General features: G+C 36.4%; 2 protein-coding genes, 1 non-coding gene and 1 pseudogene across 4 annotated transcripts; 3 read left to right on the forward strand and 1 right to left on the reverse strand.

The window, feature by feature from the left end:
• Positions 1 to 5,309: 5,309 nt before the first annotated feature.
• On the forward strand, positions 5,310 to 6,941 carry LOC145104970 (salutaridine reductase-like). The gene is made up of 5 exons (XM_079042121.1): positions 5,310 to 5,436; positions 5,529 to 5,772; positions 5,961 to 6,026; positions 6,200 to 6,388; positions 6,467 to 6,941. The coding sequence occupies exons 1-5, from the start codon at positions 5,423 to 5,425 to the stop codon at positions 6,842 to 6,844; spliced, it is 891 nt and encodes a 296-aa protein (XP_078898247.1). The 5' UTR covers positions 5,310 to 5,422; the 3' UTR covers positions 6,845 to 6,941.
• Positions 6,942 to 26,060: 19,119 nt separating this feature from the next.
• On the forward strand, positions 26,061 to 26,167 carry LOC145110403 (small nucleolar RNA R71). Its single transcript, XR_013709783.1, has one exon. It is a non-coding gene; the product is annotated as a small nucleolar RNA R71 (small nucleolar RNA).
• A 5,876-nt stretch (positions 26,168 to 32,043) lies between these two features.
• On the reverse strand, positions 32,044 to 38,924 carry LOC145104973 (uncharacterized). Of its 2 annotated transcripts, none has more exons than XM_079042123.1 (14): positions 38,016 to 38,924; positions 37,831 to 37,917; positions 37,439 to 37,548; positions 37,273 to 37,323; positions 36,959 to 37,130; positions 36,551 to 36,871; positions 36,274 to 36,477; positions 35,725 to 36,201; positions 35,423 to 35,632; positions 34,905 to 35,093; positions 34,617 to 34,780; positions 34,365 to 34,517; positions 34,200 to 34,278; positions 32,044 to 32,608 (listed from the first exon to the last, which is right to left on the reverse strand). In XM_079042123.1, exons 1-14 carry the CDS (start codon positions 38,463 to 38,465, stop codon positions 32,150 to 32,152), a joined length of 3,126 nt encoding a protein of 1,041 aa, XP_078898249.1. In that variant the 5' UTR covers positions 38,466 to 38,924; the 3' UTR covers positions 32,044 to 32,149. The 2 variants fall into 2 exon arrangements, with proteins under 2 accessions (XP_078898249.1, XP_078898250.1); XM_079042124.1 differs by having other exon boundaries at positions 37,831 to 37,930; positions 38,016 to 38,120.
• A 30,474-nt stretch (positions 38,925 to 69,398) lies between these two features.
• The window catches only part of LOC145104558 (uncharacterized), a 4,890-nt pseudogene continuing 2,199 nt past the window's right edge, over positions 69,399 to 72,089 (forward strand).

Genomic DNA, 72,089 nt, shown 5'->3' on the forward strand with positions numbered 1-72,089 from the left:
ATCAAAAAAAGGAAGGGTCGAGATGCAAGGTGGCGTTTTTGTAAATAAGTAGACAAAAAAAGAAGGAGGGGTATCTTAATTAATTCATTCAGGGGTATTATAGGAATAAAAGTATAATTAAATGATTTATTAAATCTAATATCTGATAAAATAAATTTTCATTTCTCTCTCTATCCTACCCGTTTTCCTCTCTCGCTCAAACCTACGATCCATCCTCCGACGCCTCACCTCCGTCGAATAGCCTCCAACCTCCTCCATCATCCGTCGTCGATCGCCTCCCTCCTCCCTTCACCGGCCACCTCTACCTCTGTCGACCGCCACACTCCTTGATCTCACGTTCTTCATAGAAAAAACACCACTGAAGATGCTTTGAATTTGAATCGGTTTGTCCGCCATTATTGCACATCCGTTCTCCCTTGTTTCTCTATCATCATCGAACTACTCCATTACGATCGAGATCTCTCTTCTTCCCCTGTCGTTGCGCCAACTACTGATTAGATAACAGAAGGAGAAAAGGATAAGTGTTCTTCATTTATTCTCATATTTGTAACTACCGTTGCTTGTTTTCTATTTTCTTTCTCTAATCTTGAATATTGTATTAGTTTCCTTCACCTTGAGGGATTTTCAACCGTTCAGAGTTGGAAAATATCTTTTGTTTGTTTTTAGCACACAACGTGTTTGTTGAAATGCTTCAAAGAATGTTTTCACCATTTACCTTTGTTAATTGTGCTTCTGTATTGGTAATTTCATCCCATTGACTATGGTTCTTGTGACCTGCCACCTGAGGATATTTCCAAACCAAATGATTGGCAAGATTTTGTTGACCAGCTATCACTAAAGATGATGCTACAATGCCAAATTAGGGAAATATTTGTTAACTATTAGAGGTTAACTTGGAAATCCACATTTACTTTCTCTGTTAAGTCATGCTTTATGTCATAAGTACAGAAAAAGTGGTTTGTAAGATAATTTTGATCTGTTCTTATCTTAATTGTAGTTACAGGCCTATTTTTGGATTTGGTGGGGCTCTTTTAGAGTTTTTCACATTGGTAGCAACACTCATCTTATATTGAAAAAAATCAATAGATTTCTTACTTGTATTCATCTTGATTTCTAGGTGTGTATCAAAATGGACACAGAACAGGAGTCTGAATGGAATGCAGCACATAGTATCTTTATCAGTGAAGATCTTTTGACTGTGCTAAGCTTTAGCTGCAATTTCTTGCAGTTGTAGACAGAAACTGTTGGCTTTATCAAGGCCAGACATTGCAATGGGCAATCTATAGGTAACTCAACTGATTATTACTTTTTTAGTAACAAAATCTTATAATTTAATGAAAAAAAAACTAACTTCAGGTACAATGCATGTTGGCTTCCATTGCTTGCTAAACATTCAGAGTCTTAAATCACTGAAGGACCTTTAGTTGTTCCTCTTGATTGTGAATGGATTTGGCATTGTCACGGACTTAATCTGGTATATGATTATGAAACAAATACTCATTTTTCCAATGATAATTTCTGTAAAAAACTTTATGTTCTTGATATATTTTTTTACAGGTTAGATACAAATCAGATTATGAAAAAATTCTATGGAAGTATTCTTGACAACTCTAATGTTGTCTCTTCTATTAATCAAAGAACATCAAGAAAGGAAGCAGAAGAAACATGGAACAAATTATACCCTAATGAACCCTATGAGTATGACATGTCACGTGCTTCCTCAAGTGAATTTTCAGAAAATTTATATAATGGAGGAACTCAAAGCTTTTCCAAATATGATTTTGTTTTAGCTGTTGAAAGACAAAGCCCATTCTTTTACCAAGTAAACCTTAAAACCAGCTAAAGATTATTATAAAAAGTTAAAAATAACTTTTTTTTTGCAAAATTGTTTGAAACCCTACTCTTGGTGACAGGTGTCAAGGCCTCATTTCAAGAAAGATCTATTCCTTCAAGATACACTTATAATCTCATGATTTGGGGGGGGGGGGGTTTCCATTCTTCAAGAGTAGAAACTACAAACAGATTCATTGAATGTATGTGTGATGTGTCACAAATATCATTCAAATTTTTCCATTCAGGTTCCTATCAAGCTATAGTCGTGAGAGCTTTCTACAATTGCAGATTTGTTGGATTTCAGGTAATTCTCACATAATATCAAAAATTTTATATAGAAAAATGATGATGAATAAAGAGATTTACATGTGAATCACTTGTGATTCACAACTGAATGTGAATTATTTGTGATTTACATGTGAATCACATGTAAATCATGTGAATTAATTATTTTTTTTCTAACCATATAGTTTATTTTAATTGCTTTTATATTAAGCTTCATAAATCACTTGTGATTTACATGTGAATCACATGTAAATCATATTAATTATTTATTTTTTCTAACCATATAGTTTATTTTAATTTGTTTCATTTTAGCAATATATCACAAGTGAATCACATATCAATTACATGTGATTCACATTTAATCACAAGTGAATCATATGTGATTCACAAGTAAATCACAAGTGATTCACATATGAATTACATGTGATTCACATGTAAATCACATGTAATTCACATGTAAATCATAAGTGAATCACATATGAGTTACATGTGATACATATGTAATTTACATATAAATCACATGTAATTCACAAGTGATTCACATATGAATTACATGTGATTCACATGTAATTCACAGTAAATCACAAGTGAATCACATATGAATTACATGTGATTCACATGTAATTCGCATGCTAACCACATGTAACTCACAAGTAAATTTCATATGAATTACATGTGATTTGCATATAAATCATTAGTGAACCACATATAAATTACGTCTATATGCACACATGTATTTTTGTGAGTTTTCTTGCATTAATCATTTTTTTTTCTTGTAGATTTGGAAGAATTTGTGGAAAACATTGAAGAGATGAAAAGTGATAAATTAAAGAAAATATGGAACACGAAGACATACAAACGCTTTGAAATTTTGTTGTATTTTTTGTTTTTTTTATATTTTATTTTGTATCGAATAAAATACTCGTATTATTGTGTTTATATATTATTAAATATAAATGGATTTTTTATATGTTTACTTACGAATATTATAGTATAAGAAAGATATATATGTACTTGAAATATATATATATATATATATATATATATATATATATATATATATATATATATAAAACGTTGATTTTTTTGTTAAAAAAATTAGAGTTTTTTTTTTTTTTTAAATATTCCAGTTTTTTTTTTTTAATTTATTGATTTTTAAAAATTTACTTTTTAAAAAAAATTGCAGCTTTTTTGAAAAAATTACAGTTTTTTTTTAGATACAATTTTTTTTTAAGAAAATTACAGTTTTTTTGAAAAAATTGCAATTTTGTTTTTGAAAAAAATACAGTTTTTTTTTAAATGCAGTTTTTTTTTAAATTGCAGTTTTTTAAAAAATATTTTTTTTTCAATTAAAAAATAAAAAAATCTCCATTTTAAAAAAAAATCGAAAATTATTATTTTTTTTTAAATCCGAAATTTGATTTATTATGTTAATTTTTAGAACTTTTTATTAATATTTCCAATAAGAAAAAGAAATTAAACATTAAATTATATCAGTAAGATGATGATCATGCCCTTAATGAATTAATTTTGATCTAACGCTTCACCTTTAGTTCTCAGGTTCTCGGGAAACTATGAGTTCTCAACGGATCTCAACCCTATATATATATATATATATATATATATATATATATATATATATATAAGAATGTTCCCTTACTAATAGTGAACTTGCATGTTTTTTTTGCCAACTTTGTCCCTCATTTTTTAGCCGTTTTGACACTTTTGGTCAGTGGAATAAATAAATTTACATTTTTTAGGAACCTTTTAATATTCAAAGTTTGGCCACAACACTTTAAGGAATTGACAACTTTGGTCTCTTTTCGAAAAACTTGCTAATTCCAACCCCTTTAATTCTTTAGCCATTTTGATACTTTTGGTCGTTACAGTCAAAACTTTTATATTTTTTCATAAAAAACACAAAAAACGGTCCGAGGCAAAGCCCGAATTAAATATTATGGCCCATTTTAACTCTTTATACAGGGCTTTCAAAATTAACAGGTTGACCCTATATTTTGTAAAATACATCAAAGTAAAAACATTATACAACAACAATGACATACATCTAGAATATCTCATTGAGATGAGATAGGGAAATATAAATGTTGGCAGTCATGTTGTAAAGCAATGTTTGACCTCATGTGTACGAACAAATAGACCCCATAAAAAAGATATACAAAGAGATCAATGACCAAATGTGTTTGATAAATATGTATGAACAAAAATGTTTTTTTTTACCATCAAAGTGTTTCAACAGTAGTATTAGGTGGAACCTTTATTTTTTGAGATCGATGGTTCAAGTCCCGTAGTAAACATATGTGGAATTATGTGTTAGCTTAGAGCATATTAGATTTGCCCATTCAAAAAAATAAAATAAAATAAAAATGTTTTTACCAAATATAGAAAAGTTTCCATAATTACTTAATGTCTACTCTTTTGCTTGGTTAGTTGTTGCCGTTAATTTAAATATATATTATTGTACTAGTTTATTACCCGTGGGAACCACGGTTACAAAATTAATTAAACTTTCATAATAAAATTCAAAATTATTAATCAATTACTTTAAATAAATTATTAACTAAGACATTCTTTTAGTTATATAAAATTATAATCGTTGATTTAAATAAATACGTGTAATTATATTACCTTATAGTTTGTATTAATTTAATTTTAATTTTTATTCTAATGTTATTAATTTAATGTAATTAGAGTGAGAAATTTAAAATTTAAAATTTAAAATGGAGAATCAATAGGTTGACAAGTGGCATGATATTAATTAGAAGTCCTAATAGGATGACACATGACAAAAGGAGAATAAAACTATTCTTTTATTAGAATAGGGATATTAGAACAGAGATAGGTAACTGGTTTCTTATTTTATATTGTTCTTTAATTTGATTACAAATGTATTTATAAGCTCTTAAAGTTTGATTATGATAATACAGGTTTCAAAAAAAAAAAGTTGACTAGTTATGTTTTTTATATAGAGTCTGACCTTGATATATATAACACATGAAGTTTGTATGTCAGTATGTGTAATGAATTTATATATCCGATGAGTTAAATACAATCAATTATCAATACTACAGAGATTGAAACAGACGTGATTACGTGAAGAAAATTAAACCGAATGGGCCGGGTATCATCTGTTTTATGTGTTCTGGCTAAAAAAACGATATGTATAAGTATAACTCAAATAATACTAAAAATATATTTTTTAATGAAAAATCGGTTATTGATATTTGATGCATTATAAAAGAGGTTGGTTTCGTTTTCTTATCCCTAACCCAATTCATATGAGCCAATGGAAAAGAAACGGTATATCTCATCTCTTCATCAAATGTTATCTTGTTACCAATTCATAAGATCTAAATGCAAAATTAATTCAGTTTTTATGTTTAAAATTTCAGATGTGCAGTTGTTACGGGAGGAAACAAAGGAATTGGATTCGAAATATGTCGTCAGCTTGCTGTAAATGGAATTGAAGTTATATTAACAGCTAGGAACGAGAGTCGAGGGATAGAAGCTGTCAAGAAACTCCATGATTCTGGCCTTCCAAATATTGTCTTCCATCAACTTGATATCAATGATCCACGAAGCATCGAACGTTTAGCTAAATTCATTGAAACCGATTTCAAAAAACTTGATATCTTGGTAAGGAAAATATCATAGCCATGTAGTTTAACTTGCTTTCTTCTTGTCTCACCATGTTTAAAATAGAATAAAATGACATTTACAATTCAAAGTCAATTTCAAGGTAAAATAGTACAGTTAATTTCAGTGTGATTCTGCTTAAATTATTGATTTTTTGCGATTCAAGAAAATCTAAACGTCATGTGCAGATCAATAATGCAGCATTAATTGGAATTATTATGCATGAAAAAGAATTCAAAGCCGGTGCTGGATTTGTAAGTAATTTTCTATGCATGCAAGTCCTTCTTCATATATGGCAGTCATTCGACTCATTAGAGAAGTGATTATGATACATGTATCAACTACCTAAACGTAAAATTTTGAATCTAAAAAGCTTTCAGTTTTAATCTACAAATTATGAACAATATTATATGTATTCTTTGATTAGGTGCAAGTGCTCGATGAGAATGCGCATCTTCTTGCGGAAGTCATTGAGGAACCATACGAACTAGGTGAAGAGTGTTTGCAAACAAATTACTTTGCAACTAAAAGTGTAACGGAAGCACTTATACCACTTCTCCAGCTCTCCAATTCACCAAGAATCGTCAATGTTACCTCCACTTACGGAGAGCTAAGTGTAAGTAATCAGTAACTACGTTAAAAACCATATATTAGAAAACAGAAAAAGTTCAACTTTAATCTTCCTGTTTTTCAGTATCTTCACAATGAGAAGTTGAAAGAAGAGCTACGAGATATGCAAAATGTAAGTGAAGAGAGGATTGAAGAGATTATCGAGTGGTTTTTGAGGGACTTTAAGGCCTCTAAGTTGCAGGAGAATGGGTGGCCTTTAACAGTTTCTGCTTATAAAGTCTCGAAAGTAGTGGTTAATGCTTACACACGGGTTTTGGCGAAAAAATTTCCTAATTTTATTATTAATTGTGTGCATCCTGGTTATGTTGAAACAGATATGACAATTCATACAGGATTCCTCAAAGTAGAAGAGGGTGCTAGAGCTCCTGTAATGGTTGCTTTGTTGCCGGACGATGGCCCTTCCGGTGTTTATTTCCAACAAATGGAAATAGCCCCGTTCTAATCTATAAATAATTGGGCAATGTACTACTACTACTAATAATAATATGAATATAAATGTGCTTTTGTTACTCTGTCATAATAAGATGTTTTTTTTAAAACGGTAAACGAATTAAGTGGAAGCCTACTCGCAATATTTCAACGAGCATCCCGGGAACAAATTTTTATACAAACAGAAGTACATAAACTATTAACACTTGTTCCACTTTTTTTTTAACGGCAAATCTAGTCTATTCCTACCTAAATTACACCTTAATTTCACATATGTCCACAACGGGACTTGAACCCTCAACCTTAAAGGAGAAAATGAACCATCGGATACCGCTGAACTAGAAACCATTTGCTAACACTTGTTCCACCGCTGTGAAAAAATGTAATGCAATCAATTTCACCGTAAGTTTGATGTTTCTTAATATGAATTTCCATCAAAAGGCTAACTTAGATTAAATGCTCAAATAAATACGGAATTTTATTGTTAATATTATATTTTTAATAAATAAAAAGACCTCTACCCATCTCCATCGTCCACCCACAGTTTCATCTTTGTTTCACATTTTTGATAACCAAAAGTTTATTATTTTTTATATTTCACTAATTGTGAAACCTATGTAATACATGTGTTAATTTAAAAAAATTTAAATATAAAGATCAAAATATTTGAGAACTTTGAATTTATAAGAAATTAAGAAAAATAATGAATTATTATAATAGAAACGTTTTTTATCTTTTAAATTTAAACAAATAATTTAAAATTATTAAAAGAAGTTAATGAGCTTTAATTTTGAAATTTTGAAATTAAAAAATAAGTTCATTAATGAAATTGATATCCATTTATTAATACATTTATTGCAATTATTACATGTGAAATTTAATAAAATAGAAAAATTCATAAAATGATATGTGGAAAAAGAATTAATTCAAAATAATCACAAAATGACATTTGGCAAATTGAATGAGAGTGTGACAAATAGCAAAAAAACATTCATTTATTAGAGAGGATTTGTCATGTGTCATCTAAGCATTACCTCATTTTTTACCACTCTTTCGTTACTCTTCAAAACCCAGAAAATACTCGTATTTCATTTTACCTTACTTTTTATTATTTTTAAAATATATTTTATACTAATATTATATTGAATTAAAAACCGTAAATTTTAATATATTTTTAAATTTTTTTTAGTGTGTATATATATATATATATATATATATATATATATATATATATATATATATATATATATATATATATATATATATCCACACATGAATCGTACTCAGGGTTTGAATGTGTGATGTTCATATCCACTCTTCTGTATGACAAATGCATTATCAAATGTTGCGAAGAAAAATAAAAAGGAAAAGGTTTTATGTGGCTCACATGATTGGGATAATTATGTTATATTCATGGGAAAATTTATCATTGACTTAAAATAAGGCTTACATTTACATTAAGATTCCATGTGTCATATTTTATATATAGAATATTGTTCATAAAAATATGTAATATGTAATATTCTACTGCAATATTACATATGTGTAATATCATGTTTAATATTTTAGTTGTATATTACACATATGTAATATCATGTGTAATATTATAGAACACTATTACAAATGAAATATTTTGATGAATAATATTGTATACACATAATGTTAGAATATTACACATTAATGGTGTTTTAGTTATTTTTTATGTTTTAAAAGAAAATTGGAAATAAAGTGTAACGGAAAATGTAAACAAATTTATTTTTTTCATTTTATTTCATTTTTAAAAAATTTATTTCAATTTTTTTAACAGTTTGGCATCCGAAATGTGTCCCTATGATCATCCTATGAGTATTTAGGATTATAACGTCTGGATCCCAAGGTACTTTATATTTTGCAAATTTGGCATTTTCTGGATCGTCACGACGTGGTGGAGAGGCACCACGATGTGGCAAATTAAGATTAGACGCGTGTTCCATTTAAGCCACCATGGCGTGGTAGTATTAGGCCATGGCGTGGCAGCTGGAAATTCAGAAACCCTATTTTTTTGGGTTTTGCTCCCTATTTAAAGGAATGAGGAGGCTAGGGTTTGCTCACCCTCATCCTCCATCAGCCTCCATCAGACCTGTGAAAACCTAAATCTCTATATCCCTCACTTTGTTCTTTTGTTGGTGTTCTTGAAGCCTTAGTGTAGCTTCCCGAAAATTCAACAAATTTAAACTTTTCAAAATAACGCTTTTACTAATAGAAGTGTTACAAAACCATTGTTTTCAAAACATCATATAAAATCAGAGTCTCCCAAGATCCAATCAGTTGTAAAACCAAGGATGTGTATGGTCACGCCTTCGCCTTGCCACGGTCCTCTGAAGTACCTGAAACCATAAACTAAAAACTATAAGCACGAAACTTAGTGAGTTTCCCCAAAGTACCACCACATAAACATAATAACAAACAACATGCATACAGAGCCTTCAGCCTGACTGGAACGCCGCACCGGCCTACAGACTATATGGAACGCTCACAGAGCCTTCAGCATGACTGGAACACCTCACTGGCCTACAGATTATCTGGAACGCTCACAGAACCTTCAACATGACTGGAACGCCTCACTGGGCCTTCAGCCTATCTGGAACGTTCTCCGGGCCTTTGACCTGACTGGTACGCCTCTCAGGCTTGTAGTCTATCCGGGACGCCCTGGGTCTCTTGGCCTTTAGTCTACTCTGGTCCGCCTCAACCCAACCACACACAACATGTCGACATATACATAACCGATAAACATATAAGCCCAGTAAACCATAACAACATACCGATATAAACATTATCGGGTTTGTTGACTGTGAGCAGAAAGCAGTACGGTCTCAACCCACCCACACTACGGCGACATATACAATAGATAAACACATATCCAGAAAACGGATAACAGGTAGATCTATCGATCACTAAGCATAGCATCATCCTATATACCAGGATACCGATATAACAGATCACCACAACACAATAACATACTATCACATAGCGGGATATCTAATTTAATGGGTCGGCCTTGGTGCCTTCGACCTGCAAGTACAGTGAGGAAAACTCACCTCTCAATCTGATCCATAGCTGATGAGGTCCCGACTCCGAATCTCAGCTCCAACCAACACCTATCCATCCAAGTGACCAATCAAAATCAAAATCCCAAAATACCCTTAGGTCAAACTTGGTCAAATTCAAAGTCAAACTAGTCAAATCAACAGAGTCAGCCGAGTCACCTCAAAATGAGTACACGGGGCGTCCTCCGAAGGTACACTGGACGTACTAGTAGAAGCTTCAAAACTCAATAAGTGCTTAATGGCTTAAGCACTCCCGTCCATATTTCAGATCCATGGCTAATTCACACTCAAGAGTCATAAAGTTTCCTAATTTATAACTTTGCACGCCCATTAGGTGCTTATATCAACTTCTTAATCCATTAAGACATTCTTTTGAAACCCATTTTTTATGACTCACGACCCTTCCAAGGATCTGAAAGGACAGCTTAATGGGTCAAGAACATGCTTTGTTCATGAATCATCATTTTGGGACCAAAAAGTGTCTTTAAAGAGAAAAACCAAGATCTACAAAATGGAGTGGTAAAGATGCAAGTTTTATACCTTCAAGATGTTGCAAACCAAGAAGAAGTCCCAGATCCAAAGTGTCCCCAACTCCAAGATCTTCTCACCACCTTCTTCTCTACCACTCCAAAAACTCACTTTAAGGCTCAAAACGGCTCTCTTTTGCTCTAAGGTTGCTTGAAGGTCGAACTCACAGAAGGAAGTTGGATAAGAAGAGGGTTTGAGTCCATTAAGTTGCTTAAATATGAACCAAAGCCCTAAAATTAGGGTTTGCATGCCAACCATGTACGCCCTGCGTACGAGGTGTACCCCCAGCATACTAAGGTACGCCTAAGTACGCTTAGCGTACACACACGTACGCATGGCATATTCAGAATTCCCAATTTTACCAAATTGCTACCATGACCCCTTTTTCCCACATTCTTACACTTAGGGACCAATAATGCAATAAATCTCAATATAAGGGTCAACAATGGAAGTGCCTCAAAACCAAATCTTACACTTAGAAGGAAGAAAAAATAAGAAATAAGATTAGAAAGCTAGTCCTCATCCTCTATGTTAGCAATCTTTTGGACCCTTGTGGTGTGTAGCAGTGGTGCTCTGTCAGTGACAGTTGTAGCAGTTGGGCATTTTCGGTGAGGTGAGTCTTCTCACTACACTGATGGGTTGAAGGCACCAATATCTGCCCATAGTAGAATGTATGTGTATGATGTATGTGTTTATGTGACTGATGTTGTTATGATTTTATGTTAAATGCATGAATCCAATCTGGGATTGGAGTTCTTATGGACTCAGGGTTGATACGGACCCGACACAGCTATATGTTGTTACATGGAGTCATTATGGACACGGGGTTGATACGGACCCGACACAGCCACGTGTTGTTATATTCATATGTATGTTTTATGTGGTATTTTAGGGAAATTCACTAAGCTTTGTACTTACAGTTATGTTTGTGGTTTCAATTACTTCCGGTACGAAAGGGAAGGGTGATGTGTGTGAAACGAACTAAGTTTTATCCTACTTTTTAATTATGAATTAGACACACAAAAGCAGTGGACCTATCAATTGTGGTATAGTTAAATAAGTAGGGTATCGAACTCAGGGAACGGAAATTAAACTAATTACTAATATTATCTAGGAACAAGTAATAGAAAGTAGGGTTTTCTCTAGTTTTACAAGACTAGAAACTTAAATATGTTGTTAAGACTTAAACTAAATAACTAAAGCTAAAGCAACAAAAATCACTAATTCAATAATTAAGGAGACTTCTATTTAGATTCAAATCATTTGTTCCTATGGTTGATTTTATGGTAAATGCTTTGGATTAAGTTTAATTGGCTACCGATTAAGATGATTAGGTTCACGTTCGCTACTGCTAATCTTTAGAAAACAGATTAATTCAAACAATGGCCAGTTGTCTAGATTAATGAATTTCCTAGTTTATTGATTCGGGTTAAGTAAGACTTGTAGTGGTTAATTAAATTGGTCGTTCAACTAACTTCTTGATGATGGTTCGTCATACAAGCTCACACACTAACTTACCTATTTTCTAGCTAATCCTAGTTTCACGTTCGTTATTCCTAGGCATATAACTATGTTTTCACATAAATCACATGAGATTAGCAACTAAGAGATGTTCATGCAACTTAATTACTGATTTATTAGCAGAAAACAGTTATTGTTAACACATAAGGTTCTTTAACAAGCTTAACAAAACAATATTACCAAATTAAATTAATCCTAACCATAAAATCAATCCATATTCACAAAATCATCTACCCTAAACAGAAGATAAAGGTCTTAGTTCATAATTGCAGTAAAAACAAACTCAAAAACGAATTCAATTAGTTCAAACATGACTCAATCGAAAGATTAACTAAGAATAAACTAGAATGTGCCTTAATCTTCCTCAAAATCGAATGTACGGTTGATTCTTCAGCTCCTCACGGTCCAGCAACACCTTCAATCGCAGCTTAGTCTCCTAGGGTTCCTCTCCAAGTCTTTTGTCTCGGTCTTAAAGTCCCTTTTTATAGTTTTCTGGAAACATAGTTGACTCATCGAGTCAAGGTACCGACTCGTTGAGTCCTTCATTAAAAGTTTGTGTACGGCAAGGACTTCTATAGCTTCGCGAACCTTCGATCCGACTCGTCGAGTCAGGCGTTGACTCGCCGAGTTCTTCTTGTTTTTGACATTTTTCTTCTTTATTTCAACTCCCGAACTTCCGATTGCATCTCCTGCTTCCTTTTGCTCCCGAGCACATCTTTTGGACTGAAAATATAATTTAAACACAATTAAGTACCTTTTGTCCATAAATTGCAATAATTTAACCAATTAATAATAAAATTCTATACTAAATATATAGCTAAATATGCATATATCAAAATACCCCACACTTGACTTTTGCTTGTCCCCAAGTAAAACTGAATTTTAACACACTAATATCATATAAGACAATCCCAATTGAACGCAACCATTATGACAAGACCGCAACGCATGCATTTGTGTCTAAAGTTTTTCCTAAGGACCCCCCTCAATTCTAAATACTTACAATCCTCATAAACACTCGTCCACTTCTTTTGAACAATGCTCATTTTATGCATCTCTCCGAATCCATCCGCAGAAAACCACCTAGTCTCAAGGTATTTTTGGTTGAGCAACCCAAGCATACATAATCTAGACAGTTACAACTTTTTGATACCACTATAGAGCTTTTTGGAATTCTTCACTTCTTTAATAATTTGTCTTGATTTCTTTGAATGCACCACCTTTATGATTCTTGGTATCTTCAACTTTTTGAATTTCTTCAGAACTTTGATATTTTGATCTTCACTTTGATTGCTCCAAAATTCTTACAACTTTTCTTGTAATTCTCTCTCTCTTTTTTTCGCATGTAACTCACTTTTTTTCACTCATTACCTACATGCTTAAGCACGGGCGCTCAACTTCAACCTTTATTGATTAAAGATAAAAAAAATTCCTGGATATATTTCTGGTACACGATGCTAAACATATTGCATCCCTCAAACTAAGCGAGGATTGAAGAGATTATCGAGTGGTTTTTGAGGGACTTTAAGGCCTCTAAGTTTCAGGAGAATGGGTGGCCTTTAACAATTTCTGCTTATAAAGTCTCGAAAGTAGTGGTTAATGCTTACACACGGGTTTTGGCAAAAAAATTTCCTAATTTTATTATTAATTGTGTGCATCCTGGTTATGTTGAAACAGATATGACAATTCATACAGGATTCCTCAAAGTAGAAGAGGGTGCTAGAGCTCCTGTAATGGTTGCTTTGTTGCCGGACGATGGCCCTTCCGGTGTTTATTTCCAACAAATGGAAATAGCCCCGTTCTAATCTATAAATAATTGGGCAATGTACTACTACTACTAATAATAATATGAATATAAATGTGCTTTTGTTACTCTGTCATAATAAGATGTTTTTTTTAAAACGGTAAACGAATTAAGTGGAAGCCTACTCGCAATATTTCAACGAGCATCCCGGGAACAAATTTTTATACAAACAGAAGTACATAAACTATTAACACTTGTTCCACTTTTTTTTTAACGGCAAATCTAGTCTATTCCTACCTAAATTACACCTTAATTTCACATATGTCCACAACGGGACTTGAACCCTCAACCTTAAAGGAGAAAATGAACCATCGGATACCGCTGAACTAGAAACCATTTGCTAACACTTGTTCCACCGCTGTGAAAAAATGTAATGCAATCAATTTCACCGTAAGTTTGATGTTTCTTAATATGAATTTCCATCAAGAGGCTAACTTAGATTAAATGCTCAAATAAATACGGAATTTTATTGTTAATATTATATTTTTAATAAATAAAAAAACCTCTACCCATCTCCATCGTCCACCCACAGTTTCATCTTTGTTTCACATTTTTGATAACCAAAGGTTTATTATTTTTTATATTTCACTAATTGTGAGACCTATGTAATACATGTGTTAATTTAAAAAAAATTAAATATAAAGATCAAAATATCTGAGAATTTTGAATTTATAAGAAATTAAGAAAAATAATGAATTATTATAATAGAAACATTTTTTATCTTTTAAATTTAAACAAATAATTTAAAATTAATAAAAGAAGTTAATGAGCTTTAATTTTGAGAATTTTGAAATTAAAAGACAAGTTCATTAATGAAATTGATATCCATTTATTACTACATTTATTGCAATTATTATATGTGAAATTTAATAAAATAGAAAAATTCATAAAATGATATGTGGAAAAAGAATTAATTCAAAATAATCACAAAATGACATTTGGCAAATTGAATGAGAGTATGACAAATAGCAAAAAAACATTCATTTATTAGAGAGGATTTGTCATGTGTCATCTAAGCATTACCTCATTTTTTACCACTCTCTCGTTACTCTTCAAAACCCAGAAAATACGCGTATTTCATTTTACCTTACTTTTTATTATTTTTAAAATATATTTTATACTAATATTATATTGAATTAAAAACCGTAAATTTTAATATATTTTTAAATTTTTTTTAGTGTGTTTATATATATATATATATATATATATATATATATATATATATATATATATATATATATATATATATATATATATATATATATATCGTACTCAGGGTTTGAATGTGTGATGTTCATATCCACTCTTCTGTATGACAAATGCATTATCAAATGTTGCGAAGAAAAATAAAAAGGAAAAGGTTTTATGTGGCTCACATGATTGGGATAATTATGTTATGTTCATGGGAAAATTTATCATTGACTTAAAATAAGGCTTAAATTTACATTAAGATTCCATGTGTCATATTTTATATATAGAATACTGTTCATAAAAATATGTAATATGTAATATTCTACTACAATATTACATATGTGTAATATCATGTTTAATATTTTAGTTGCATATTACACATATGTAATATCATGTGTAATATTATAGAACACTATTACAAATGAAATATTTTGATGAATAATATTGAATACACATAATGTTAGAATATTACACATTAATGGTGTTTTAGTTATTTTTTATGTTTTAAAAGAAAATTGGAAATAAAGTGTAACGGAAAATGTAAACAAATTTATTTTTTTCATTTTATTTCATTTTTAAAAAATTTATTTCAATTTTTTTAACAGTTTGGCATTCGAAATGTGTTGTTAGAAATGTGTCCCTATGATCATCCTATGAGTATTTAGGATTATAACGTCCGGATCCCAAGGTACTTTATATTTTGCAAATTTGGCATTTTCTGGATCGTCACGACGTGGTGGGGAGACACCACGATGTGGCAAATCAAGATTAGACGCGTGTTCCATTTAAGCCACCATGGTGTGGTAGTATTAGGCCTTGGCGTGGCAGCTGGAAATTCAGAAACCCTATTTTTTGGGTTTTCCTCTCTATTTAAAGGAATGAGGAGGCTAGGGTTTGCTCACCCTCATCCTCCATCAGCCTCCATCAGACCTGTGAAAACCTAAATCTCTCTCCCTCACTTTGTTCTTTTGTTGGTGTTCTTGAAGCCTTAGTGTAGCTTCCCGAAAATTCAACAAATTTAAACTTTTCAAAATAACTCTTTTACTAATAGAAGTGTTACAAAACCATTGTTTTCAAAACATCATATAAAATCAGAGTCTCCCAAGATCCAATCAGTTGTAAAACCAAGGATGTGTACGGTCACGCCTTCGCCTTGCCACGGTCCTCTGAAGTACCTGAAACCATAAACTAAAAACTATAAACACGAAGCTTAGTGAGTTTCCCCAAAGTACCACCACATAAACATAATAACAAACAACATGCATACAGAGCCTTCAGCCTGACTGGAACGCCGCACCGGCCTACAGACTATGTGGAACGCTCACAGAGCCTTCAGCATGACTGGAACGCCTCACTGGCCTACAGATTATCTGGAACGCTCACAGAACCTTCAACATGACTGGAACGCCTCACTGGGCCTTCAGCCTATCTGGAACGTTCTCCGGGCCTTTGACCTGACTGGTACGCCTCTCAGGCTTATAGTCTATCCGGGACGCCCTGGGTCTTTTGGCCTTTAGTCTACTCTGGTCCGCCTCAACCCAACCACACACAACATGTCGACATATACATAACCGATAAACATATAAGCCCAGTAAACCATAACAACATACCGATATAAACATTATCGGGTTTGTTGACTGCGAGCAGAAAGCAGTACGGTCTCAACCCACCCACACTACGGCGACATATACAATAGATAAACACATATCCATAAAACGGATAACAGGTAGATCTATCGATCACTAAGCATAGCATCATCCTATATACCAGGATACCGATATAACAGATCACCACAACACAATAACATACTATCACATAATGGGATATCTAATCTAATGGGTCGACCTTGGTGCCTTCGACCTGCAAGTACAGTGAGGAAAACTCACCTCTCAATCTGATCCATAGTTGATGAGGTCCCGACTCCGAATCTCAGCTCCAACCAACACCTATCCATCCAAGTGACCAATCAAAATCAAAATCCCAAAATACCCTTAGGTCAAACTTGGTCAAAGTCAAAGTCAAACTAGTCAAATCAACAGAGTCAGCCGAGTCACCTCAAAATGAGTACACGGGGCGTCCTCCGAAGGTACACTGGACGTACTCGTAGAAGCTTCAAAACTCAATAAGTGCTTAATGGCTTAAGCACTCCCGTCCATATTTCAGATCCATGGCTAATTCACACTCAAGAGTCATAAAGTTTCCTAATTTATAACTTTGCACGCCCATTAGGTGCTTATATCAACTTCTTAATCCATTAAGACATTCTTTTGAAACCCATTTTTTATGACTCACGACCCTTCCAAGGGTCTGAAAGGACAGCTTAATGGGTCAAGAACATGCTTTGTTCATGAATCATCATTTTGGGACCAAAAAGTGTCTTTAAAGAGAAAAACCAAGATCTACAAAATGGAGTGGTAAAGATGCAAGTTTTATACCTTCAAGATGTTGCAAACCAAGAAGAAGTCCCAGATCCAAAGTGTCCCCAACTCCAAGATCTTCTCACCACCTTCTTCTCTACCACTCCAAAAACTCACTTTAAGGCTCAAAACGGCTCTCTTTTGCTCTAAGGTTGCTTGAAGGTCGAACTCACAGAAGGAAGTTGGATAAGAAGAGGGTTTGAGTCCATTAAGTTGCTTAAATATGAACCAAAGCCCTAAAATTAGGGTTCGCATGCCAACCACGTACGCCCTGCGTACGAGGTGTACCCCCAGCATACTAAGGTACGCCTAAGTACGCTTAGCGTACACACACGTACACATGGCATATTCAGAATTCCCAATTTTACCAAATTGCTACCATGACCCCTTTTTCCCACATTCTTACACTTAGGGACCAATAATGCAATAAATCTCAATATAAGGGTCAACAATGGAAGTGCCTCAAAACCAAATCTTACACTTAGAAGGAAGAAAAAATAAGAAATAAGATTAGCAAGCTAGTCCTCATCCTCTATGTTAGCAATCTTTTGGACCCTTGTGGTGTGTAGCAGTGGTGCTCTGTCAGTGACAGTTGTAGCAGTTGGGCATTTTCGGTAAGGTGAGTCTTCTCACTACACTGATGGGTTGAAGGCACCAATATCGGCCCATAGTAGAATGTATGTGTATGATGTATGTGTTTATGTGACTGATGTTGTTATGATTTTATGTTATATGCATGAAGCCAATCTGGGATTGGAGTTCTTATGGACTCAGGGTTGATACGGACCCGACACAGCTATATGTTGTTACATGGAGTCATTATGGACACGGGGTTGATACGGACCCGACACAGCCACGTGTTGTTATATTCATATGTATGTTTTATGTGGTATTTTAGGGAAGTTCACTAAGCTTTGTACTTACAGTTATGTTTATGGTTTCAATTACTTCCGGTACGAAAGGGAAGGGTGATGTGTGTGAAACGAACTAAGTTTTATCCTACTTTTAAATTATGAATTAGACACACAAAGGCAGTGGACCTATCAATTGTGGTATAGTTAAATAAGTAGGGTATCGAACTCAGGGAACGGAAATTAAACTAATTACTAATATTATCTAGGAACAAGTAATAGAAAGTAGGGTTTTCTCTAGTTTTACAAGACTAGAAACTTAAATATGTTGTTAAGACTTAAACTAAATAACTAAAGCTAAAGCAACAAAAATCACTAATTCAATAATTAAGGAGACTTCTGTTTAGATTCAAATCATTTGTTCCTATGGTTGATTTTATGGTAAATGCTTTGGATTAAGTTTAATTGGCTACCGATTTAGATGATTAGGTTCACGTTCGCTATTGCTAATCTTTAGAAAACAAATTAATTCAAACAATGGCCAGTTGTCTAGATTAATGAATTTCCTAGTTTATTGATTCGGGTTAAGTAAGACTTGTAGTGGTTAATTAAATTGGTCGTTCAACTAACTTCTTGATGATGGTTCGTCATACAAGCTCACACACTAACTTACCTATTTTCTAGCTAATCCTAGTTTCACGTTCGTTATTCCTAGGCATATAACTATGTTTTCACATAAATCACATGAGATTAGCAACTAAGAGATGTTCATGCAACTTAATTACTGATTTATTAGCAGAAAACAGTTATTGTTAACACATAAGGTTCTTTAACAAGCTTAACAAAACAATATTACCAAATTAAATTAATCCTAACCATAAAATCAATCCATATTCACAAAATCATCTACCCTAAACAGAAGATAAAGGTCTTAGTTCATAATTGCAGTAAAAACAAACTCAAAAACGAATTCAATTAGTTCAAACATGACTCAATCGAAAGATTAACTAAGAATAAACTAGAATGTGCCTTAATCTTCCTCAAAATCGAATGTACGGTTGATTCTTCAGCTCCTCACGGTCCAGCAGCACCTTCAATCGCAGCTTAGTCTCCTAGGGTTCCTCTCCAAGTCTTTTGTCTCGGTCTTAAAGTCCCTTTTATAGTTTTCTGGAAACATAGTTGACTCATCGAGTCAAGGTACCGACTCGCCGAGTCCTTCATTAAAAGTTTGTGTACGGCAAGGACTTCTATAGCTTCGCGAACCTTCGATCCGACTCGTCGAGTCAGGCGTTGACTCGCCGAGTTCTTCTTGTTTTTGACATTTTTCTTCTTTATTTCAACTCCCGAACTTCCGATTGCATCTCCTGCTTCCTTTTGCTCCCGAGCACATCTTTTGGACTGAAAATATAATTTAAACACAATTAAGTACCTTTTGTCCATAAATTGCAATAATTTAGCCAATTAATAATAAAATTCTATACTAAATATATAGCTAAATATGCACATATCAAAATACCCCACACTTGACTTTTGCTTGCCCCAAGCAAAACTGAATTTTAACACACTAATATCATATAAGACAATCCCAATTGAACCCAACCATTATGACAAGACCGCAACGCATGCATTTGTGTCTAAAGTTTTTCCTAAGGACCCCCCTCAATTCTAAATACTTACAATCCTCATAAACACTCGCCCACTTCTTTTGAACAATGCTCATTTTATGCATCCCTCCGAATCCATCCGCAGAAAACCTCCTAGTCTCAAGGTATTTTTGGTTGAGCAACCCAAGCATACATAATGTAGACAATTACAACTTTTTGATACCATTATAGAGCTTTTTGGAATTCTTCACTTCTTTAATAATTTGTCTTGATTTCTTTGAATGCACCACCTTTATGATTCTTGGTATCTTCAACTTTTTGAATTTCTTCAGAACTTTGATATTTTGATCTTCACTTTGATTGCTCCAAAATTCTTACAACTTTTCTTGTAATTCTCTCTTTTTTTTTTCGCATGTAACTCACTTTTTTTCACTCATTACCTACATGCTTAAGCACGGGCGCTCAACTTCAACCTTTATTGATTAAAGATAAAAAAAATTCCTAGATACATTTTTGGTACACGATGCTAAACATATTGCATCTCTCAAACTAAGCGAGGTTATGTTTTTGTCCCATGATTTCACTAGAATAAAGGAGTCCACAAATGCACTAGAACGTATATTGGCTCAACTAGACATTTGGGTCTTCATGCAATCATCAAACATAACACTAGCATGGAATCCTAATTGTTTTTACCAACATTTTCTGAATTAAGTCTAGCAATTTTTTTAATGCAAAAATTTCAAAATTATACCAAAATTAGGATTCTAATGTAACTAATATAATCAACCCCCTACCCCACACTTAATTTATGCAATGTCCCCATTGCATATTATGCATGATAAATAAAAAAACAACATAAGGAGGGAATTGGAACAAACTCCTCTGGGATAGTAGTGGCGAGGTTGAAATTTCTTCATGTAAAGCTCCATCTTCAATTGACTTTAGGCATGGGAATAGCTCATCCATGTCTTAGGTGTCAAACGTATCGTGTTGTGCAGCTCCAAATATGCAGGAAAATAATCTCGTAAATCTCCAGGAATTAATCTTCAAGAATGCAGCCAATTTCCGTATAAAATATCATCAAATCAGCAGCTTTAGAGGTGTAATGAAAAGCAACTCGTCGAGTTGTGTCGCAAAAAAATGGCAGAATTCATGAAATTGCCCTATGACTCGTCGAGTTCATGATGTGCACTCGGCGAGTTCCACGCTGTGTGATAAAAATGTGTATTATGCTTCAAATCCGGTTTGGTATGCTGAAGTAGCATCAAAAAGACACACATGCTCTTCTCTTCTTCAATATTCACGCACTCTTTAACCCTCTCTAAAACCGGACTCGATACTTGGACTCAAAACTTCACTCTCTTTCGCCTAGAATTGACTCTTTCCATTTTTCTTTCACTCTCTAGACCCCTTGCATGCATACCCTTATTCAAATTTTGAGAAGAACCAACAGCAAACATAAAATAAAACAAACCAAATCCTACTTAGAAGTTCAAACAAAACAAATAAAAACAAGCAAACAAATAAAAATTGTTTTAACACAACCAAATAAATAAAAAGGATAGAACTTCAAACTTCAACTTCTTCCTCTTCATCATCTTCTCTTGCTCCACTCCCACCGGCTTCACTCCTTCCTGCATTTATCCGCTCTTCCCAAATAGGCACATAAGGAAAGTCGCCCCCATCTACATGTTGGATGTTGAAGTGATTAAACATTTGGATAAATGACCGGTTGGTGAAATTTAAGCTCTTTCCCAAATCATCTTAGTATCTCCTTCCCTCCACATTAAACCATTCCTCGGGTATCTCATCTTCAACCGGAATCACCGATGGGTCTTCACGTGCTCGGTCATGTCTCGGCCTTACCCTCCTTCCCGGATCCTCGGGTCCTATCACCGCATCATCATGAGGAATGGAATAGTGGCCCCCTCCATAATCTTCAATAATTCTTGCTCTTCTAAAATGAATGACATTAAAAGCAGGGGTCGGGACCATTGTCATCAAGTTCCATGCTCCTCTCTCCATTAACCCATGTGATTTTGCTAGGTAGGTCACAAACATACTGCCATTGATCTTTGAAGTTTTTCGATCCTTGACAGCCCCCTCAGCTAAATAAGATGCTATGCAGTACAGAAGATTGCAGAAAGTGTTTGGAGTAATAATACTCCATAAATAGAAAACATCAAGGTTAGGAACCTTGTCGTCATCTTTTCGCATGTTGATTGTATTAGCAATGAGGCGGTGAATTAATCGATGGGTAGGTGATCTTATACTCCCCTCTTGAGCGGATTTGGGGATATAAACCTTGTTGGCAATAGTGTTCCATCAAGTGGAACCCACAACACCCTCCGGAAAATCCTTGTGACAATGCTCCAGAAAAGTGCCAAAACCTTCAGTGTTGACCAATTGCTGGTCATAAATACCCAATCTGCAAGCAAGTTCCACCATACTACATTGCCGGAATTCACCACCAAGGCAAAAGGTAATGATTCCTGGGTTGTAATAATCGTCTCCTCCGCGGAAGTTGATGGTTGAGAAAAACTCCCAACACAACTCTTTGAACACCGATTCTTGCATACGGAATAGCCGGCTCCATCCATCACAAGTGATGGATACCCCTTCATGCATAAATGCTTTGACAAGAAATGGGGCCAACTCCTCCTCATATCGGACTCTCCCCAGCCATTCCCAATTTATTGCATTTGGTACATAAATTTCTTTCTTTTTAACTTCAACCAACTTCTTCTTCCATCTTTTCATCGTGGATTCCGAATCAATTCTTGGAAAGTTTAACCAATGATGATCCCCTCGGTTACCCCTAGAGCTCTGTCCACCTCTTGAAAACATTTTCTGCAAAATGACACAATCCATACAAACACAGAAAACACAGAACATTAAAAATAAAAATGAGGACTGCCTTCAGGGACCGACTCGGCGAGTCCACGAACAGACTCGGCGAGTCATATGAACTGCTCGAGTCGCATGTCTGATTTCTACCAACTCATCCAACAAAACTCAAAATTGTTTCCAAGGGTCTGTCTAGGAATGTATATTAAGTATTGATTCATAATAAATTTCACCTATAACATTCTATTTAGACAAAATTTTGAAACCCTAGAAACCTAATCAAGTCAAAACCGAGTTTGCAACAAAATGGGACCATTATTCTGCAAAAATTAGAGCTTTAATAAGATTATTAACAAAACATGTTACCTTGTGGGGAGAAAGTAGAAGAATATCAAAGAAAAATGAAGATGGTTGCTTGAGAGAATCTTGGCACGTCGAGCGGGTGTCGGCTGGTGTGAATGAATGTGTTTTCTCAATTAGGGTAAAAACCCTAATTTTACAGAAACGTAAAAAAAAAAAAATTCAGTAAATTAAATCGACTGGTCGAGTCAGTATGGCGACTCGGCGAGTCAGGTCGCGATTAAAACTTTCTTGATTCGTATGGACTCGCCGAGTCACTGATGAACTCGTCGAGTCAATAAAAATCATTATTTCTAAAAAAAATTACCATACCCCACACTCAGACCTTGCTTGTTCTCAAGCAATCATTTATAGATGAAAATGAAGTTTTGATTAGAAAAATCCTAAGAAAACCACACAAAACAAAAAGAAACAAAAAAATGAAAAAGAAAAGAAAAGCAAACTCTATTGACGGGTTGCCTCCCGTGAAGCGCTTCTTTTTTAGGAGTCTTTAGCTGGACTCCATCCCGCTCTACGTCTCTGCTGCTTCCTCCATTAGGATCTCCTTCTTCAGTTTTTTCACTCTATAGTTTGTCTTGTAAAGATGGATTCTTCTCTTATATGCCCTCTTCAATTCTTCCATTCTCTTTCTTGCAGCAATTTCTTCAGCTTTACGCTTTATCCCTTTACCATTCTTCTTCTTTTTCATGCCTTCCTTTATACACCCCATCGTTTCCCTTCCTCCTTGATCTTCCTCAATTACCCTTTCGGTCATTATTTCATCATTACTCGAAGGCAAAAATTCTTCCTCACTTTCAGCACATATTAAAGAATCCGGTGTTTTGAAAGTAAAAACTTCAAACGTAGTAGAGACAAGGGCACGAGGCTTGGTTCTTTTGCTTTTGGTTGACATCACTACATGTGATTCAATGAAAGAGTTATGGTTATCATTATTCCATGTTTTAGTATCCCCTTTATCCTCTAAACTTTCTTTATTCTCATCTTGGACATCCTCATCATATTGCACATTTTTTTCAAGACAAGCCAAGTGTGCATCCGTAAAATTGATAAAATGTTTAACAGCTCCGCTTTCCTCAAGTAGAGTCTCCAAGTGATCAGGTAAAATGTGCACCTCTGGTCCAGAAAGGGTACTCATTGTTTGTAAACCAAAATCTTCAACAAATCGGGATTTTTCGTATGTACTCGTCGAGTCAGAAGACGCTACTCGACGAGTCAGTGAGCTTCTAACACTTTTTAGGCTTTCTTGATAATCAGCTTCCCCGATCAGCCTCTCTATCTCTTCCAGATCTCCTTCAGCATCAGAATTCTCTTCTAAAGATAATAAGAATTGTTTTGGATTGCTTTCTTGTAAGCACGCAAGCTCTTTTTCTAACAATTCATCATCCAAATTTATAGAGGAAATTGTATCTTCTCTTGACTTTACGTGCGTTTCCTTTTCCTCAGCTCTAAAAATCACTGAATCATCCCCCACCCTTAATGTTAGCGTAGATTCACGCATATCTACCAAGGCACAAGCGGTTTTCAAGAACGGTCGCCCAAGAATGATTGGTACTTTAAGGTCCTCCTCCATGTCTAATATTATGATGTCAACAGGAAATACTAGTTTATCAACTTTGATAAGAAGGTCTTCACACACCCCCATTGGATGTATTATCGTTTTGTTGGCCAAATGGATTTTCATTTGAATAGGATTCGGGACCGGAAGATTTAGCTTTTGGAAGAAAGAATATGGCATAAGATTAATACTTGCCCCCGAATCAGTCAATGCTCGTGTGGTCATTATGCTCCCAAATTGACAAGGTATGGTGATGCTTCCCGGATCGCCCCTCTTTTCTGGTAGTTCATTCAACACTATTTCAGCAACTTCTTCCATATTTCTCCTAGTTGTAAAAAGGTTTTTAAGCAAAGTCGCATATTTCGGTGTTTGAACTATTGTTTTAACAAACGGAATATTCACTTGGAGTGCCTTTATGTGCTCCACAAACCTCCTATATTCTTGAATCTGCTCATCAGGTATGGCTCGGCTCGAAAATGGCAAAGGGGCCCGGTAAGGTTTCAAGATAAAGCTGCTTGTGTCATCAGGTCTTGGACTCGTCAAGTCCTTGTTGGCGACTCGGCGAGTCGAGTCGGGTTTACTCGATTCCCAACTATTTACCTCTTCTGTTTGCACCTTGTTGGGGTTCTTCTGGACTGGGGTCAGAGGAGTCAAAATTGTTTCAGAATCTGTTGTTATTGCCTTCACATGCGCCATTCTGGGATTCTGTTCGGTATTGCTAGGAAGTTCACCGGGTGTTCTGTGGTTGATTTGTTGTGCAAGCTGGCCTAGCTGTTTTTCAATGTTATGAATGGATGCTTGCTGATTCCTAAGTATATTTTGTTGATCCATCATCATAGCTTGGTGCTCTCTAAGCATATTTCGTTGCTCCTTCATTTCAGCGTCGGTATCATTGTGCCTCTTCTCGGACACATCCACAAATCTTGTAAACATATCTTCCAAATCAGACTTATTCTCTAGCACCGGTTCCTCTTTTTGATAAAAGCCTCTATCTTTTTGCTTGTACTTTTCCTCCTTCGCCTTTTTGTACTCATCGTATGGTAGCCATTCTTTCTTGGGTTTCCGCCAATTGTCATCAAACCTATCACCACTTGAATAGCACACTTGCACTTTCCGGTTCCCGTTCTCGTCAAGATCACAATCTTTAGTGAGGTGAGGCCCTTTACAGTTTTCACAACCCACCCTAATGGCATGGATGGATTGGTCCATCTTAGTCATTTGTCGATCCAAACTATCAAACTTAGCCATCATCGGTGCCATATTATCAGTAACTGAGTTCACCACTCCCCTACTTAGTTCATTCCTTGGATTATGATATTCTCTAGAGTGTTTAGAGAATTCTTCAATTAGAGCCTTTATCATTGGGGGTATTTTCTTTGTGAGTGGTCCTTGCGAGTCAAGGAGTTGCCTGGTTGTCACATTTACTCCATCATAGAAAATGGAGACTTCTTGTTGACTATTCAAATCATGATGTGAGCAGTTCCTTAGTAAGCCTTTATATCTCTCCTATGCCTCATAAAGTGACTCTCCAGCTTGTTGTTCAAAATTGGTTATGGCTTTCTTCAACTTGGCTATCTTTGAGGGAAGGCAAAATTGGTCTCTAAATTCAGTTTTCATTTTGGCCCAAGTAGTGATGGATCTGGGAGGAAGTGATTTTAGCCAATCTTTCGCGGCTCCCTTGAATATGACTGGTAGCATACGTAGCAAAACAGTGGCGCGAGCCACATTAGGGACATTGAAGTAGTCGGCTATGTCATTGACCTCGTCTAGGTGCTTGTATGCGTCCTCATGATCCTTCCCGTAGAATGGGATCTCCTTAAGTTGTGCGAGTATGTGGCCTTTAAGTTCAAAGGTGGCAGTTGCGGGAATTGCGGGTTGTACAAGTCCTGGGCCGGTGTCATCACGCATCCTTTTCTTCCATTCACCCATGGGAACTTCATCGATGTTATCCATGGTGTTAGCTAGTTCGCCCTCTATGTCGCTTCCTCCTTCAGATTCGTTTTCTTCTTTTTCGGATTCGTACACGATATCGTCCTTCTTCGGGTCTTCGTCCGCCTCTGAAAAGATGTTGGATTCTCCCACTTTCTTGTCCTTTTCTTACTAAAAACAGATTTGAGATTCTTCAACGGCGAATTCTTTGATGTTGCGGTTTCTCCTACGGTTTTGCCTTTGTTTTTCCTCAAACGTGCTTCCGGGTCTTCAAGTGGTGGAATCAAAGGTGTACCTCCTCCTCTGGTCATAAACGATTGCAATCAAAACAGAAAACACGCGTAAAAAGAACAAAAATAAACTAAAAACAAACTTCTATTTCAGCGATGGACTCGTCGAGTAGGTGTGACTGCACTCGGCGAGTACAGAGCTAAAACAGAAATAATTTAAACAAAAGTTCTAAAAACAGAAAAACTTAAAACTCAACCTAATAACTAAATTACTAAAGCATTAACTTTGTGCAATGTGGATCTCACACAAAGGATTGATAATACTAGAAATTAGATTTAATTTTTGAACCGTTCCCCGGCAACGGCGCCAAAAACTTGATGTGTGTGAAACGAACTAAGTTTTATCCTACTTTTTAATTATGAATTAGACACACAAAGGCAGTGGACCTATCAATTGTGGTATAGTTAAATAAGTAGGGTATCGAACTCAGGGAACGGAAATTAAACTAATTACTAATATTATCTAGGAACAAGTAATAGAAAGTAGGGTTTTCTCTAGTTTTACAAGACTAGAAACTTAAATATGTTGTTAAGACTTAAACTAAATAACTAAAGCTAAAGCAACAAAAATCACTAATTCAATAATTAAGGAGACTTCTGTTTAGGTTCAAATCATTTGTTCCTATGGTTGATTTTATGGTAAATGCTTTGGATTAAGTTTAATTGGCTACCGATTAAGATGATTAGGTTCACGTTCGCTATTGCTAATCCTTAGAAAACAGATTAATTCAAACAATGGTCAGTTGTCTAGATTAATGAATTTCCTAGTTTATTGATTCGGGTTAAGTAAGACTTGTAGTCGTTAATTAAATTGGTCGTTCAACTAACTTCTTGATGATGGTTCGTCATACAAGCTCACACACTAACTTACCTATTTTCTAGCTAACCCTAGTTTCACGTTCGTTATTCCTAGGCATATAACTATGTTTTCACATAAATCACATGAGATTAGCAACTAAGAGATGTTCATGCAACTTAATTACTGATTTATTAGCAGAAAACAATTATTGTTAACACATAAGGTTCTTTAACAAGCTTAACAAAACAATATTACCAAATTAAATTAATCCTAACCATAAAATCAATCCATATTCACAAAATCATCTACCCTAAACAGAAGATAAAGGTCTTAGTTCATAATTGCAGTAAAAACAAACTCAAAAACGAATTCAATTAGTTCAAACATGACTCAATCGAAAGATTAACTAAGAATAAACTAGAATGTGCCTTAATCTTCCTCAAAATCGAATGTACGGTTGATTCTTCAGTTCCTCACGGTCCAGCAGCACCTTCAATCGCAGCTTAGTCTCCTAGGGTTCCTCTCCAAGTCTTTTTTCTCGGTCTTAAAGTCCCTTTTTATAGTTTTCTGGAAACATAGTTGACTCATCGAGTCAAGGTACCGACTCGCCGAATCCTTCATTAAAAGTCTGTGTACGAAAAGGACTTTTATAGCTTCGCGAACCTTCGATCCAACTCGTCGAGTCAGGCATTGACTCGCCGAGTTCTTCTTTTTTTTGACATTTTTCTTCTTTATTTCAACTCCCGAACTTCCGATTGCATCTCCTGCTTCCTTTTGCTCCCGAGCACATCTTTTGGACTGAAAATATAATTTAAACACAATTAAGTACCTTTTGTCCATAAATTGCAATAATTTAGCCAATTAATAATAAAATTCTATACTAAATATATAGCTAAATATGCACATATCAAAGGGCCAGACGTGATGGCACAACATTCTTCCCCACATGTTTTCGCGATTATGATTTATTTTACTATGATATTTGGATAGTTAGTAATTTTGATGTTTTGGAGACATATTTCAACCCAAACATACATGCAAAAGTCACATAGACAGCTAGCATCCTACATAACACAATCCAGTGGGCCGTTATTGGTGCCTTCGACCCACAAGTACAGTGATAAGACTCACCGGACTCCCGAAATCAGCTAATCCTCAGCTCAATACCACACTGACCATAGCTAATAGCTCTCACTTCCAAAATATGGGTGCTAAACACCAAGTCCACCTTCCAAAAATAGAAATTTGACCAAAAGTCAACCCATGCCAAAAGTCAATGGTCAAAGTCAAAGTCAACAACCCACAATGACAACCAACAATCCTCATGTCGTGACCAACACTTGGTCACGTCTTGAGAGTTCACTCAGCCCAATTCCAACTTGACTCACTTCAAATCAGCCACTTAGTCACGAATATCTCACTAAGCTGACCTTACGACGTAAGCATCACTCTTCCACGTCGTGAACCCCAAAAAAATCAATAGAAATGAGATCCTTCATGCTCACGTCGTGGGACCTTATGTCTCATGTTGTGACCACAGTCTGAAACCAAAATCCTAAGATTTAAGTCCTTAATCCATTAAGTCTTTCACTCTAACTTTTCCAGAAGCTAAAGGGGACTCCAAAGGTCCATACAAATGATTACTTGATAGACATGCATGCCTCATGCATGTCCTCCATCCATTCTAGGTAAAAAAATGAAGAGATAATACCCAAGATTCTCATGTATGGATCCAATAATCAACCAACTCTTAGATCTGAACAATATCATACTCAATGGACACTTAGAATGCATAAAGCTGCCAACGTTATGTATTCCTTCCATTCAAACTTGCTTGGACATGAAAGAAATGGGACACCAGCTTAGATCTAACCGCTTTAAGCAATAAAGTTTGAGTCTTTTCCACTTACAAAGGTCCAGAAGTAAAATGAGATGATGATGATGATGTTTCCTTGCAAGCTCCACCAATAGAACACCTTCTTCTATTTCTTCACTTCTTCTTCAAGTCAATAAATCCTCCAAAAGGCCAAGAATCATCCAAGGAATTATGGTTAGGGTTTTTCTGAGGTAAGAGGGTGATGGAGGCTGATCTTGAACCCTAAAATCGACTTACATGGGTTTAAATACAAAGAAAACCCTAAAAAGATCATGGGCTTGGGCTGCATCAGGCTTCACATCGTGACCACCTTATGGTCACGTCGTGAGAAAGGTCCCGAAACACGCTTCCCTCACGGCTCGTTGCATTGACACAAGGCCACCATGTGTTCACATCGGAACACCCATTTCGCAACGAGGTCCCTTGTTCGCATCTGAATACTCTCGTTCACATCCGGATACTCTCGTTCACATCCGAAGCCATTTCGCAACGAACTCCAACCAGCTACGATTTGTTGTGATCGATCACATCCAATCGCAGTTGAACAACAACCTTCACGTCGTGACCACCCTATGGTCACGCCATGACACTCGATTTTCTCCAAAAATCAAACTTTTGAGTCCTTAACACCCTAAATCGATCAATCCTGGAAGACGGGTGTTACACCAGGTATACGGATGTTACACCAGGTATTCGGGTATACCCAAATTTTTTTAAACCTACCCAATACCCGACCTATTTAAATATCGGGTTACTCGATTACCCGAATTTCCTAACCCGATACCCGATTTACCCGACCCGGTCTACCCGAATTCAAAACAGGTCGGGTCAGGTAATCGGGTATCGGTTATTTTCAACAGGCCTAGGTACGCTGGAGCATTAGAGCGGCAATTTGAAAAATATATGGCTGAAGTTGAATCTCAAGATCTCTATTTTTTTTAAATCTCAAATGAATCGTCCTATATATATATATATATATATATATATATATATATATATATATATATATATATATATATATATATATATATATATATATATATATATATATATATATATATATATATATATATATCGAAGAGTGGCTTCTCGAATTTGTTAAACTATTATTGTTCTTAGTCATTTGAGTCCGTTTAAGTATTGAAATTCAAATACCATTAACCATTCAGGTTTTCGGCTTGAAATCTGTTTTTCTTCTGAGTTGATCTTATTTTGTCTTACTGGTTTTGAATCCTAGATCTAAAGTTTCGTTGGGGACTCTTGTTTAATTGTATCAATTTTTTGCAAATAAATGAAACGTTTTGACTGCACACATAGTTTAAAGGACATGTTTAAATGTTGGTTGAATATCTAAGACGTTCTTCAACAATGGCAAAACAAGGCAATCTAATGAACCAAAAGCATTCTAATCAATATTTTGTAATGTTATTGATGCATAAAGAGTCATCTTTTAGACTATAACTAACAAATAATATACGTATGAGGGGTTAATAGCAATGTACATTTATTGTTTTTAATTATAGCAATGTATTTTGAAAAAAAAAAAAAAAAAAAAAAAAACCCTACCCTATTGTAGAATGTCCCAAATGCAAAGCAGTTTTCATTGCTATAATAAGTAAAAAGAATTAAAAGAAGAATGTTATAAGAGGATAGATTTTTTAAAATACAATATCTTGAAAAGAAAAAAAAATTAAAGGTACAACAGTTGTAATAAAAAGAAATACAAGGACGCTATAATATACACTTCTGGAATTAATCTAAAACGCTCTTCCTTTTCGAGCTAATGCAGAGTGAAGAAGAATTATTTTTAGCAAAGCATTCAAATACTCCAACTTTTCTTTTTTGACCTAATTAAAGTATTTAACAAAAAAAATTTGTATACATTGCGTTTCATTTTGGTTTTGGTTCAATTTATTAACAAAAACTCAAAACTCAAGAGCATCTCAGTCGGTGTGCACAAGGTTCCATTTATCCAATACTTTAAAAATAAATTATTACATTATTTAGTAACTTATAGATTCGTTATGCGTTAAGAAACATTAATTTATCAATCAATATAGGTTTATGTATTAAGAAATATTGATAATATGTTCTGTTTTCATTTTTTTAATTTATCGGCTTTGTATTTTAAAAGTAAGTAGTTGTTATGTGATTTGTTTCCAAGGACATAATTGTAGTGTAGTGTGTTTCTTTGTGCTTGATGTCTAAAAAATACTAAAACAATGAATGAATTGCTATTTGAAACTTTGCCTACAAGTATACAATTTTAGTTGTAAAAGTACGATTTGAAGATGAAACGAAGAATATACATTGCAATTATGGGTTCACATATTGTAATCATGGATAGAAAAATGAAAGTTTGTTGTTACAGATAAAAAAAAAATACATTGTTATTTAGTGTATAAAAACAAAATACATTATCTATAGTTGTAATTAAATAAAAAAAATAGTAAAGTACGTGGCTATTTTCCACAATTTGCCTAGAGAATAATTACATACACAAACCTTGGAAAAAAAAAAAAAAAAAAAAAAAAAAAAAAAAAAAAAAAACTTGCACAAAACAAGAAAACTTTTATCATATTAAAAAAGGTAACCGAAAGATATCATAAATTTTCACAAAGAATTATACAACTTCTACCCAAAAAAAAACATATGTGCTATCTAAGAAGCTTCATTTCTGGCAAAAGGGCATTTTGGTCATTAACTGTTTCATTTTCAGGCGGTGGTTTGACATACTTCCCCAAAGCTTTCTGATGAGTCCGATTTCTAATCCTCTGAATCTTATCTTTACTTTTCTGTTTCCTTTTCTCTTTTTGTTTTCTCATTTGATTCCTTTCTTTCTCATACATTCCTTGCCAGAAAACCTCACCGGTTTTAGGCCACAACCACCGCTGTTTAGGGTGGTCGGAGTCGGCTTCTTCAGCAAGATCTTCATCCATGGCTTTTAGGGTGTTGTAATTGAACCATTTGATCCACATTTTGCCTCTTCGGTTTTTGAAATCATGTTGTTCTTCAAGTGATCCAGTCATAGGGTCTATGTACACCATTCGCCTTGCACTATGGTATGCCCATACGTTTACAAGAAGCTCGAGCACATGAGAGTAGCAATGCTTGTCCTGCAAAAAAAAATGATTTACAGTGTTGGTCAGCTCAGAGGTTGTTGAAATAATAAAGTATCTTGCACGCAGTGTGGGCCAACGTATGGGTTGCTGGAAGAATAATTTTTTTTGCAGAAAGTTAAAAGCATCCGCTATAATGAATACCTCTACTCCACTTAGTTATGGGCCCCACCGATTTTGTGTGTCCCTATGGTTTAGGGTAATTTGCGTGTTTGGTCCCTAACTTATTTTTTTAACTCGGAAGGTCCCTACTGTTTGTTTTTGTTACGCGTTTGGTCCCTATTGTTTGTTTTTGTTACACACTTGGTCCATATCTTACCTAAAAAGACTGTTATTTAAATAGGGAAAATGGTGGGGTAGGTAAGGTAAGGTGAGGAGATGGGGTTAGGGTGTATTTATTTAAACAAAAACAAACAATAGGACCAAACGCGTAACAAAAACAAACAGTAGGGACCTTCCGAGTTAAAAAAATAAGTTAGGGACCAAACACGCAAATTACCCCAAACCATAGGGACCATTCGTGTAATTTAAAATTTATAACATTCTTGTTTTTTTTTATGTAGGGAAATCTATGATAAAGTCCCAATATTTTGGGTCAGTTTATGGTTTAATACCAATATTTATTTTTTGAATAGAAAAGTCATGATTATCTAATTTTATATGATAATCTGTCATTTTCTGTTGAAAAAAAAATGACTGTTTCGTTAATTTGGGTAAAATATAAAATAATCGGGACTTTTCTGTTCGAAAAATAAATGTTGGGATTCAACCGTAAACTTGTCCAAAATATTGGGACTTTATCGGAGAATGGAGATTTGCCTTTTATGTAAAGTAATATATTTTAGATTATATTTATAGATATAAGCGTATTATATGTTTCTAAATATGTTGTCTTCTTTTCATATAAATGAATATAAAGTTTGAAAAAAAAAATGGTTTATAATTAAAATTTACAAAATGCTGTATTTTTATATATTTTTTTATCAAAATAAAAGAACAGAAAGTGAAAAGATGTAAAAGAGAAAAAAAAAACATATAAATGATATGAATTTTGTAACATATTTATATTTTCATAAAAGTGAAACATTTTATATTTAATTGTTACAAAAGTTCTAACTTTATATATTTCTATATATGTTTTGTGAAAATAAAAAATACATATAAAAAACAAAATATGAAAAGGATGTAAAACAGAAAAAATGAAAAGGTGAAGTATTTTTTAAAAAGAACTTTTTCAGTTACAAGCTTCACTTTCCTAATGATAAAAAGGCATCATTTTGAAAAAGCAATGAGAAACCGTTGTATATTTATTTTAATATGTTTTGAATAAGATTATTTATCTTACAAGATCTTCTGTTTTATTAATTAACTTGAACTATTTTTATACCAATTATTATCTGGTTACATTTATTTAACAATATAAATTTTAAAGTTAACAAATTTGTAAAAATCTTGTAACTTGAAAGGGGTATTTATGAAAATTTTAAAACACTGGAGAAAGGGAATAATATTCTTTTTGGTGTTAAAAATATAGTTGGGTTGAAGAATTTTAGTATAAAAGTTAATCATAATGAAACGAAAATATCACCTTGGATAAACTTAAGTAGCAAAGACCACTTTCATGATGCTCATCATAAACTTGTGCATCCAATGCATCCACAAACATTCTACAAATCAACATTAATCCCATGTTATTATAAACAAAAATCTTTTTTTAAAAAAAAAAAAAATCAATTAGAAAAAGAATTCAAACCTTGAAAACATCACGAATTCCAAGAAAGACTTTGTTGGCATAGACCAACTATGCATAACAGACCATGAATCTCCATCCATAGGCATTGGAGGAAGAGAAGTCGAGTTATCCTTCACCCCATACATTTTCTTCAAAGCTTCTGAGAATGCAAACCTTCAACAAAATCAAGTACAAGGGTATTTTAGACATTACACAAATAATCAAAAAGATATGCATCAAAAGAATGTAACAATTGTAGAGACTACTACTTACTTGCAATTACCCGCATTTATAGCATCACAAAATGTCCAAAAATCTTGTTGCATTGGATTTCTTGGATCTTTATCCATTCTTACCCAAAAATATAAAGCATCACCATGTCTACGCCCTTGAATGTCCTCCAATAATGCCACCTCAGCAGCCTTTGACAAAGAAGCCTGTTTTTTTATTTTCAAAACCACTACTTTTAGTAATAATCATAAAAAGTACCGATTTTTAACTTGGAAATTTATGACATTTTCCATAAAAGTTGTGATTTTTATGGAAATTTATGTATAATACCTTCTTAGCTGTGGCTCTCCATGATGAAAATCCAATCCAAGCATTCTTGTGTATACGATCAATTCGATTAGCAATTGCAAAAAAGGCTCCAAAATCACCAAGGGCATCACGGTAATATGGCATGCTTAGAAGAGGAAGACGAGAAGGTCCATCAATGTCATCGGTTCTTGATCTTCTACCTTTTGTTGACTTTTCAATAACATAATTTTAACTAAAGTTAGTCTTGTTGCACTATTTACAATCTTTTTGTTGCAAGAATCAACATGAATAACTTGTTGTCAACTATAGCTTCTTGTGTTTTCCAAAAGAAGAAAAAAGTTGCAATTTTTTTTGTTGCAAGAATCAACATGAACAACTTGTTGTCAACTATAGTTTCTTGTGCTTTCCAAAAGAAGAAAAAAGTTGCAATCTTTTTGTTGCAAGAATCAAGATGAACAACTTGTTGTCAACTATAGTTTCTTGTGTTTTCTAAAAGAAGAAAAAAGTTGCAATCTTTTATATAAAGTAAAGTAACTCACCAATCCAAAACCACGATAAAGTGACTCATGATGCAAAAAAGGCCATGCGCCTTGACCAAAATAAGGTTCATAGATGCACAACGGTTGACCTGTTCTTTCAAGCTCCCCATCATCTCTCTCATGCAAATCATTCTTATTTCTATCTGCTTTTTTTGCACTTCTGTATACTTCCTCCCATGTTCCCCTTGGTTGCTCACTTCTATCCCTCAACTATATAAAATTCACAACAAAAATGAGGTCTAAACTCTAAACATGATATTCAAAAAGGTAAAGATAAAATCTCTATAAAGTTGTTTCTTTACCTCACTATCTTCTCTTCTCTTTCTAGCCATTGTTGTTTGAATACTTTTCTCTTCTTCCCAAATACTATACAAAAACGTATCATTGAAACTAATATCAACAGAACTCTCTTTTAAATCCCACTTATTTTCAACCTTTTTCAAGAAATTATGAACCCTTGAACTTCTATTTACATATTTACGATCCGGGATGTCTTCAAAAAGACCCCATTGCCACTCGGTTTTGATTTTTGAAGGAATTTCCGAAACTGCCCTTGGAGATGCAACTTCAGATGGAAGGTTCATAACATTTTCTATCAATGAAGCATACCCTTCAACGGATTCCAAAACCATCATATCTTTTGCAGTATGTTTTCCTATTGATGCTATATTGTGAGCTAGAGATGATAATCTCCCATTTGATATTAATCGAAGAATAATCTGACTTAAATCCTTTATATTCTCTTTTTGGAAAAGATATCCGTTTACCTTGTCATCAATCTGAAATACATTATCAAACTTTAGTTAATGAATAAAGAATAAAAAAAGATAGTGTTTTTTTTAGAATCTTACGTGTTTCTTGATTATTGATAAATCAGGAGCAACAATTGGTTTCTCAAAGCACATTGCTACTTTTAGAATATCAGGAAAAGATTGTTCTTCAAGAAATGAACCGTATAACACAACATCTGTGATGCTCAAAACATTGTATAAATCTTCATCAATGACAGCATGATTCACAGTGCCACTTGGGTAGTTCAAATTCGAAGCAATTTCCTATAAAAGATCATTTACTTTAGTATGAAAAATTACATATTTTCCCTTGCTCAAACAAACTTAACTTTCATACCTCAATGGCAGAACTGTAATTACGCGTTATATCTTGATTCAAGATTATGATCTTGAGATGAGGACTTGAACTATCATCATCAACAGGAAACTGTGCTAAAAGTGGAGCCAAAGCTTGTAAAACAAGTGCATGTTCAAGCCATAATCCTTTATATAAAAATTGACTTCCTGTTATAGTTATAACAAAGTCGTGGGCCCCAATGTTCATATTCACACGCAAATTTTCTTCAAGAACAGTTGTTGAATTATCCAATTTGCAAGCATTAGAAGGAGATCCAGGTATAACAAAGTAGTTTCCAGCATCAAATGGAGCATAAAACATCTGAAAAACATGAAGAAAAAAAATAAGTTATCGTGAATATTTTTTAAATACAAATCTTGAAAGGAGAAAAGTGTCATTTAAAGTTACCGGAAGGGCATAATTGGGAAAAACAACAACTGTAGCTCGATTAAAGACAGCTTTCCAATCATCAATCAGTTGAATTTTGCCATTTGAGATGTAGTTTTTGTAACGTGTAGCAAGTGTTTTTTCATGGATAGTCCAAATAAGTGGTAAAGATTTAAAGGGTTCCTGCAAAAGGCTGTAATAACTAAATTTATTAAGTTTATAACAAAATGTGAAACTAATATGGTTTTTTTAAAGTTTGAGATACTATTTACTAAATCATTTGATCATGAAATAATGAAATAATGATAAGATAAAAGTCAGTGAACTAAACTTACCCTGAAATTGCTTCTTTTGCTTCAAGAGAATTCACAAGTATGGCATCATAGCTGCAAAGAACATGCAAAAGGGTAAATCAGTAAATGAGACTAAATTCCAAGATAACAGATTAAAGAAAATGTTTTGTGTTATATAAATGTGATGTATTAAAAAAGAGAAACATACTTGAGCCAGTCAATTATAATCTTTTTATCCTCACTAGCTTCCAAAATATTGACATGAACTCCAATATTTTTCCAAACTGTATGCACAAGTCCCTCTTCAAGTGAGTAAACCTGCATAAAGATTAAATTACAAGAAACCATTTAAATAAATTGATAAGTTTTAAAGTTTCATGATTTCTAACAAAATGTACAAAACATTAAGTAACAACAACAAAAGCCAAATTCCATATGAATGAGATAAGTTTTGAAGTTTGATAAGACATAAGGGCAAGCTAGTCATATCATGTTCAGATTCAGACATCAAATTTCTTGAATTTATTCTAAATATTCTCATTACTAAACTAAAATCATAGCAATTGAAGTAGCCGAGATTCTCATGAACAACAAAATTACCTCAATTTCATACCCAATTGTTTTCAAAGCAGTTGCAACAGTGAGCATCAACAATTGCTGTGGATCGACAAATAGATCTGCGAAAACCTACAAAATGGAACTAATGGAAATTAAAACGAAAACGAATTAAACCACAATAGTAGAGGAATCTCAACAAATTGGTATTAGAGAAAAAGAAAACTCACAAAAGCAAGCTGAGGTTTTCTATGCCCAAATCTCACTTCTTTTCGTGAAGTACCAAAAGACACATTATTAACGCCTCTATTTTCTCTCTGGAATTTAAGCAAAAGCTTGGTGGGCTCAAACTTGACACCTTCGCCAAAATCCAATCCACCAATTTCTTTCAAGAAATTCTTCAAGTCATCTCCAAAATTATCCTCTTTTTGTTTCAAGAAATCTCCACTGTCTTTTTCAACACTAGAAAGAGGCAAGAACATTTGAAACACGAACATAAAGAAGATGAAAACAGCCACAGCACAAATCCATTGCAAGTAATCCAGCTTCTTTAAAACCATAAATCTTGCAAATTTCGATCTGGGTCTTTGCGCAAATGAATTGTTTCTCTCGTTTCTAGATGAAGATTTGAGTAACGGATCCCTCTTTAATGGCAACACTCCATTTTCAAGAGAACCCATTTACATTACCACCAATCGAATTCCAACAGATCACATACCTAATCCAAATCAACAGACAAAAGGGGGCTACTTTTTTTGCTTTTGGCTAAGATGGGATTTAATCATCACGGCGAACCCAATAACGAAAAAGCTTTACATATTGTAATCAAGATTTCTTGAAAAAGGGTAAAGACAAAAAGAGATGCTTTTTTGCTTTGTTCTTGAGGTGTTTTGGTTGAAAACTGCGATTAAATCACAATACAAAGCGTAGGTATTACTGTTGATATGAAGTATGATCGCAAAGAAAGACTGTTTGTTTTCTTTTTTTCTTCGTCTATTTTACAGAGAGAGACGCATTAAAGAAATCAAGAGATGCTTGTGAGTAGTGAGTTGTTTCTTTTCAGAGCTAAAGAAAACAGCTCAGAAGCTTTTGGGGAGAGAGAGAGAGAGAGAGAGAGAGAGAATATCTATTTATTTTCTTTGTTTATCTTTTTCTCCATGCGCGGCTGCTGTATATCACGTCAACGATGGTTTTTCTTTTTGGGTTTTCATTTAAAATTAGGTTAGATCCTCTCCAAAGGTGGATTTTCTAAATCCGGTACGTACAAGTTTTAATGCACTATGTACAACCTGAAAATGCTAGATTTCCTTATATTCAGGTATTTTAGAAATAGAAAAGATTTTATTAATCATATATGGTTAAAGTTGTTTTAAGGTGACAAAATGTTTAAAACAATTATGTTAATTTTTTAGAATTTGTTTTTGTGTTGATGTGTATCAGTTTAAGTTTTTTGATTTATTTATTAAAAAAGTAATGACAATGCATTTAGTGATTTTGGAGAATATTGACGGGCCACATTACTTGGAGAGGGTGTTTGGAATTGCTTTTAAAATAACTTTTGGTTTTTGATTTTTACAAAAGTTAAAAAATATACAAAAGATGTTTGAGTATTGAAAAAGATTTTTTAAAATGATTTTTTGTATAGAAGGAAAAAAGAGTGTTTTAAAAGTCACAAAATCCTATCTTATTGTGATTTGTGGGACTTTTTAACTTGAAAAGTTAAATTTTACCCTAAAAGCAAATACAAACACTTTTTAAAGATTTTCTTTTGGAAAAAGTCACTAGCCAAAAAGTCCTTTTACAAAAAGGACTTTTAACCTTAAAAAGTTTTCCCCGAACACCCCCTTGATATGTCTTGTAGATGTATAGTTCTTAATTTAAAAACATTGAATTATTCATCAAAAGTTTTAGATGGAAATCTTTATAATTATCAGAAAAATATTTTTATAATTTTGAATGAACAGGAAACAACAAAACAAAATCATTCGTGAGTTATTTAACAAGCCAAAAAACTATAGATGTCAAAATATATTTTGTTTTTTGAGTTCCTAAGCCTTTTAAGGCCTTGGTATTTTACTATTAAAGAGCATCCATCCTCCATTCCATTCGGCTCATGAAGAATTGAATTGAGCGTCTAAGCAAGAGAAATGTATATTTTTCAACTCAATTCTTTCAAAACCAATAAATTTGTACTAGAAATTTATTAAACTATTCAATAAGGATCTCTCTATCTCTAATATTATATTCAAATTTAATCTATTGTACTTTTATTGTGAATGTCTTGATTGTTGATAAATTAGTTTTTTTTTTGAGTTTTTTTTTTTTTTTTAATTTTTGACAAGCTAAAAAATAGTTTATAAGTTATATTTTATAGAAGCTTTTAAACCATCTTTTAAAAAACTTTCTAAAAAAATCTAAATATATCTTTAATTAATTATAAAAATATATTTATTTAAATATTATTCTGTGTCATTTTATATATTTCAACTATTTGACTTGGATAACACTATTTGACTTGGGTAATTTAGACTTATTAATTTTGTCACATCAATTGTATTAGCCATTAGTGAGTTTGAATCACTGATTCAACTAGTTAGAGATTAAATTGGCAATTAAAAACAATATGTATGGTCATGAAAATTTTAGAAGTGTTGACTGTTGACATGTGGCAATTAAACGTAAAGTCGGTTTAAAGCACCCACATCGCAATCTTGCAATTCCATTTGAAATGTCACATAAGCCCAAAATGAGTCCAGGTTATCTAATGTCTTTCGCAGATTGCAAGTCTTGCAAGCAACATGATGGATGTTCTAACATCTCAAAAATACGGATAAAAATTTATTTTTAAATTCATACAATACTAGTAACAAAATAGTCAAAAGTGTATCATAACAACATGTTATCATAGTACAAATTCCCAAAATCCCAAAATGCGGAAACTATATGGTGATACGGTCCGATCAGGCCGGGCCCTTCCCCTTCATATTGGAAGTACCTGAAACATAAACTGAAAACTGTAAGCATAAAGCTTAGTGAGTTCTCCCAAAATACCACATATCATACAAACATACAGTCAAGCATATATGGGTGCTTGCAATCCTCTTCGGTCTATTTCAATCGGGTATTGTCAAGCATATATGGGTGCTTGCAATCCCCTTCGGTCTATTTCAACCGGATATCGGGTCCATTTCACCCCTACCAGTACCATATAATATCATAGCAAGGAATCACAGAGTCATCAAGCAAATACAGGCATAACTGACAGTTGTCACGAAGACAATCATCATACTACATCATGAACTAGTAGGCCAGCATTGGTGCCTTCAACCCACAGATACGGTGATTGAAACTCACCTCTCGACTGATAATTAACTACTGTTACTCACACGATCAGTTACACTGGTGTTACTCCACACCTAGATAATCATACAAGGCAAACCTTAGATCTACCCTTTAAAACCAAGAGTTGACCAAAAGTCAACTCTAATCCAAAGTCAATGTCTAGGGTCAAAGGTCCACTTTTTCCTTATTTCACCCTCACATCGTGACCACTAAAGGCTCACATAGTGAGGATATACTTGTCCCGGACCCACTCAACGAGTCGACTCAGTTTCACTCATCCAACAGGATCCTTAGATCGAGACAACCACCATATTCACATTGTGAGATTCCATTTCTCACGTCGTAAGATCGGTTCTGGCCAACTTTGAGCATTAAGCTCTTAATCCTTTAAGAAATATATTGGGACTTTCCAAAACACCTTCCTCGACCCTAAGGACCATAAAAATCGTAGCTTTTCAGTCATGCATGTCCAATTCGTGACTTAATCACTAACTAGGTCAAAAGAAAGGTATTAAGATCAAGACTCAAGCTTGGAGTACAAAACCCACACCAAAACTCAGATCCAAGGACTCACATATAGAAGATGTCTCAATGATCCATAAAGTTGTCCATAAAATTGCCAACTTTATGGATCTAATGCATGTTAAACAACCCAACCATGCAAAGAAAGGTTCCAAAGCTTAGATCTAACATGCTTAAGGCAAAAAGATAAGAGCTTTATGACTTACAAATGCTCAAAAGCTCAGCAAATCCAAGAGGTAGAAGCTAGATTGCCAAAATGAAGCACCACAAGTGCCTTCTTCCACTTCAAGGAACAAAAAACCTCCAAGTAAGCTCTTCAAAATCACCAACAATGGCCCAAAGTCTCAATGAGGTCGAAAATAGGGTTTTTAAGGGGCTAGAGAGTGAGAGAGGCTGAGGATGGGCGATCCTAGACCTTTATTTCCATTAAATACTCGAAAATTAGTGTTTTGGGTCATCAGGCATGGCGCACGTCATGAGACCTTAAGCCTCACGTCGTGAGGTTCGAGAATACGGGTCAAATGGTCAATGGGCACTCTCACGTCGTGACCACTACAACTCACAATGTGAGCCTCCTCTGGAATGCAAAAATTCAAGAATTTAAGTACCTCAAGGATTCGGATGATACAAATCCCCCCCCCCCACTTGAATCAGACTTCGTCCTCGAAGTCCGTCGCTGCAAATAACTGGGTAATATTCCCTTATCTCGTCCTCCAGCTCCCACTTTCATTATGAACCCTTGTGGTCCTGCCATTGCACCTTTACCAACTCCACAACCTTGTTCCTCAAGGTTTTTGTCCTTCTGTCAAGGATCGCTACCGGTCTCTTAGTGTATTTTAGGCTGTCATCCACCTTAATATCATCCAATGGAACCACTATGGAATCATCAACCAAACACTTCCACAACTGAGAGATGTGAAAAGTACTATGAATCTAATTGATTTACTCAAGGAGATCCAACCGATATGCTACCCTGCCTACCCGGGCTATAACTCTGAAAGGACTGATATACCTGGGGCCCTGTTTTCCCCGCTTCCTGAATCAGATGACACCTTTCCAAGGTGACACCTTCAGAAGAAGCATAACCACAACCTAAAACTCTAGGTCTGATCGATGCTTGTCAGCATAGCTCTTTTACTGACTCTGAGCTGTCTGAAGTCTACTCCGAACCTGTTGAATTAACTCGGTGGTCTTGAGTACCACTGCGGTACTCCTAGGGATGAGCAGTGGAAGCGGGTACATGCTTTCGGAACCGGAACCGCCTCGGAACTGCCAGTTCTGGAACTGGAAGTGCCTTAGGCGGTTCCAGTTTCGGTTCCTAAAGTCTAGGAACCACATTAAGTAGTTATGGTTCCAATTCTCATTTTTATGAAACCGATACCTGCTGGATACCCGTCGGTTCCGGTTCCAATACCGGGTACCCGGAACCGGCGGTTAACCGGAACCGGTACCGGCGGGTACCCGTATTTTTCTAAAAATAAATTATATTTTATATATTGGTAAATTTGTTTTAAAAATAAAAATAAAAAGAACGTTCACCCTAATCTCTTTTAGGGTTTTGTCAATTCATTCTTACCAAAAAGCACTGATACTATCTTCTCCCATGAACTCTCTTATTCTCGTCACAGACCAGTCGTCCCTCACATTACCAGTTAACCAGAAATATCGATTAGAGCTTAGAAGCAGGTGGAGTTCCAGTTGACGGTCATCTCTTGCAGTTGTATCTTGCAGTCGTATCTCTTAATTTGTAACCCTCTCGTCGAAATGTCATCTTACGCTCAATCACAAGTCATCTCTTGCAGTCGGCCATCTCTGTTCAATCGTTCACCATCCCTGCTCAATTGACTCTGCAGATACAAGTCTAAAACCGAGAACTCTTGTAACATCGGGTTCCCGGTATGTTTTAAATTATATCTTATTCATTTTAGGCAGGAACTCGACGAGTTGGAGGCCCCAAACTCGTCGAGTAGGAAATGGATTTGGACGCGGGTTTTGAAGTCTACTCGACGACTTGGAAGCCTTAAATCGACGAGTAGAACAGCCAGAGTGAAACCTTAATTTCGGGGTTTTACACCCTATTTAAGCATCTTAATCCCCTTATGCCATCATCATTTACAACCTCCAAGTCCCAAAACCCTAGCCACGAAACCCTAGAGCCTTGTGTGAGCTTGTGAGACCTTTTTAAGAGAAAATTTGTGTTTTTGAAGCTTGTGGAAGAAGAGGAAACTAGAGGACTCAAGAAGAAGAGAGTAGATCCATAAACTTCACTTCATTTGCAGCATTTTCGGGTAAGCAAGTCTCAAACTTGCTTAATGATTTCTTAGATCTCTTCATTTCACTTTTATGGGGGTTTTTGGTTCAAGAATGTTAGCTTTTGGGAAATAGACGACCCAAGTGGGTATTCTTCCAGATCTAGGATCTTGGAGGGATATCATGGCATAAAGGTGCAAACTTTATTGCCATTAAAGCCCTATGCAAGCTTTAGGATGCCATTTTGGCCTTTTAAGCCCCAAAAGGCCATGCATGGAGATAAAGGCAGAAACTTTACGTGTTTAAATGATGCCTAAGGCCTAGATCTCTGTTTGTATGCTTTAGTTTGGAATATGGATGACTTGTGGACCAAGATCTAAGTCTTAAAGAGTTAGGGTTTGAGCCAAACCCGTCAAATGAGGGTATTCACGGGTAAAGTTGGAAACTTTACCCTTAAAAGGACGTTTTCAGTGTGTATGAGAAGCAAGAAGCTTAGATCTGAACTGTAGGGGATTAATCCGTTAAGATAGCCCAAACAGACAGAGGAACTCGTCGAGTCCATAGAGGAACTCGACGAGTTGAGTCGATTTGTTCCGATTCTGAACATGGTAGAACTCGACGAGTCTTAGGATGACTCGACGAGTTGACTCGCTTAATTACGACTATGAGTAGCTAGGGAACTCGGCGAGTTAGGGGGATGACTCGACGAGTTGGATCGCGATTTCAGGGTTTTTGATTTATAGAACTCGGCGAGTTGATGGGTCAACTCGGCGAGTTGAGTCAACCCAAAATGTTGACTTTGACCAGACTGTTGACTTTGACCAGGGGTAAAATGGTTAGTTTACCCTAAGAAGGATTATTCAATTTTGACTAAGTGTTATTGTGATAATGATAGTCGGGGAGTCGTTGGAGCAGCAGTTAGAAATTCCTCACCGCGAGATTTCACAGTCAGCTTTGCGAGGTGAGTTTTCCTCCAGTAGGAATGAGTCTAAGGCACCAATGTCGGCCCGTTTATGTATGTTAGTATATGCCGGACTTAGGTCCGATGTCGGGGTTAGCCCGATGTAGGTTATATGTTTCTGGATTTCGTTCCGATGTCGGGGAAAGCTCGATGAATGTTTGTATGCTTGATGTCTTTGTGATTCTTGCATGTGTTTGTTTATATGTTCCGGGCTTCGGTCCGATGTGGGGGCAAGCCCGAGGAATAATTATGTACTTATGTTATGTGTATATGTTATAGGCTTTGTTGATATGTTATATATATTCCGGACTTCGGTCCGATGCCGGACTTCGGTCTGATGTCGGGCGGGGCCCGATGCCGGACTTCGGTCCGATGTCGGGCGGGGCCCGATGTTGCGGGAAAGGCCCAATGTATGTTATTATGTGATTATGTGTATGGTATGTGGTATTTTGGGGAGACTCACTAAGCTTCGTGCTTACAGTTTATAGTTTTGGTTTCAGGTACTTCCGGTTGCAAGGGGAAGGGCTCGAGATGATTGCAGTGCACACACCATAGGTTCAGCCTGGGATTTTTATACTCTGATTTTGTTGACATATGTTATGATATTTTGAGATACACTACTTATGTTTTATTAGATGATTTGGTTTATTACGGATTTATTTATAAATTAAAACGAAATTTTTGGATCGTATTTTTGGGATGTTTCAACTCTACAAGTCTTTATCAGGTTAGCTTCTTAATCTCAATTTCTGTAAATATGTGAAGTTTAATTATGAAAATCACGATTATTGGAGAATACGTGAAAATGTAGATTCCTTAGGTTGTTCTGTTAGAGGCTATTACTTGAAATTTTGAAGCTTTCTACCTATAGTTTCTTGTAAACATATGAACTCTTCTTGTCAGTTTTTGCTCTTGTTCTATTTTTGTAAACATATGAACAGCTAGCAGATATGTAATTTTGTATCTCTTTTTGTCATTTATGTGTCTGAGATCATAATCTCATAGCTGATTTCCATTTTGTTTTTGCATTTAGAGATGTTGAAGCTGATGGTTGGGAACGTTCTGATTTCCTAATCATATGTGAATCATGTCTAGGTGACAATCCTTACATTCAAATGGTAATCCCCTAAGTTCTAACACTTATTCTATCTTCTAATTTGATACATATATTTCTTAATTTCTTATTTAAACAACATTACAGTATATTCTTTGATTCGTCTTTAAACAAGATTGTAAGTTTATTTTATACTTACTTTGTATTTGTATAACACTGACATGAATACTTGGCTTCATTTGATAACAATATATTCTTTGATCCTTTTTTTATTCAGATGGTGTTATGACTTAGAAAGGTCAAGCAAAGAAGAGGGAAGTCAAGTAGTGAACCATATTTGCAAAGTTTTAGTTTCAAATAACCAAAATCCATTCTTTTTAACAGTTGAATTTTCTGTTTTTGTTTCATTATACCACAGGTTCTTGTTTATGTTTACTGGAAAAGAGGAAGAAATATGCATCATAGGTGATGACATTAAGAAGGATGACTTTGGAGAGTGGTTTTGGATGTCACCTGAACAAGCGATTGACCACATGGGGGGGAGAAAATGAAAGTAGCTCTATCAAGTACTAGTACAGGGACTGGAAATTTAAATTGACAAAAAAGTTCAATTCATTTTTCTTATTAATCTGTACGTAGAAGGAAATTAAGACGGATTATAGTTGTGTTGTTTTAGTAAAGCAAGTACTAGTGAAGGACTAAGGGCATTAATGTCCATTTCTATTGTACATATATCTTTAATCGATCCTTTTTAATTATTTGGATACTACGAAGGATTACAAAAATATGTTGGAATACACTTGAAGACTGGTCAATATTCCTCTGATGAAATAGATAAGTTAGATGCTTGTACTTATATTGTTTTGGTTTAAAAAAAATCAAATTATTGTAAATGTTTTGGTTTTATAACTTGTACTTGTATTGTTTCTATATGTTAATTTACATGACATAAAATAACAAGTTTTAATACTCAAGAAGTCGGGTATCCGGAACCGGAACCGGTTCCGGCGGTTCCGGGAGCAGTTCCAATTTTCTAGGAACCAGTGTAGGTGGTTCTGGGAGCGGTTCCGATTCCAACTAAAATAGGCGGGTAACCGGTTATGCTCATCCCTAGTTACTCCCCATGACTCGCTGACCGACCTCACCCCATCATATCAGAGTCATGTATTTCCTCCTATAGAGCATCTCAAAAGGAGGTTGATCGATGTCGACGTGATAGCAATTGTTATATGAAAATTCTGCTAACGGAAGATATGTATCCCAGCTACCGCCGAAAACCATAACACGCGCCTGCAGCATACCCTCCAATATATGGATGGTCCGCTCGCTCTAACCATCCGTCTGTGGGTGAAAAGCCATGCTGAAGTACACGCGAGTACCCATCTCCTCGTGGAACCTCTTCCAAACCCTAGAAGTAAACCGGACATCCCTGTCTGAAATCACCGAAACCGGCACCCCATTTCGTGCCACAACCTCCCTTATATAAATGTCAACCAACTTCTCCACATAGATACTCTCATGAATCGGAATAAAGTGTGCGCTCTTGGTCAATCGATCCACGATGACCCAAATCGAATCCACTCTGCGCACTGTACGAGGCAACTTCGTGATGAAATCCATGGTAACCTCTTTCCATTTTGAAATGCGAATGTTTATCGGCTGCATCTTGTCGTGAGGCCGTTGATGTTCGGCCTTGACTTTCTTGCAAGTCAAGTACCTCTCCACATACCAAGCTACATCCCGCTTCATACAGGGCCACCAATAATCAAGATGGAGATCTTTATACATATTCGTCTCCCCGGGATGAATGGAGAATCTTGATTTGTGCGCTTCCTCCATCAGAACCTGGCGCGCACCACCCCAGTAAGGAACCCACACCCTCCGATGAAGAGTCAATAAACCCCAACTGTCATAATCGAAGGAAGCCACCTGACCCACTATGCGCTCACTCTTTCGCTGCTCTTCCTTCATAGCCTCGACCTGAGCCTCCCGAATCTGCTCCAAGAGTGGAGTAATCATTGTCATCCTCATACAAATATCCCTGATTGTAGTCGCGACCGCATTGCGGCTGAGAGCATCGACTACCACTTTGGCTTTTCTCGGATGGTAGAGAATCTCACAATCATAATCCTTCACCACATCCAACCACCAACGCTGCCTCATATTCAGATTCGGATGATCCATCAAGTACCTCAGGCTCTTGTGATCAGTGTAGATAGTACAACAGACCCCATATAGGTAATGTCGCCAAATCTTGAAGGCGAAAACCACAACTACCAGCTTTAAATCATGCGTCGGGTAATTCACCTCATGAGGCTTCAGCTGCCTCAAAGCGTAAGCAATAACACGAACCTTATGCATCAAAACCATGCCCAATCCCGTGATAGACGCATCACAATAAACCATGAAACCCTCAACACCCTCCGGCAGAGTCAAAATCGATGTCTCGCATAATCTCTGTCTCAGGGTCTCAAACGTTATCTACCGCTCGGGCCCTAGCGAAACGTGGTAGTCTTCTTCGTCAGTCGAGTCAAAGGAACCGCTATGTTGGAGAAATCCTGAATGAATCTCCTGTAATAACCCGTCAACCCAAGGAAACTCTAAATCTTAGATGGAGACCTCAGAACCTCCCACCTCATCACGGCCTCGACCTTGACCTGATCGACTAGAAGACCATTCTGGATGACAAGGTGCCCCGAAAATTGCACCTCGCGCAACCAGAAATCACACGTGGAGAACTTCGCATACAATCTCTTCATCCTCAAGGTCTACAACACCTCCCTTAAGTGCTCCTCATGCAGCGCTTGGGTCTTGGAATAGACCAGGATGTCGTCGATGAATACAATCACAGACCGATCCAACATCGGTCGACACACGCGGTTCATGAGGTCCATGAATGCTGTTGGCGCATGTGACATCCCCATTTTCACGGCCAGAAAATACCAATTTGTTTATGCTTATTTAAAAATCAGAGTACCCTTTTTGAAAAGTAGTATTTTTGAATTTGTTCCCAGAAAACATGATAATGGTATTATCAAATAATTTCTGAAGAAATGTATTTTATTTATATTAAAACATTGGTATGTCATCGTCAATACAGAAACATAAGCATAACAAAATATTACAAGCCTTACAGTAATTAAACTAATGGCCTAATACTCCTTGAATCTCTCAGCAGAATGTATCTTTCATATAGTCACCTGTGATACAATAAATTGAGTGGGTCAGGTTGGGAAACCTGGTGAGTACATACGGTTTTCAATCCCACAATGTGATAATAATTTATATCTCAAACCTGAAAATCCAACTATTATCATTAAAACATATATATTATATCTCTAAAACAATTTATCTCATCCCGTCGATTCCCACGTATATATCTTATACAACGATCTTACAAGATCTAGCCTAAAGGATCAATATGAACAACAAACTGACGACGCTGCTTTGGAAATTTCCTGGCAGCAAACGAGGATCAATAAATACATCAAATGAGGGAAATGGAATAAGTTTCACCATGAACCTCCGTTCGTAAAAACAACAAGACAATTAAGTCAGGGGTGGTTATCTAGATAACTGGGCCTAGCAGTGGTCTGACACCGTGAGGTATTTTACCCCCAGACTCACCCTATCCGGCAATACAACATCAGACATACCTAGTAGTGGTATATTGCTGACACACTCTATTAAGCAGACTACGTAGTTCCCTCAATTACTTCGTGAAAGGAAATGCAGACACACAAAGCTCATCAAAAGAAAAAGTATGGGGAAATACTAATAAAGTACTCTCGTGCGCTCCCGTACCCCGACACACAATAGTGTAAAAAAAGGACTTTGTACATGATAGTACTTCTGGCACATTATAGTACCCTGGTATGAGTAGGACTCGTACCCCAGAACATAATAATACCCCAGCACAAGCAACACCTACTACACAGAGCTTTAAAAAAGACTTGGTACATAGAAAGTACTTTTGTACTTAGGACATACTCCATCGATCATCAATCTCCTCGAATAGAGTTTCTAATCTCTATTCCAATCACACACGTACCCTTAATAATATACTACCCAATATCCAAACGTAATTGAACTAAGCATTTCTTTTAAGTCTTATGTCATCACTAAGCAAGCCTACGATGCTTATAATCAACTTTCAATACTAACTCTGTTTTGGCAACACTATCCTATTTTAGTGTAATATTTTATATAGAGTATTAAGTATTAAAATACATTTATCTTCTCATTTATAATACTTCTATTATTATTATCATGTAAATACATCTCAACACATATAAAACCATGTTTGGTTCGCATAACGTATATCATCAAATATACATATAACACATATTTCCAGATAATAAGCATATAACTCACATATAAACTTTCAACATATATTTAATACTTTTATTAATACTTGTATCAAAATCATGTTCATGAAAGGGACTATGCACTCACTTGTTAAAGTGATGACTTGAAATTTGGGCAGCACTTCGCTTCTAGCAACTGTCTTTTCCTTTTACATAACCTAACATTCTTATCTCTAAGTTTTAGTCTAATATTTATTGCGGCTAATTCTTAGTCTAGATTCATCATTAACTCAAAGTATACTTCAAGATCTATCAACAACCAGGTAGGATCATATTGTAGGTAGGGTCCGTTTGGTATACGAAGTATACTGTTTGGAAATCCCACTTTAAACACCTCAATAAATCACAGCCTAGACATCATCCCCGTAAATAGATAAATCAGTATAATGACTTTGAATCACTGATAAATCTTATTTATAGTTTCATAATAACGACTTATGACTATACATATAAGTTACACTAAAAACAAAATAGTGTAACTTAACTTACCGGGCTTTTAACGAAAACCGGGAAATGATGCGGGCAGAACTCCGACTCTAAAAACTTCTTTCATCAGCTTTTTGACGACTCAGAGTTTCTCTATCACACCCTAAAACAAGGAGAAATCAAACAAGAAAGAAAGAAGAATTCTAGAGAGAGTTTAGAGGAATTGAGTAAGGAAATATGAAGAATTCATCATCTATTTATAGGGGTTTGATCATAGAGTAGGCCATAAGTTTCATCTGTATCTTCTGCGTACGAGCTCCGTTTTCTACGTTCTTTTTATCCACATGTTGGTATTTACGAGTACTACAACTTTCATTTAGACCCTGTCGGCTAATTCTCATTCTATCTCAAATTTACAAATCTGTATCGAATTTATCGCGCTCGAAGAGTAAGGAGTAAGTTTCGTCCATATCTTTAACATACAAGCTCTATTTTCGACGTTATTTATATCCACGTGTTGGTATTTACGAATGCTAGAACTTTCATTTAGACTCCATCGGCTAATTCTCACTCTATCTCAGATTTACAAATCTGTATCGAATTTGCCGCGCTTGAAGAGTATGGACTAAGTTTCGTCCATATCTTTCGCATACGAGCTCCGTTTTTTACTGTCTTTATATCATTAAGCTCCTATTAACGAGATATTCAATTCTTATTTAGGTTGTGTCGGCTAAAAATCGGTCGATATAAAATTCGATTTCCGGGTTGTATAGTGCTACATTAAATCTTAGAAAAATCATAACTTCCTCTAACAAAGTCAGATTTGGACGTTCTCTATGTGCATGATCTTGGTTTAACGTATACAATGACTTTCGTTTAGATCTCTAAGTCTAAAAGATAATTTATCAAAAATTCACTTTTTACAATACGCGGAGCCATGCCGGTTTCATCGCAAAACTTCAGCGGGTCATAACTTCTTCATTATAAGTCGGATTCCAGTGTTCTTTATATGTATGGAATCCCTGTGACATACACTACAAGTTTGGCTAAGACTATTTATCCTAAATAATCTTCTATCTAAAAGTCATTTTTAACGCTTATTATCTCTAAATTGACTAGCCCGAATATGCGGGTGTTACAACGTATTGGTGAGCCCAAAGGGCATCACCACGAACTTGTAATGACCATAACGAGTCCAGAAGTCCGTATTATGCACATCGTCCTCTCTGGACCTCATCTAATGATAACCAGAACAAAGATCAATCTTGGAAAACTAGGATGCACCATGAAGCTGGTCAAACAAATCATCAATCCTCGGGAGTGGATAACGGTTCTTCACCGTTAGGTTATTCAGCTCCCGGTAGTCAATACATATCTGATGCGACCCTTACTTCTTTTTCACAAACAGGATTGGCACACCCCAAGGCGAACTATCTGGCCGGATGAACCCCTTGTCTAATAACTCCTGCAGCTGTGTAGACAACTCATGTATCTCTGGTGGAGCTAACCAATATGGTGCTTTGGCTATCGGAGCCACACCAGGAACCAAGTCAATCCGGAACTCCACATGTATCTCCGGAGTCACTCTAGGAAAATCCTCTGGAAACACATACAGGTACTCCCGTACAATCGACACATCATCAACTGACGACTTACTCTTCTCCCAGGTATCCATAACATATGCGACAAAACCGAAACAACCCTGATGTAGATAGTGTCTGGGACTAATGGATGAGCATAGGAACGGAACGCGTTGAGCGCCCTCTCCATGGACCACAAACTCTCCCCCACTTGGGGCCCAAACATGCACTAGCCGACGCTCACAATCAATCACCGCCCCATTAGGGCTCAGCCAATTCATCCCCACTATAAATTTGTTCCGGCGCAAAGGAATGGGAACCAAGTCGATCGGACACTACTCATTGAACATCTCTAAAACACAATCTTGATGAACCCTCGATGCCCGGACCGATCGTTCGTCCATAATCTCGACCTCTAATGGACAATCCAACTTTCCTGGAGCTCCGATAAACCTCTTGCTGAGTGCAAGAGATACGAAAGATCAGGTAGCCCCGAATCAAACAATATCATAGTAGGGATACCGTTCACAAGGAACGATCTCGTCACCACATTTGGTGCAACACACGCCTCCTCGACAGTCAGCTGAAAAGCCCTGCTCCTCACAACAGGCACATCCGCCTTGCCCTGGCGGCCATCAGTAATCTGTAGGGTCACTAGAGCAGGTGCTACTACTGGTCCTCACGATGCTAAACTTGGGCAGTTAGCCTTCTTGTGGCCCCTCTGATTGCAATGAAAGCAAATGATATTTGATGTCTGGGTGGTGGTGATAACAACAATGTAATCCTTGCTAAAGTGCCCCGTCTTGCTGCACTTTAGCAACACGAACCACCCGCTTTGCAAACCCCATCATGCGACCTGCTGCATTTGCCACAACGCCTCCAGGCCTGCTGGCCCTTCGACCTAGAGTCCAACCCCTTGGGTTTCTTCGCCGAAACCCCAATCGTCTGCCCATGCTCCGCCTTCCTCTTCCTTATGTGCTCCAAAATCAATCTCGCGCCCTGGATATCAGGTCATCTAAAGTCGGGCAGGCAGAAAAACTAACAAACTCCCTGATGTTAGATCTCAGCATATCATGGTATCGGGTCTTCCTCATCTCCTCATCTGCTGCATACTGGGGTATCAATAAAGCTCTCACTCACTCTCTCTCTCTCTCTCTCTCTCTCTCTCTATCTCTATCTCTAATCTTGACGATGATCCCCGCCACAGTCTCAGTCGTCCGCCTCATGTCTAGAAACTCCCTGGCTAACTGTTGCACCTCAATAGCTGGTGCAAACTCTGCTCGAAACCGGGTCATAAAATCTGGCCAGTTCATGGCCTCAATTGTTGGGGATCCCAAATTATATCCACCTCCTCCAACCAATATCGGTCTCACCACCTCAAACATCCTGCAGCGAACCTCACCTTCGACCCCTCGTGGCAGAAGCTCGTCATCTGGGCACAATCAATGCCAGCTATCCAACGCCTGGCTGCGATGGGGTCCTTCACCCCAAAGAAATCTGGTGCCCCACATCCCCTGAAACCCTTGAAGAAGAGAGTGTTGGCCCCAGAATAGCTAGCAGCCAGATCGACCCTGAAGATCTGAAGGAGACCCTCCATCAACTCGATGATACCATACTTGATCGAACCGATCATCACCAGGGTCGCATCAAGGATGCCTCTAGTAACCTCAAATGCAATGAACTCGTGTAGCCTCTCATCAATCGGTTCGGTGCTCATGCCCGAACCAGATCCAGATCCTAAACCCCTCGCTCCATGACGTGTCATCACTATACTAAAACATAACCACATAAACAATTAACAAACACACGAGAAGGTTCATATTCTCGAGTTCCCTAGATTCATCGAGGTTTTCCTAGTCTCGGGTATAAATCATGTGCTTTCAGTAGTACGGGCCCAATACTACCTTCCACACCTATTTATACCCTCCTCAACGACTACCCCGACTCCTCCAAGTCGCTCTTCCCAACTAATACATTTCTCATACTATAATGTGTCCTACACACCAATGCATCTATCAGGGACTTCCTAGGACTCCTTCCCTCACCCCTCTCTGTTATCAGCTGCAGATGGAACTTCCACTAATACTACCTAACTACCACATGAACACAATTAGATACTACCATGCTAGATAATTCTTTGAATGACAGGTCCCACATTACAACGGTTGGACTCAAACAAGAGTTGCGCAATAGATTTAAACCTATCCTTCTAAAATTATCCAATCACAATAATATGTAACCTAACGCATTCATCCACTAGTTAGTTGGTACCAACATAATTTCCTAAAGCACAAAGCATGCAGCATTCGAGCATCAGGCGATTCAACTTAGAACATAACCTATACAAGCAATCCTAACAAGTAACTGATATGATACTAACATGTGGATCGATAAGCTCAAACACATAGGCACATAAAATGCATCTCTCCTAGCATTATATCCTTCAATTCTGAGCATATCCTTAGCCCCTAATTTAGCATACAATTCTCATGTCATAGCATAAAACATGCAAGATGTATGAGTATTTTGGGAAGATTTACTTGAGTTTGGCTAATTGCACGCATCACATCCTTTTTCTTTTATTAAAATCCTTTGATTAAAATGTTTCTTTTTAGGGAAAATCTACCAAACCCTCGATTTGAGTCGAGGCATATCCAAGAGTATGCCTGAATCCCTCAAACCAAGGCTCTGATACAAACTTGTAACATCCTACATCCTAAAAATACGGATACAATTTTGTTTTTAAATTTATTCAAATCATACGATACAAGTAACAAAATAGTCAAAAGTGTATCATAGTAACATGTTATCAGAGTACAAATTCCCAAAATCCCAAAATGAAGATACCATAGGGTGATACGGTGCGATCAGGCCGAGCCCTTCCCCTTCGAACTAGAAGTACTTGAAACATAAACTGAAAATTGTAAGCACAAAGCTTACTTATTTCCCCCAAAATACCACATACCATACAAACATGAAACCAAGCATATCTGGGTGCTTTCAATCCTCTTTGATCTATTTCAACCGGATACTGTCAAGCATATCAAGGTGCTTGCAATCCCCTTCGGTCTATTTCAACCGGATACCGGGTCTATTTCACCCCTACCACTACTATATAATATAATAGCAAGGAACGACAAAGTTATCAAGAAAATACAGGCATAACTGACAGTTGTCACGAACACAATCATCATACTACATCATTAACTAGTGGGCTGGCATTGGTGCCTTCGTCCCACAGATATAGTGAAGGAAACTCACCTCTCGACCGATAATCAACTACTGCTGCTCACACGATCAGCTACACCGGTGCTACTCTACACCTAGATAATCATGCAAAGCAAAACTTAGATCTACTCTTCAAAACAAAGAGTTGACCAAAAGTTAACTCTTATCCAAAGTCAACGCCTAGGGTAAAAGGTCCACTTTCCCCATATTTCACCCTTCACGTCGTGGCCACTAAAGGCTCACGTCGTGAGGATAGACTCGTCTCGGACCCACTCAATGATTTGACTCAGTTTCACTCATCCAATAGGATCCTCAGATCAGGACAACCACCCTGCTCACGTCATGAGATTCCATTTCTCACATATTGAGATCGGTTCTGGCCAACTTCAAAATTAAGCTCTTAATCCTTTAAGACATACATTGGACTTTCTAAAACACCTTCCTCGACCCTATGGACCATAAAAATGATAGCTTTTCAGCCATACATGACTTATTCACCAACTTGGTCAAAAGAAAGGTATTAAGATCAAGACTCAAGCTTGGAGTCCAAAACCCACACCAAAACTCAGATCTAAGGACTCACTTGTAGAAGATGTCTCAATGATCCATAAAGTTGCCAACTTTATGGATCTCATGCATGTTAAACAACCCAACCATGCAAAGAAAGGTTCCAAAGATTAGATCTAACATGTTTAAGGCAAAACGATAAGAGCTTTATGACTTACAAATGCTCAAAAGCTCAGCAAATCAAAGATGTAGAAGCTAGATTGCCAAAATGAATCACCACAAGAGACTTCTTCCACTTCAAGGAACAAAAAACCTCCAAGTAAGCTCTTCAAAATCTCCAACAATGGCCCAAAGTCTCAATGAGGTCGAAATTAGGGTTTTTAGGGGGCTAGAGAGTGAGAGAGGTTGGGGATGGGCGATCCTAGCCCTTTCTTTCCATTAAATACTCGAAAATTAGAGTTTTAGGTCATCAGGCCTGGCTCACGTCGTGAGACCTTATGCCTCACGTCGCGAGGTTCGAGAATACGAGTCAAATGGTCAATGGGCACTCTCACGTCGTGGCCACTACGGCTCACAACGTGAGCCTCCTCCAGAATGCAAAATTTCAAGAATTTAAGTACCTCAGGGATTTAGATGCTACATATGTATTACATATTTTGATAATAAGGTTTTAATTAATATTGTATATATAGTAGTGTGAGATGATATTGCAAAACTGATGTGGCATAATTGAAAGATAAGTGGTATTACACTGATATGGATGGTCTTACTGTTGGATTAGGTGTCTAAGCCAATAACTAAATTGACATATACTTTAATTATTAGCAAAGTCCTTTTGGGTTGCCCTCAAACTTGGTAATTAAATATGATGACTTTTGGAGAGAGAGAGAGAGAGAGAGAGACTGATTTATTAGTTTATTATATGATTAATAAATAGCAATAAATGATTTATTAATATATTATGAGAATAATATATTAATTAGAAATAATATTATTTAATTAAGAATTAATCAGAAATTAATTAGAAATAATTTTGGAATTAATTGGATTAATTAAAAGTGCAAGGACCTAACTTGTAATTGCTCTATAGTTGAACAAAAGGGTTTCAAAACCTTCCCTTTGGGAGGTGGACAGTTTTGGGGAATATTTTAGGGTTTCTAGAATATCCCTTGAAGATAATTAGGAAACCAGATAATTACCTGATTTGAAATATTATTATTTTAATCAAGTAAGGGTTATCTAGGGTTTTCTTATTAGCTATAAATATGCCTTCACCCCTTCATATTTTCAGCCACTTGTTCCCTAAAGAGTATAACCGAAATATGCCTCTCTCTTCAAGTTTCCATAGTTGCTAGGGTTCGAGTGTAAACCATCAGAGGCACGGGATTTCTGGTACTTGCTTCCAAGAGCCTTTTGAAGAAAGATTGGATTGATTTGTTTACTACAACAAATCAAAAGGTATGTAACCTTAATTCCTGTAATTTGATTATAATAGAAATTCATTATGGTTCTAGTTATTTTTTTTGTTCATGCCATGTTACATTCAAAGTGTTAAAGACATAGATCCTTTAGGTTGCATGTGCTCTTAATTGTTAAGTGAAATTCCGCAAACACATAGTTATTATAATCTATAAAACCCATCAGTGGTATCAGAGCCTTGGTATGTCTAACATTATTTGTATATAGGCAGAACTTGAACAAAACAATTTTTCTTTGTCAGACTCATGTCACGACATGAGATTTAATGCTCATGACATGAGCACAATAAAATTCAGAATTTTGTTTTTCTGTCAGACTGATCTCACGACATGAGATTTAATGCTCACTAAGTGAGCACAATAAATTCAAAATTTTTGGATTTTCTTGCCTAATTTGATTGGTATGGTTGTTATTTAGTAATTATCTCTTATAATATCTGCCAAATCCGAATTTTCGTTATATTAAATAATTAAATAAAACCTTAAATGTTTGGAGATATTATTAGACTAGATAATGATTGATTATAAGATTAATTAATATTATCCTTATGGATCTTATTAATTTAATTAAAAGATAATTAATAAATCCATGAATTGATATAAATTCATTTAAATTAATAAGTTTAATTTATAAAAGATTAAACCTTGTATTTTTGAAATGTTTTAAAATACACCCTTATATATATATATATATATATATATATATATATATATATATATATATATATATATATATATATTGTAATGCCCGTGTTCCTAGGCTAGGCATTAATATTGACATTATAGTCTTGGTTAACCTTTGTAACTCATTTTGAAGAAATGAAAAAGAATTATGTGAATATTATGTGTTTTATGCTTAATTATTAGGGCTTAATTAATTAAGAATAAAAATGAGCGTCAAAAATTAAATTTTAGATAAAGCCGATATCTATTAAGAAACTTGTAGTGGGCGTGACAAGGATTATTGATATATAAAGAATGCCGAAATCCGAGTTATAACGAAGAAGTTATGACTTGTCGAACTTTCGCGACAAACCGGCACGGGGCCGAATGTCGTAAAAAGTGAGTTTTCGATAAACTACTTTTTGGCCTTAGTGATCTAAACGAAACTCGTAGTGTTCGTTAAACCGAGAGTAAGTATAAAAAGAACGCCCAAATCTGACTTCGTATGGGGAAGTTATGATTTTTCGAAGTTTCAGCTTAGCAGTAGACAGCTAAAAACTCGAATTTTAGATCGAGTGATTTTTAGCCGACATGACCTCGAGAATCGAAGGTCTCGTCATTAGTAGCACAACGGTAAAATGTCTGACGAAAACGGACGTCGGATGAAGAAGTTATGAATTTTTAACGGATTTCCTGTCCCGGTCTGTTAAAAATAATAATATAAAAATTAAAGTCAAAATTAGCCGACGAAGTCTAAATGAAAGTTGTAGAACGTAATTTTACCTACGCGTGCATATAAAGAACGTCAAAAACGGAGCTCGTATGCGAAAGTTATGGATTTTAGACGTTTTGTCGCGAAAACCGAGAAATTTCGCATAGGTGGCTTCGGCCACGTCACCTTCGCTGAAAGAGTGCCACGTGTCCGAAATTGGTGAGTCATGCGACCCACGTGTCGCCTTCCCTCGCATGAATAGTAGCCGCGTGTCGAATTCTGATTCGACCGAAGGGAGGCCCAATCCGAAGCTCGCAGCTGGTCCGAGCCTCGCACCGTCTTAGCCTCCGAACCTCGCAGATGGTAACACGTGTCTTCTCTTCACTGCTTCGGACTCTAGGCCACGGTCCAATCAGGAGGCGACACCGAGGCCTCGCATGCGCCGCCCACGTGCAGCCACCTGCAGACCCTCGCCTGCGGACCCCACCACCAGAACCGACTTCGGACCCCTATAAATAGAAGGGGTATGCGAGCCTTCCCGGTTAGATTTGGAATTTTGCCATATTTAGCCCCTTTCTTCATATTTTCTTCATCTTAGCATCCCCCAAAGCCTCGGTATCGATCATAACCCCCGGAATACGCCACGAAGAGCCCGAGAAGCCCGGAAAATTTATCTTTTCGGTTTCGAAGCCCGACCCTCGCAGAGCTCGGTTTCTGAATAAAACTCCCGATTTTATTAGAAACGATCGTTTTTAGGAAACGAATTGCTGCCCGATTTTCATTAAATCAAGTGAGTGTATAGTCACTTTCATTTTACACATAGATATGAAGTATTTACCTTATAATACGTGCTATGTGAAAATATATTAATTGTTTATTTGAGGTGACTGTTGAGTTGATGTTTTATACAAATTTTAAACATTATAAGTATTTTTATCTACAAATATGTTGGGTAGAACATGGGTAGATAGTGATGTGTGATAAAATAAAAGTGATGAGAGGCCTCGATGTGATTTGTGATTCAGTCATCTAGCGGAGTTTGGATGACGACCACGGACTTTCTAGACAGTCCAGTGGGAAACATTAGCAGGTCCGCAACCTGTAGGTGTTAATGAACTTGGGTGTTTATTCGTTGTACTCCAATCCCCCTCATGGTTGCCTTTAGGACATGTATGGCTAAGGAAACCCCTTAGCAGTAGTGTCTATCCCGATGATATTCTTTAGGCTAGGTCCCTTGTGAAAAGTGTTTAAGGACGTAAAGTGAGGATAACGGGAACGGGTAATCAGGGTTATTATTGATTGATGAATTTAATAAGTTTATTATTACTGTGGGTTGAAAACCCTATATGCTCACCAGGCTCCCAAGCCTGACCCACTCAGTTTTTTTATGATTACAGGTAGTGGACCCCGAGCATAGTCGGAGGATGACGTGAGATTTTTGGATTATAGGCCAGTAGTTGTAAATAACTGTAGTAAGGCTTATAATGTCTTGTTTATGCTTTTGATCTATATCGGAACATGACATCCCGAGGTTTTGATATATATGGAAAATATATACCTTCTTAATGAAGGGTTTAGATAAACTTTTATCATATGTTGTTTGGGGACCAATTCCGCAACATCTTTTGAAAAGATTTCTCTGATTTTATTTTAAAAAGCATAAATTAAATCGGTCTTTTCTGGCCGAGAAATTAGGGGATGTCACAGTTGGTATAAGAGCATTAGTTTAAGCGAACTAAGAAATTGTAGGATTTCTAGACTTAAGCTTAGAATGCTAAGTGATGATTGTGAGATGAGTGTCTACCATATTTTAGACACGAGCACTAGTTATTTTAGGAAAGATGCCTAAAATGCCCTTATGTGCTAAATGCTATGTGTTTGCCATGTGTGCCATTAATTGTTCGGATCTATGGTCTGTTGCCGACCGGATCTGGAAACCTTATGTGTGTAGGATTCTAAGCGTATGATTACGAGATTAGAACTAACATATAAACGTTTCGGAGTGATAAGGGAATTGAAATGTCTAACAAGGATAAAGACCTAAATCCGCCTTATTTAGTATATAGATTGTAATGGCAAGAACTCGCAGTGGAGTTGCAAATGCAAACGGAAACAGGGATCAACAGCTTCAACCTCAAGTAGTTGAGCAAGTACCTGTTGTAGGAGCTGCATCTGAGCCAATGACGATGGCTGGGGTACAAGCAATGATACAGAAGATGTTGGATCGCCAAATGGAGGAGACGAGGCGATTACTACAACAGAATAGGGAAGAAACTATGATACCTGTTGAACAGCCCGTATTGAATGAAGGGCAATCAGTAGGAGGGAACTATAGTGGGACTTTTGGTCAAGCCAACCCACCGATAGATAGACAAAACAACCCGGATGGAGGAGTTGATGAACGCGGGTGCAAATACAAAGATTTCATGGCATCTAAACCACCGTGTCTATCTGGGAGTCCGACGCCGGTGGAAGTCATGAATTGGATCTCCGAAATGGAGACGATGTTTGAAAGCTGTGAGTGCAGCAACAAACAAAAGACCGCACTTGCGATTCCTCTGTTAAAATCTGGTGTACTGAGCTGGTGGAAGTTACTAGCTGATTCCATGCCCAAGGGAGAAGCTAGCAAGATGTCTTGGGAAGACTTTGTGCTACAACTGAAACTGCAATACTGCTCTGAGCAGGATCTTCTGGAAAATCAACAATGAGTTCCAGAATTTGAAAAAAGGAAAGTTGAGCGTTACTGAATACGCTGTTAGTTTCACTGAAAAGATGAAGCTTGTTTCTTACCTAGTTCCAACTGAACTCTCTAAGGTTAACAAGTTTGCCCTCGGATTACCAGCGGACTTTGGTCCGATGGTTAAGCAAGCAACCACTTTGAAAGCCGCCATCTGGGCTGCTAAGAATGTGGAGGTTCAGATCAGGGAGAAGGGTCTGGAGAGGGCAAAAGTTGGTGAAAAGCGAAAATTTGAAGGAACTCCAAGTTCCAACAAGAAAAGCAAATTTTCTAAGTCCAAGAAGTTTGGAGGAGGAGGAGGTGAAGTGAAATGGTGTGAGAAGTGCAAGAAAAAGCACTCTGGGAAATGTAGCGAGGGGGTGACTTGCTACAAATGTGGAAAGACTGGGCATTATGCCAACTTGTGTCCATCCGACAAGAGGGTATGTTTTGAGTGCCATGAAGAAGGGCATGTTTTTAAAGACTGTCCAAAGAGGAAGGATGCAGCAAACCCCAATCTACCACCAAAGCCGAAGGCGAGAGCCTTTCAGATGACCCTTGAAGCTGTAAAAGAAGAAGTCGATGTCGCTTCAGGTACCTTTCTCGTAAATGAATTGCCTGCCCAAATTTTGTTTGATTCTGGAGCCAATTACTCCTTTATTTCGCATGAATTTGGTAGAAAAATAGCTTTGCCTGTTGATAGACTAGTTAATGCCTTATTAGTCGAAATTGCTAGCGGCAAGTTCGTACCTGTTAGCCATTGTATGAAAAACATCATCATTGACTTGGATGGGAATAAGTTCCACGAGGAATTATTGCCTATCGAGTTAAATGGTATCGACATAGTTTTAGGAATGGATTGGCTTAGCGCCAATGATGCCGAAATATTGTGTAGGCAGAAAATAGTAAAAGTAAACCCGCCAGGGAAAGAGTCGTTTATGGTGTATGGAGACAAACGCAGAGTAAACTCTGGAATCATTTCCCTAATGAAAGCCAAAAAGTGTTTGGCCAAGGGGTGTACATCATATTTAGCGTTCGTGATCGATGCTAAGAAGGAAAAAAAAGAGGTGCAGAATATTCCGGTGGTGTGTGAATATCCGGAAGTCTTTCCCGAAGATCTTCCCGGATTGCCCCCTGATCGACAAGTTGAGTTTCATATCGACTTATTACCAGGAACGACGCCGATAGCAAAAGCATCGTATCAGTTAGCACCAACCGAGATGAAAGAACTTATGACACAACTTCAGGAGTTATTGGACAAAGGTTTCATTCGAACTAGTTCATCACCCTGGGGAGCCCCTGTGTTGTTTGTAAAGAAGAAAGACGGGAGCATGAGAATGTGCATCGATTACAGAGAGCTGAATAAAGCGACAATAAAGAACAAGTATCTGTTGCCGAGGATCGATGACCTGTTCGACCAGTTGCAAGGTTCGAGCTACTTCTCGAAGATCGATCTTAGGTCAGGATACCATCAACTGAAGGTGAGGGAGCAGGATATCGAAAAGACTGCGTTCAGAACAAGATATGGACACTATGAATTTTTGGTTATTTCGTTCGGATTAACCAATGCCCCAGCAGCTTTCATGGATTTGATGAACAGGGTTTGTAAACCATACCTTGATAAATCCGTGATAGCATTCATAGACGATATCTTGATCTATTCGAAAAGCAAGCAGGAGCATGACAAGCATCTGCGTGAAGTGCTAGAAGTTCTGAAAAAGGAGAAGTTGTATGCAAAGTTCTCCAAATGTGAATTATGGATTCAAGAAGTCCAATTTTTAGGTCATGTGGTTAACCAAGAAGGAATAATGGTTGACCCAACAAAGATTGAAGCTGTGATGAAGTGGGAACAACCAAAAAGTCCTACGGAGATTCGAAGCTTTTTAGGATTAGCCGGATATTATCGCCGATTTATCCAAGGATTTTCTTCGATCGCTACTCCATTAACAGCTTTGACCCACAAAGGAGCTACTTATGCTTGGATTGAAAAGCATAAGGAGCCCTTTGAAAAGTTAAAGAAGAGACTGTGTGAAGCACCGATTCTTTCTTTACCTGAAGGAGTTGATGACTTCGTAGTCTATAGTGATGCCTCTGGAGTTGGGTTAGGATGTGTTCTGACCCAAAGGGATAAAGTGATAGCGTATGCATCGAGGCAGTTGAAAGAGCATGAAAAGAACTACCCCACTCATGATCTGGAGTTGGCAGCGGTATTATTCGCCTTAAAGATATGGAGGCATTATCTTTATGGTACTAAGTGTAAACTTTTCACTGATCATAAGAGTCTTCAATATCTCTTTAATCAGAAGGAATTGAACATGAGACAGCGACGCTGGCTGGAACTACTCAAGGACTACGACTGTGAGATACTTTACCACCCTGGTAAAGCAAATGTTGTTGCTGATGCTCTCAGTCGGAAGGTAAATCTTGAAAAGAGAAGGCCAAGAGCGTTGAGAATTGAAGTCGTCTCGACAATTGTGGAAAGTATAAAGAAAGCTCAGGAGGAAGCTTTAGAAAAGAATGACCGAAAGGAGGAACGTTTGGGAAAAACGTTGGTGTTTGATACGAACGGTCAGGGATTGAAGGTATTCAAAGATAGGATTTGGGTACCTAAGACGGGAGGAGTAAGAGGTCTTCTGATGGAAGAAGCTCACAAAACCATGTACTCGATTCATCCCGGCAGTACGAAAATGTATAGGGATCTAAAACCCTATTACTGGTGGCCAACGATGAAGCTCGATGTTGCTAAGTATGTGGCCGAGTGTGTAACATGTGCTAGGGTTAAGGCACAACATCAGAAACCGTATGGGAGTTTAGAACCCTTACATGTACCCATGGGTAAATGGGAGGACATTACCATGGATTTTGTGACTAAACTGCCCAAGACAAGGAACGGTCACGACATGATTTGGGTGGTCGTGGATCGCTTCACTAAGAGTGCGCATTTCATAGCCGCTAACGAGAAATGGTCTATGGATAAACTTGCGAGTTCTTACGTGAAGGAAATGGTGAGGCTACACGGTGTTCCGTTAACGATTGTATCCGATCGTGACAGCCGTTTTACCTCAAGGTTTTGGAGAAGTCTACAAGAGAAATTGGGTACCAAGTTGTGTTTGAGTACAACTTACCATCCTCAAACCGATGGTCAGAGCGAACGAACAATTGAAACATTGGAGGATATGCTGAGAGCATGTACCCTAGAATTGCAAGGTAATTGGGATGAACACTTACCTCTAGTAGAATTTTCCTACAATAATAGTTTCCACTTGAGCATCAAGATGGCACCTTATCACACTTTGTATGGGGAGAAGTGTCGAACGCCATCATGCTGGTTGGAAGCTGGGGAAAAGCAGTTTATGGGACCTGAAATAGTCCATCAGACTGCTGAAAAGTTAAAAGTGATAAGGGAAAGGATGTTAGCTGCTCAAGATCGACAAAAGAGTTATGCTGACAAGAAAAGACAACCGATATCCTTCGATGTTGGAGATTCGGTTTTACTTAAAGTCTCGCCGTGGAAGGGACTTATAAGATTTGATAAAAGAGGAAAGTTGAATCCAAGGTTTATTGGACCATTTAAAGTTCTTCAGAGGATCGGGAATCAAGCTTACAAGCTAGAATTACCGGAAGAACTGGAGGGTATTCATAATACCTTTCATGTGTGCTATTTGAGAAAGTTCACGGGAGATGTGCCCGACATAATTCCCATTTCTGAGTTAAGGTTGGATGAAAACAAGAGGTTGATCGAAGAACCTGAGGCAATCGTTGACCGTAAGACTAAGAAGCTGAGACGCAAGAAGGTCGATTTAGTGCTTGTGCGTTGGAAACATACGAATGGGCCAAATCTCACTTGGGAAACGGAGAGTGACATGATGAGTCGCTACCCGCATTTGTTTGCTGATGTGTGATTCCGGGGACGGAATCATCCTAAGGGGAGAGAATTGTAATGCCCGTGTTTCTAGGCTAGGCATTAATATTGACATTATAGTCTAGGTTAACCTTTGTAACTCATTTTGAAGAAATGAAAAGGAATTATGTGAATATTATGTGTTTTATGCTTAATTATTAGGGCTTAATTAATTAAGAATAAAAATGAGCGTCAAAAATTAAATTTTAGTTAAAGCCGATATCTATTAAGAAACTTGTAGTGGGCGTGACAAGGATTATGGATATATAAAGAATGCCGAAATCCGAGTTATAACGAAGAAGTTATGACTTGTCGAACTTTCGCGACAAACCGGCACGGGGCCGAATGTCGTAAAAAGTGAGTTTTCGATAAACTACTTTTTGGCCTTAGTGATCTAAACGAAACTCGTAGTGTTCGTTAAACCGAGAGTAAGTATAAAAAGAACGCCCAAATCTGACTTCGTATGAAGAAGTTATGATTTTTCGAAGTTTCAGCTTAGCAGTAGACAGCTAAAAACTCGAATTTTAGATCGAGTGATTTTTAGCCGACACGACCTAAACAAGAATCGAAGATCTCGTCATTAGTAGCATAACGGTAAAAAGTCTGACGAAAACGGACGTCGGATGAAGAAGTTATGAATTTTTAACGGATTTCCTGTCTCGATCTGTTAAAAATAAAAATATAAAAATTAAAGTCAAAATTAGCCGACGAAGTCTAAACGAAAGTTGTAGAATATAATTTTACCTACGCGTGCATATAAAGAATGTCAAAAACGGAGCTCGTATGCGAAAGTTATGGATTTTAGAAGTTTTGGCGCGAAAACCGAGAAATTTCGCATAGGTGGCTTCGGCCACGTCACCTTCGCTGAAAGAGTGCCACGTGTCCGAAATTGGTGAGTCATGCGAGCCACGTGTCGCCTTCCCTCGCATGAACAGTAGCCGCGTGTCGGATTCTGATTCGACCGAAGGGAGGCCCAATCCGAAGCTCGCAGCTGGTCCGAGCCTCGCACCGCCTTAGCCTCCGAACCTCGCAGATGGTAACACGTGTCTTCTCTTCGCTGCTTCGGACTCTAGGCCGCGGTCCAATCAGGAGGCGACACCGAGGCCTCGCATGCGTAGCCCACGTGCAGCCACCTGCGGACCCTCGCGTGCGGACCCCACCACCGGAACCGACTTCGGACCCCTATAAATAGAAGGGGTATGCGAGCCTTCCCGGTTAGATTTGAAATTTTGCCATATTTAGCCCCTTTCTTCATATTTTCTTCATCTTAGCATCCCCCAAAGCCCCGGTATCGATCATAACCCCCGGAATACGCCACGAAGAGCCTGAGAAGCCCGTAAAATTTATCTTTTCGGTTTCGAAGCCCGACCCTCGCAGAGCCCGGTTTGTGAATAAAACTCCCGGTTTTATTAGAAACGATCGTTTTTAGGAAACGAATTGTTGCCCGATTTTCATTAAATCAGGTGAGTGTATAGTCACTTTCATTTTACGTATAGATATGAAGTATTTACCTTATAATACGTGTTATGTGTAAATATATTAATTGTTTATTTGAGGTGACTGTTGAGTTGATGTTTTATACAAGTTTTAAACTGTATAAGTATTTTTATCTACAAATATGTTGGGTAGAACATGGGTAGATAGTGATGTGTGATAAAATAAAAGTGATGAGAGGCCTCGATGTGATTTGTGATTCAGTCATCTAGCGGAGTTTGGATGACGACCACGGACTTTCTAGACAGTCCAGTGGGAAACATTAGCAGGTCCGCAACCTGTAGGTGTTAATGAACGTGGGTGTTTATTCGCTGTACTCCAATCCCCCTCATGGTTGCCTTTAGGACATGTATGGCTAAGGAAACCCCTTAGCAGTAGTGTCCATCCTGATGATATTCTTTAGGCTAGGTCCCTTGTGAAAAGTGTTTAAGGACGTAAAGTGAGGATAACGGGAACGGGTAATCAGGGTTATTATTGATTGATGAATTTAATAAGTTTATTATTACTGTGGGTTGAAAACCCTATATGATCACCAGGCTCCCAAGCCTGACCCCCTCAGTTTTTTTATGATTACAGGTAGTGGACCCCGAGCATAGTCGGAGGATGACGTGAGATTTTTGGATTATAGGCCAGTAGTTGTAAATAACTGTAGTAAGGCTTATAATGTCTTGTTTATGCTTTTGATCTGTATCGGAACATGACATCCCGAGGTTTTGATATATATGGAAAATATATACCTTCTTAATGAAGGGTTTTGATAAACTTTTATCATATGTTGTTTGGGGACCAATTCCGCAACATCTTTTGAAAAGATTTCTCTGATTTTATTTTAAAAAGCATAAATTAAATCGGTCTTTTCTAGCCGAGAAATTAGGGGATGTCACACACACACACACATATATATATATATATATATATATATATATATATATATATATATATATATATATATATATATATATATATATATATTAAGATTAATTACTATATAGAAGAATCAGTCAGTCAAATCTCTAGTAGTCCTCATTTACGAAGTCATACTATAAGGGGAGTTTAAGGAAGCGGCCTATAAAATGACCTCCATTGGATGTCCACTCTCACCCACCGCTCTCTTGTATGGTGGAGAGTCGTTAGCTGAACGAATTTGATATGACATATTCTCATTAATAAGTACAGTGATATAAATTAACTAAACCTTTTGAAAATCTCACTCATAGTTACTTTAGGAAAAATGTGAAAAGTATGTTAATCCATGAAAACGCACATCATGCTTTATATGTCGCTAGTGGAGCGCGTGTGGTTAATCGACACACTAATAGCCACTATAAAGAGATATGATGAGCATCTTGAAAATTATCATTATTGATGGAGTGTGTGTGGTTAACCAACACATCAATGTGAGATGATAAATGACATCAAGGTTGTCAAGCGGGTTTGCATGGTTATTCACATCTCGTTTGTGATCCTCGGTATCCCAGTCACAAAAGTGAGAGCATAATCCGAGATTAAACATGTCATTGATAAGATCCAATGAATCTCAAAAGATCTAGGAGTTGTATAAGATTAGAATTGGTAAAAGCCTTACCTACCTAAAATAGATTCGAATTTGATTACGACATCTAGTGGCGGAGCTATGATTTGGTTAGTGGGGTTTATGGTCCCACTTGGAATTGGGCCCCACATGAAATATATATAATTTTTTTGAAAATGCCCCCTGCCAAATTGATCGGCCCCCCTTGACTTTTGATTAAACATTTCAGTAACTTTTGTTTTACTCTCAATAGTCAATACTCTTTCTCTCTCTTCTAAACTCCCCATCTTCCCCAAGAAGCTCCATTTTTCTTATGATTTTAACCTAGTCGTCGACTGTTTAAGGAGGAGCTGTCGGAGAGTCGGAGACAACCGGCCAACCACGAAAAACTGCTCCGGGAGTCCGTCAAACCTCAGAACTTGGTATGCTTTTTTTTTCAGTACCTGGTATGTTTTTTTTAAGTTTCTTTGGTTAAATATGTTGAATCTTCAAGATTGTTTATGTTAGATTGCTTTTCAATATGCTTATTCTTTGGTATTTTTAGAAATGTTGAAGTTTTTTTAGTTTTTATTTGTGGGTGTTTATATAGAAAGAAGAAAAAATCATAACTGGTTCTTTTGGATGGTATAAAATTGTAATAAGAGGTTCTTTGGGATTGTTAAGAATGTTAATTATTTGACTATTTTACGAGAATATTTTAGTTTTAAACAGATTAGTTGTTTATAAACAGATTTAAACATATTAGTTATAAAAAGTTAACTCATATATGAAAAGGAAATAATAGGTGAAGCAAATACACATTTTTTATGCAGTATATACACGATTGTCAAATGTGGTTATCTACATTTTGTTTAATAATATTAACTCATATGTAGCAAAAAATGGTTAATTACATTCTGTTTTTGCTTTTTTTTTTAACTAGAATTCTAATAAATTATGTTTTAAATTTGCTATTTACAGGTTTAGTGACTATTTAACAAGGCTAATGGAAAGATTTCTAAAAAGAAAACCATCAACAAGTGAAGCATCTTCATTCAAAAATGTCTCTAATGAAATCCCCCAACCTAGATCTATTCCATCGGTCCCAATTGAAAATGATATGATTGACATTCTTTGGGATCCAGCTGATAGAAAAAAAAATCACATTATCATCCTAATCAAAGAGATGAAATAAGGAGAAAATATTTGATTAGAGGACCTTCTCAACCGCGTGTTCATAACTTTCCACTAAGAGTTATAGGAAAAAGAACGAGATACTTTAACCTAGCTTGGTTTAATGACTACAGAAATTGGTTGGAGTATAGTGTGAAAAAAGACGAAGCATTTTGTTTGTGTTGTTATTTATTTAAAGATGGATCAAGTAAAAAGGGTGGGGGTGATGCTTTTGTGACGGAAGACTTTACTAGTTGGAATAAATCAGAAAGATTTAAAACTCACGAGGGAGATAATGTTAACAGTTCACATTACATTGCCCTTAAAAAATGTGAAGATTTAATAAGACAAAATCAATCAATTGCTACTGCTCTTCATAAGAAAAATGAGATTGTTAAGAGAGAACATCGAATCCGTTTAACTGCTTCCATTGATGCTTGTAGGTATTTGTTGAAATACGCATTACCTTTTCGTGGTCACGATGAGTTTGAAATGTCACTTTTTAGAGGAAATTTCTTGGAAACATTGAATTTGATATGTCAACAAAATGAGAGTGTATATAAAGTTATGTCACACCCCAAAACCAGAATGGCGGAAACGTTCTGGGGTGGAGGACGTCATGTGTAGCATCACAACCAATGAATAATAACAATCATAGCAACACAACCATTACAGTGAATACTTAAATGAAAATGTTTACATCAGTTTGAAACTTGTTTGGATTACATCAAATAGTTTGTAAAATATAACATAAGACTCTTATTGCTCTAGCTTCTCAAAATCCAGCAGGTACCTGTCTACTGATTTCCTGAGAATACAAGCAGTTTTGAAAGAATATCAGCATAAAGTTGGTGAGTTCATAAGCATTTAGTTTTTGTGGAAAATGTTTCTTTGATTCTTTTTGAAAAGTGTTCCTCAAGAAAATCCTATATTTTCTTATGAAAAGCAGTTTGAAAGAGTGCCTATTAGTAGAAAGTAAACCATCAGTTTTAGAAATGCCAGTGTTATCCTGGGAAAATCCCATATTTTCCCTAGAAGCAGGTTAGCTGTCCTAGAGGTAGAGATGCCAGTTTCGAAATCCCCGATTACTATTAGCATATATAAAAGTAGTTTTATTACTCAAAATAAAACAATGAAGATTAGAGTATGTAAACCAAAGTTAGTTTATACTAATTTGCGAGTCGTATAACCATACTTGATATGACCTAGAGACCTTTATAACGTTCTTCAGGCGTTTATGCTAAATGACATTTGTCCACCACAGGCATGCCTGCCTAACTGTAGCTAGCAGTTCTGGTGTGGGATTGTCAGTCCCGAATAGATCTATTCACAAATCTCACACTCTCCCTCCAGGAGACTCTGGTTATACTATGATAGGATTTAGTTCAGTACACTAAAGGGTACTGTATTGAAGTAGAGCCTCACAATTCTATATAATCTAGTTTACTAGTGAGAAACAGTATAAAACAATAATTAACCTTGAATAATAGTACTTTATATTCCTGAGAAAATATATAACATAAACTAAATCGGTCATAGTTTTTATATATATTCATCCATGAAATCTGATTTGGTAGAAACTGCCTAGAGGGTTATCCTAAACTATACCCATTATAGTTTACTAGTGTTGTTATGGAAAATGTTTTGTAAAACCTTTCTGAAAGCTATGAAGTGAGATTTCCAAAATAACAATTTCCCTTATGCTCAACATATTACAAAAGGGATAAAATATCTGAGTAAGTTATTAAACATGTTGAGTTGTATTAAAAAGTTTAAAACTTAATAAAATACTTTGAGTTTGGCTTGTATTCCCCCCCCCCTGAAAACATTAAAGACATGGAAAATGTAGGGGTATGAACTCACCTGTAGTGAGTGGTTCTGACGTGTGGTTGGAAGAGGAGTGCAGAGTGTCAGGTGTAACCTTGAGCACACAATGATCCTAATAGACACATATAGACATGTATATGTATGAATTTTGTGTATAGGCGACTAAATAAGAAGGGTAACACCCTTATTGGCCAGGAAACTCTAAGATTTATGGGTTACAATCACATATGATTGCCTAACTAGGGTATATGGCCACCCTATAGAGTTTACGGTCAGAGAGGTATGACCATTGGAGTTCACGGTCCAAGTGTTTACGGTTTTAGTGTTTACGGTCCACTGACCTTACGATCATGGACTTCACGATCTAATGACCTTACGGTCATAAGGTTTATGGTTCCATGGGTTCACGGTCCATGGGTTTACGGTCATTGAAGGGTGTACGGTCTAAGGAAATACACTAGACCGTAAACTCATCAATCTTGCACAAATGATAGTTTTCAAGGGCTTCATTCAAGGGCATCAGATTCTAGGGACCATGCTTAGCCTTAGGAAGGGTAAAGGCTATAAGAACACTCTTTATAAGGGTTTACGGT

Source organism: Lactuca virosa, chromosome 4 (assembly GCF_052849685.1).
Source record: "Lactuca virosa cultivar CGN04683 chromosome 4, Lactuca_virosa_CGN04683_v6, whole genome shotgun sequence".
Classification (NCBI taxonomy): Eukaryota; Viridiplantae; Streptophyta; class Magnoliopsida; order Asterales; family Asteraceae; genus Lactuca; species Lactuca virosa.

Excerpts from the sequence above, each read along its gene's own strand:
- LOC145104970 (XM_079042121.1), top strand. Across the intron at positions 5,773-5,960 it reads TCAAAAAACTTGATATCTTG|ATCAATAATGCAGCATTAAT; the intron begins GTAAGGAAAATA and ends CGTCATGTGCAG. Across the intron at positions 6,389-6,466 it reads CCACTTACGGAGAGCTAAGT|TATCTTCACAATGAGAAGTT; the intron begins GTAAGTAATCAG and ends CCTGTTTTTCAG.
- LOC145104973 (XM_079042123.1), bottom strand. The coding sequence starts at position 38,465 with ATGGGTTCTCTTGAAAATGGAGTGTTGCCATTAAAGAGGGATCCGTTA. Across the intron at positions 37,549-37,830 it reads CAATTGGGTATGAAATTGAG|GTTTACTCACTTGAAGAGGG; the intron begins GTAATTTTGTTG and ends ATCTTTATGCAG. Across the intron at positions 35,094-35,422 it reads TTTATCGTGGTTTTGGATTG|TCAACAAAAGGTAGAAGATC; the intron begins GTGAGTTACTTT and ends GTTATTGAAAAG.